Source organism: Balaenoptera borealis, assembly GCF_965194805.1.
Source record: "Balaenoptera borealis genome assembly, chromosome: 17".
Lineage (NCBI taxonomy): Eukaryota > Metazoa > Chordata > Mammalia > Artiodactyla > Balaenopteridae > Balaenoptera > Balaenoptera borealis.
The window spans coordinates 62,982,496-63,054,584 of NC_138876.1; positions in this window are offsets into that span (position 1 = coordinate 62,982,496).

Consider the following 72,089-nt stretch of genomic DNA (forward strand, 5'->3'; position numbering starts at 1 on the left):
TTTCTAATGGTGTTGTCTGGATTAAATTAAATAACACATGTAGAGTACTTACATGCTCCTTGTCATGTAGTCGGTGTTCCATAACCATGTTAACTACCATTACTAATAAAGTTTCCTCATTCAAAAATCTTTTTCAATTTTAAAAACTCAATAAAATTTTCATTGTCCACTGAAAATTTAGCTTGAAAGACTTTGAAGAGTGTACTAAGGATATTTACCACCAATATTTTTTCTTCTGCCTATCATTTGCCAAACTGTCACTAAGATTTCTTGAAAATACACTTCAATGGTTTCTGTATTGAAGGCAATTTATTTGACTGGCAGTGTGATAGAGGAACTATTAGTAAAATACATTTTACCAATTTTACAACTCTCTCTGGTAGCATGATATCAAGATTTGATACTGTGATCTTAAATAACAAAGCTGACCTTTGGAAAATTGTAAATTAGAAATTGTATAATTTACTTTCTTTTTGCTAAATCCCTCTTCCAGCCTTAGGCAGAGCTGCAGCCCTGTGCTATTGGCTATGGTAGCCACTGTCACATGTGGCTTATATAGGTTAAAATTAAAATTAATTAAAATTAAAGAAAATTTAAAATTCAGTTACTCAGTTGAACTAGCCACATTTCAAGGGCTGAAAAGCCATGGGACCAGTGACTACTATATTGGAGAGTGTGCAAATAAAACATTTCTATCATTGAAGAACATTCTATTGGCCAGTGTTGTCCAAGACGCAAATAACTTGTATCCTTCCTTCGTCTGGAACCATCAAAACTGCTTCCTGTTCAATGTCATCATTCTAATGCCTTCTTTCTCTGAGATTTCCCTGTCCTTTGTCTTATACTATAAACTAATGGAAAGTCAGGTGCTGAAATGTTAACAGGGAGAGAACTCAGGTTAAGGATTGGCTAACCTTTCATCTTCTACAGCAGTATTTTTCAGAGTGAGGTCCTAGGATAACTGGTATCATAATCAATTGGGATGACTATTTAAATTTCAGATTCTTGGGCCCCTTGTTAAATCTTCTGAATCTGTATTTTAATCCAGGTTCCTCATTCACTGTTATGAAATGTTGAAGTCTGAGAACCTTTGCTGAGAAGAACAAAGGTTCTTGGTATTGGAATCCAATTACCAAGAACCTCATAGTTGAATGTTATCTGCATAAGAATAGGGAGCAATGCCAAGTTTAGGTATCGAAGGAGATATTTTTGGAAAAAGATTATTTTTGTTGCTCCTCAAATCATACAATAGAAAGCCATCTGTACATAGGCTCATTGTGGACTTATTGACTAACATGATTCAATGTAATAAAGCCCACTTGCCCACCAGGAGAATTTTTTAAAAATTGCTCTTGACATGAGGCATTTTCTTTATTAATGTTTTGGAATCATGTTTACTTTTTTGCTTTCATTTTATTTTATTATTTTATTGGGTATAATTGACAAAATCAAAAGATATTTAAAATGTACAATGTGATGATTTGATATATGTATATATTGTGAAAGGGGAAATCATGTTCACCTTTGTAATTTGATTTTATATTTTTTATAATTTGATTTTAAGTCATTTAAAAATTTCCCCTAAGAAGGAAGGAGGCGTTTCTAAAAGAATTTTTTGAAGTAAAAATTAATGAAAATGGAAAAAACAGAGAAAAACAAATAAAAATAGACATTAAATAAAATTGAAAAGTGTTTTATTGGCTAGACAAAAAAGCAAAAAGTCAAAACCAGAAGCAAAACTAAACAATGGAAAATCCTCCAGCAAGTCTCATCAAGGTAAAAAGAGAGTATTATTAAATAATACTAAAAATAAGGAGGGAAAATATATATGTGGATACAGACAATACTTAGATGACTAAAAATAAGACAATCTGGTAGAAAAATAAGCAAAGTTTTGTTTTAAAAGTTATGTTAAAAAGTCTTAAGCAAAGCTTTTATTTTACCAATTATGAAGACTTACAATAAAGCTATAATAATTAAAGCAATGCAATTTGCCACAAATAGACTAGAAGAATAGAATAGAGAACTTAGAAACAAGCCTTCAAAGATGAGGGAGCTTCCTCTAGGACAAAGGTGGCATTGCTAAGTATCAGGGAAAATATGGTATGGAAACAGGTAACTGTCTATCTGGACAAATATAACATGGGATCCCCTAACTTGAACCATAACATAATTCCAGATGAATTAAAATCCTTAATATGAAAAATCAAGTCAGTAAAACAGTGAAAGAAACTAGAAGCAGTTAGAAGAACTACTTTATTTTCCCTTCACCAAATCTATCAACTTGTCTATCTTTGTATCCTGTATTCTGGCTGAATGGATAAGGTCTTCTTTCTTCAAAGTCCAAGTCTTTATTTAGTTATGCACTGGATCTCCCCTCCTCCTGCTAGTCAAGTCTGAATCTCCTCTCTCTCGCCTATCCCACCAATTTCTCACCAATGTGATGAGACACAATAGGCTGAAGAGCAGTCAGCTAAGAAAAAGAAACCCATCCCAGATCTCCTGCTTCCCTTCAGGTTTCTTTCTTTCTTTAAAACAAAATTCATCAAGTTGTCTCCACTTACTCAAACCCCATTCTCTCCCCAAACTCTCCACTCAGATTCTTATTTCCACTTTTTTTTGGAAGCCACTCTTGACAAGATCACCAAAACGTTCATCTGGCCAAGTTCAATGGCATCCTTCAGTCCTTTTTCTCTGTTCTCTCAGCAGCATTTGACATCAGTTGATCACTTTTTACATTGTGTAACACTTTCTTCACCTGGCTCCAGAAGTGGATTTACCTTGGAAGAATAAAGCCTAGACTGCAAAGAATTATGCATTTGTAACTTAAAAAAGAGTTAAACACACACAAATCAATAGCTTTCTTATAATCTAGGAGTAACCACTAAGAAAAAGTAATTAAAATGATGAAAAAGGTAAAATATATGGAAAACACTAAACCTATATGTATTAAAATTGTCATTATTGAAAGATAAAAGAGAATACGTTAATAAATGAACAGTCATACCCCGTCTTGAAGGGTAAAACGTAATAATGTAGAGATGCTAATTCTCCTGAATATTAGTCTATAAATTCTAACTAGTGAGTTGACTCTCAGTTTGTCTTGAAAAAGACTCAAGGAAATTTGGTAATATAATAATAATGAAAAGAGACTTGCTTTGTCAGACATCAAAATATGTTCTAAGTAACATTAATTAAATTATATAGTCAGGTACAGGCAAAAGAAGTCCAGAAACACATGCATTTCTAGATGATAATTCAGTATCTAATAAAAGTGGTGCTTTGAATCAGTGGAAAGGAAAAACTTTGCAAAAATAGTGATAGTTAGCTATGTATTTGGGAACAAATGGAATTAGGATATTATATTACATCACATTTTTTTAAAAAGTCTGTAAGAAATAAAATTATAAAAATACATAAAAAATAGGGGATGAGAACTGTCTGAGTATAATATGAATGTCAGGAAAGCAGAAGAGAAAAAATATTGACAAATTGTCAAAATTGAAAAGTGCCTACTCTGTAAAAGATCCTATAAACAAAATCTAAAAAAAATTAAAGAAAATTTTATCTCAGATGTACGAATATTCATATATTCATTTTTGATGTTTATTTAAATATTTAATACATATTTAATTATAATATTTATAGGTGTATGAATATAAAATAATGAGATAGATAACATCTATTATAAATATATATTATGTAAGTCAGAAAAGTATATTCTACATATATTTGATAAACTGTTACTCTCTCTTATACAGAAATAACTCCTATCTATAGAATAACAAAATAGATAAAAATGAGAAAAAAAATAGAAGCTATTCACTACAGAGAGATATTAAAGGCTGAAAAAACATGGAAAAACCTTTAAACTCATAATGACAGATATATGTTAATAAAACAATATTAAGGTAACTTTTTTGTACATTAAATTGACAAAACATTAAAATTCTGATAATATAGAATGTTAATAAAAGCAGGGAGAAATGTGTAATAATACAGAACATTAGGAGATTCTCAAAACTAACACAATTTAAAATATTCAATCCATTGGTATAGTAATTTCACTTCTAGAAATCCTACAGGTAGAAATACCAATGCAACCACACTTGCAAAAGCAGAAATTAGAGATAATCTAAATGTTTACCAATAAGGGAATGGCTAAATAAATAATTGTATGTCCATGATGAAATACTATTTAACTATGAAACAGAATAGACTTCATGGAAAGATCTCCAGAATGATTGAAAGACCAATGCATAGACAAATAAGGCACAGTATGATCCCTTTTCTGTTATTAAAAGTGGAGTAATAAAATGAACCACATCCCCAACTTTTCCTCATTATTTGGAGACTATTCCAACAGACATCTCAGATATATTCGAAGCATCTTGTCTTTGTATCTATTTAAATCGTATTCCAAACCCTATCCTATTTGTTTTATGAACAATTCAGCCACAGCTGCATTGAGTGGGTCCTGCTCCACCTTCACTGGTTACTGCCCCACATGTGGGAGGAAGATCTAATCTTCGGTCCATCATTGTCAACACTGATCACTTATATTCCAAGCCAGGAATAAACATTTGAAACCTGGTGTCTTTCTGCTTCCCTTGCACAGGTAAGGTAGAGAAATTCATGTAGAATTACAAGAAGTATGGAGCTCTTGTTTAAAGCCATGTTTTCTTAGGGAAACTCATGCAGTTACCCTGGGAAGGCTTGACACTGAGCTTGGAAGGTAGGAATCCCCCTCTTCACTCTCACAAATTCCCCAGATTTCCATCCTTTAGTTTGGGGTAAAATTGTACTCTCTCATTTAATGGACCTCAAAAATTCTCTCTTTTTCTCTAGTTTTTTCAAAGGTACCTAGAAAACTTCTTATATGAGTTAAAATTAGTATATAAGACTAAAGGAAACTGTCTTGGGGCCACTTTTATCCTTGTCACACACACACACACACACAAAATCCTGAAGAAAAAGAACATAAAATATGCATAACTGGCTGAATTGAGAGGTAGGGTATGGGAAGGGGCTGTAGGATGAAAGAGGGGAAAATAGGAAAGATAAACAAATTTGTAATGAATATATCCTCATATTCTGATTGATTATGTGCACAGGAAAAGATCTGGAACAATACCAAATAATTTTAAAAAGAGTTACTTTTGAGTCGTGAGATTAGGGGTGCAGAAAATACCTCTACTTTTAACTTTATATATAACTGTGATATCTGAAATATTTACGAGAATTTGCTACTTTTGTGAATTAGAAAAAAGATTAACTCAAGAAGCAAAATAGATCAAACAAGATGTCTATAAAAATTCAGTTTATGATTCTTAGAGTTATAACCAAGTTAAGGAAACTTCCTAAACTCTAAAATACTGTGCTCACTTAGGTGACGGAGATACAGAGACAAAAGTTTGGATGTTTATTTAAAACAAATTCTTTATTATTATTTGAACTATTTGAAAACTAAAACTCCAGTTATGGAAAAATAGCAATATAACACATATATTTCCGAAGGGTACAATTTTTGGAGATTTTGAAGACCTGGGGCAGGGGAAAAAGCTCAGGCAAAGATCTAGTTCTTTGACAAAAAAATTAATATGCTTTGGGACACTGAGAATTGTACTGAGCCATCTACGTGTTGCTTATTAGTCTGGAGATCGTTAGAGACACAACCAAGCAGGATTCTTACAAGCTAGTCTTGATTTAATTTGGAACAGTTTCTTCTTGTGCAGTAGAATAATGGACTTATAATTTGAGAGCTAGACAGAAGGACATATGCTTGCCTGTGAATCCCGAAGTTCTTTGTTCTAGGAATTAGAAGAGGCAAAGAGCTAAGTAACCAGAGACATTCCCATAAAAGGAGTTGCTCCAGCAGAGGGTAGGGATTTTACAGGTCCTAAACCAAGGACCTGGAACCTCCATGACACTCAGGAACCTGAATCTTAGATATTTTGTTTAGGAAAAGACATATTGTCTCTTAACCTCAAGCAAGTTCATGCCATCCAGTTGGACCATAAGAAGACAAAGCTAAGAAATAAAACCTTGTTTTTAAAGCCCCAACTGACGGTAGTTGAGCAATTGAGTCACCAGTGCAACAAAGGAGAAAAGAGACATACATGACTGACCATGAGTTAACTCAAGTGAATTATTGTCATCAAAATTAAATCAGAAAATTTCATCATTTCAAAAGGAACAAAATAGTAGGATAGTGTAGTCGTATTAACAAAACGCTATCAGATTCCTACTTTTCCAAATACTCGTTTTGCTGCCTAAACTAAGAGCAAAACAAAATTGTTGGCTCTGGGCTCTGCCTCCCTCAGGTCACAATCTGCCTATGAAATGTCGCTTCTCAAAACAACAACAAAATTCAAATGTCACTGCATATTTGGATATTTGCTTGTTGAAAGTTATTTCATAATTAAAAATGTCCCGTTTCCTGGTTCTTAGTATGAGCACTAACATTAATTGAGCATGTCACTGTGCTAAGTCCTTTCTCACTCAACATTCCAAAAGAAAAGTGTGATTTTTATCCCTGTAATACAGATGAGAAAATGGAGGAAAGCTAGGAAATTGTCAGAGTGAAGGGTAAAACTCTGTCTTCTTAACCAGTATTCTATACTAATTCCTCTGAGGTAGTATATGAGTTCGGCTGATATGTACATAAATGAAGATCCTTTGTAAACCTATATATTAAAAAAAAAACTTCTAGGGTTTTCTTGCAATGGTTGGCATAGGGTTTTGCTCATTCTCAATATAGAAGAATTCCTTGTCAATGTACACATACTCATACACACACACACATACACACACACACACACACACACACACACACACTGGAGTACTATCCATGTTTTCCCCCAAAGCTATAGAAAGGTTACCTGATCTAAAAAAAGATATTCAGCTTCACATCTTATGAGATCCTATATAGTTTTAATATCTGTCCTTCCCTGCAGCTATCTCCCAACAATAAACTATACATAGGAATCATAATGTAAGGGGAAAATAAAGATATATAGTGACACCAATGTGTGAAAGCAAAACATCTGGAAATTCAGTGAAAATATTCATAAACTCAGTGAAAAATTCAGTCAAACTTTTTGATATTATGTAGACAAAAGTAAATGAATAGTTAGCTCAGTTGAATAGATGTTTTGGCATTATTTGAAAATAAAATGTCTTAAAGTGTTTTCACTATTGTTTCCAGATTATTCTTTTGTGAATCTGGCCATTTAATAATTTTAGTCTTAGGTCTGTTTACACATAGGTGGGGTATAAATAAATGTTGAAATTTTTGCTCAGTGAATTGTATTCTTCTCAGAGGAACAAGGAATTCCCTCTATATTACCAAGGTTTTCATTCCAAGAGGTATATTTTAGAAGATTGGTCTGGGAATGATGTATGTTTGTAAGATGTTCCTGTATGGTGGTCAATAACTCAAATCACCTGATCATATTGAACAAGTAGATTCCTCTCAAAATACTTTCTTCTTCGCCTATAAGTGAAATAGAACCAGCCCAAGAAAATTTTAGCATGTGGCCTCGAGGTAAAGAAGTTGGTCAAAGACAGAAGGATATCCCAGAGTTGGATCCTGAGGATTGGAAACTGTTGGCCTTGAAAAGAAGTGACGGGGGGAATTTGTCTGGAGGATCCTTTGGGCAGGGTGGCAAGGTCCCACTGAAAGAGAAGAGAAAGACATGTGCCTCCATTCTTTTTTTGTTTTTTGATTTTTTTTTATTTTGATAAAATACATATAATATATAATTTACCATTTTAACCATTTTTAGATGTACAATTCAGTGGCACTAATTATATTCACATTATCGTGCAACCATTACCACTATCAGTCTCCAGAAATTTTTCATCATCTCAAACTCAAACTCCATACCTGTTAATTCCCATTCCTCTCTCCCCTCAGCCCCTGGTCAACACTATTCTACTTTCTGTCTCTATGAATTTGACAACTATAGGTATGTCATGCCATAGACTGAATGTTTTTGTCACCCCCCCTCCCCCGGATTCATATGTTGAAATTCTCATCCCCAATGTGATGGTATTAAGAGGTGGGCCTTTGGTAGGTGATTAGGTCATAAGGGCTCTGCCTGCATGGACTGGATTAGTGCCCTCATAAAAGGGACTCCAGAGAGCTCCTTTGTCCCTTCTGCCATGTGCAGACACAGCAAGAAGACGACTATGAAACTCAGACACTGAATTTTCTAGAACCTTGATACTGGACTTCCTAGCATCCAGAACTGTGAGAAATTAATGTTTGTTGTTTATAAGCCACCAAGTTGATGGTATTTTGTCATAGAAGTCAGAATTGACTAAGACATCATAAAAATGGAGACATACAATATATGTCCTTTTGTGTTTGGCTTATTTCACTTAGTGTAACATTTTCAAGTTTCTTCCCTGGTGTAGCATGTATCAGAATATCATTCCTTTTTTAAGGCTGAATAATATTCCATTGTATGGATATACCACATTTTGTTTATCCATTCATTTGTCAATGGACATTTAGGTTGTTTGCCTCTTTTGGTTATTGTGAATAATGCTACTATAAACACAGGTGTACAAATATCTATCTGAATCCCTGCTTCCAACTCTTTTCAGTATATACCCAGGGTGGTGTTTTTAAATTTTAGAAATTTTAATTGAGATAAACGAATAGAATGGTGCACAAATCATGTGTACAGCTTAATGAACTGTCCTTAAGCAGACATACTCATGTGATCAGAAGGCACATAAAGAAATGGAACCTTACCAGCACCACAAACCCCACCCCTTTCCAGTCCCTGCCCTTCCTCAAGGGCGCCCAACCTCCTGACTATTAGATCAGTCTTGTCTAATTCTGAACTTTATACAAACGGAACCATACAACTTGTACTCATTTTTTTCACTCAGCATTATGTGTGTGCGCTACAATGTTTCTGAGATTAACATTAGGTTTGTGAGATCTCAAAAAAATCCATACTGATACATAATATCCCATTATGTGAATATTGCACAGTTTATATGCTCATCCATGATCAATGAGAATAGTGCTTCCATTCTTAACTCTTTTATTCTCACAAAACACATAGGTGGTTGAGAGTCCTTATAGAGGAAATCAGGGTGTTGGGCTTCAGGTCCTGCCACTTTACTTCTTGTACTATAAGAGAAGAAATTAATGAGGCAACTATATACTTTGTCTTTGAAAAAAGCCATCAATTACCATTGAATTTTCAATCCATATTTGGGGTTCTTTTGATCTGCCAGTACTGCCATTCAGCTGGGGGTTCCTGATGAGTAGAAAAATTCTCTTCCCTTATTTTATCCTTCTCTTAGGGATACTTACCTGGACAATCTAGAAATTGTTCTTTTCCCCTCAGTATTAAAGAGTGATCCAATATTAGTCATTCTATATTTTAATGTCAATGTGGTTTAGAGGTCCTGCCACTGGAGTCGAAGTCCAGAAAACGGAGGTGGGGGGGCAGTGAAGTATTGGGTAGAAGAGTGGGTACCCAGCCTGAGTGGGTATCTCTTGCTTCTTCCATCATAGCCACAGGATTTGTAATTCTTGGCACATTCAGTGGGCTCCTTTTGGCTCAACCCTCCCTCCAAACCTCTTCTCCACTCTATCAACACCAGACCACCACATTCCAGGGTGATTCACCACCTTTTCCTACACGATCATACATGGAGGTATTATAGCCTGTTACTCTAGTTTCTGCTGTCCCTTCTCCCAACCCCCATGACTATGTTGAAGAGCTAGACATTTTCAAACTCATCGTCCAGAATGTCTTCTGCCTTAAATTACTTGTCCCTTAGGGGTGCTCCTCTTGGATGGGTAGCACATGACACAGACCTACTGTTTGCTTTACCAACAGCTATTTTATATTATGGATGATCAAGAAACTCTAGTAATAAGGGATGGAATAAAGGGAGAATGACTAAAAAGCCTCATGCTTTTGGGAAAATTAGATCCAGAGTTTCTGCTCTTAAGGACTTTACCAGTGGACCCTGTTCACGTTGGTTCATCTTGTGTTGATGGCAGTGAGATTCAGCACAAAGAACATGAGTGCCATGAACTGAATTGTATCCCCCCTCAAATTCATTTGTCAAAGCCCTACACTCAGTGTGACTGTATTTGGAGATAGGGCTTTTAGGAGGTAATTAAGTTTAAATAAGATCATAAGAGTGGGAATCTAGTATTGATTGGTGGCTTTATAAAAAGAGGAAGAAAGAGATCTCTCTCTTGTCACCATGAGAGGGCATAGCAAGAAGGTGAACATATGTAAGCCAAGAAGGGAGCCCTCACTGGGAGCCAAATCTACCAGCATCTAATCTTGGACTTCCAAGCCTCCAGAACTGTGATAAATAATTTTTTGTTGCTGAAGCCACTCAGTCTATGGCATTTTGTTATGGCAGTCACAGATGTTTCATACAATGCATCTTAAAACTGGAGCTCTATGCCCTTGAATGAATCACTTACACTCTTTGAGACTTGGTTTTCTAATCTGTAAATTGGCATTAACAATCCTTATTCCACCGAAGTGGCTCGGAGTATCAAGGAGATAACATACCTAAAGTATGATGAATACAGAGTGAATTCTTAAAAGGTTACTTCCTTTCCCCTTCTATCTGTTTTTCTTATCACCTGATCACAACTGTAAAATGTGAAGGGAACCATAATGCCACCCCGACTTTCAATCAGACATAACAATAGCTAAAAAGTACTGAGTACTTATTATGGATGAGACACTGTACCTAACACTTTATTTGCATTATCTTGTTGAGTCCTCAGAGAACAATTTAAAATAAATATTGTTATTCCTCTTAACAGATAAGGAAACTGAGGCTCAGAGGAGACAAGCAAATTGTCGAGTACATAGTTATTATATAGTGGAGCTGGGATTCATATCCACATCCGTCTTACTCCCTGGGCTGTGTTCTTTTTTTTTTTTTTTTAACATTTTTATTGGAGTGTAATTGCTTTACAATGGTGTGTTAGTTTCTGCTGTATAACAAAGTGAATCAGTTATACATATACATATATCCCCATATCTCCTCCCTCTTGCGTCTCCCTCCATCCCACCCTCCCTATCCCACCCTTGTAGCTGGTCACAAAGCACCGAGCTGATCTCCCTGTGCTATGTGGCTGCTTCCCACTAGCTATCTATTTTATATTTGGTAGTGTATATATGTCCATATATACACCACCACTCTCTCACTTTGTCCCAGCTTACCCTTCCCCCTCCCTGTGTCTTCAAGTCCACTCTCTAGTAGGTCTGCGTCTTTATTCCTGTCTTGCCCCTAGGTTCTTCATGACCTTTTTTTTTTTTTTTTTTTTAGATTCCATATATATGTGTTAGCATAAGGTATTGGTTTTTCTCTTTCTGACTTACTTCACTCTGTATGACAGACTCTAGGTCCATCCACCTCACTACAAATAACTCAGTTTCGTTTCTTTTTATGGCTGAGTAATATTCCATTGTATATATGTGCAACGTCTTCTTTATCCATTCATCTGTCGATGGACACTTAGGTTGCTTCCATGTCCTGGCGATTGTAAATAGAGGTGCAATGAACATTGTGATACATGACTCTTTTTGAATTATGGTTTTCTCAGGGTATATGCCCAGTAGTGGGATTGCTGGGTCATATGGCAGTTCTATTTTTAGTTTTTTAAGGAACCTCCATACTGTTCTCCATAGTGGCTGTATCAATTTACATTCCCATCAACAGTGTATGAGGGTTCCCTTTTCTCCACACCCTCTCCAGCATTTACTGTTTGTAGATTTTTTGATGATGCCCATTCTGACCGGTGTGAGATGATATCTCATTGTAGTTTTGATTTGCATTTTTCTAATGGTTAATGATGTTGAGCATTCTTTCATGTGTTTGTTGGCAATCTGTATATCTCCTTTGGAGAAATGTCTATTTAGGTCTTCTGCCCATTTTTGGTTGGGGTTGTTTGTTTTTTTGGTATTGAGCTGCATGAGCTGCTTGTAAATTTTGGAGATTAATCCTGTCAGTTGCTTCATTTGAAAATATTTTCTCCCATTCTGAGGGTTGTCTTTTCATCTTGTTTATGGTTTCCTTCGCTGTGCAAAAGCTTTTAAGTTTCATTAGGTCCCATTTGTTTATTTTTGTTTTTATTTCCATTTCTCTAGGAGGTGAGTCAAAAAGGATCTTGCTGTGATTTATGTCATAGAGTGTTCTGCCTATGTTTTCCTCTAAGAGTTTTATAGTGTCTGGACTTACATTTAGGTCTTTAATCCATTTTGAGTTTATTTTTGTGTATGGTGTTAGGGAATGTTCTAATTTCATTCTTTTACATGTAGCTGTCCAGTTTTCCCAGCACCATTTATTGAAGAGGCTGTCTTTTCTCCATTATATATTCTTGCATCCTTTATCAAAGATAAGGTGACCATATGTACAAATGTTTATCTCTGGGCTTTCTATCCTGTTCCATTGATCTATATTTCTCTTTTTGTGCTAACACCATACTGTGTTGATTACTGTAGCTATGTAGTATAGTCTGAAGTCAGGGAGCCTGATTCCTCCAGCTCGGTTTTTCTTTCTCAAGATTGCTTTGGCTATTCGGGGTCTTTTGTGTTTCCATACAAATTGTGAAATTTTTTGTTCTAGTTCTGTGAAAAAATGCCGATGGTAGTTTGATAGGGATTGCATTGAATCTCTAGATTGCTTTGGGTAGTAGAGTCATTTTCACAATGTTGATTCTTCCAATCCAAGAACATGGTATATCTCTCCATCTATTTGAATCATCTTTAATTTCTTTCATCAGTGTCTTATAATTTTCTGCATACAGGTCTTTTGTCTCCTTAGTTAGGTTTATTCCTAGGTATTTTATTCTTTTTGTTGCAATGGTAAATGGGAGTGCTTTCTTAATTTCACTTTCAGGTTTTTCATCATTAGTGTATAGGAATGCAAGAGATTTCTGTTCATTCATTTTGTACACTGCTACTTTACCAAATTTGTTGATTAGCTCTAGCAGTTTTCTGGTAGCATCTTTAGGATTCTCTATGTATAGTATCATGTCATCTGCAAACAGTGACAGCTTTACTTCTTTTCTGATTTGGCTTCCTTTTATTTCTTTTTTCTTTCTCATTGCTGCGGCTAAAACTTCCAAAACTATGTTGAATAATAGTGGTGAGAGTGGGCAACCTTGTGTTGTTCCTGATCTTAGTGGAAATGGTTTCAGTTTTTCACCATTGAGCACGATGTTGGCTGTGGGTTTGTCATATATGGCCTTTATTATGTTGAGGTAAGTTCCCTCTATGCCTACTTTCTGGAGGGTATTTATCATAAATGGGTGTTGAATTTTGTCAAAAGCTTTCTCTGTATCTATTTAGATGATCACATGGTTTTTCTCCTTCAATTTGTTAGTATGGTTTATCACATTGATTGATTTGTGTATATTGAAGAATCCTTGCATTCCTGAGATAAACCTCACTTGATCATGGTGTATGATCCTCTTAATGTGCTGTTGGATTCTGTTTGCTAGTGTTTTGTTGAGGATGTTTGCATCTATGTTCATCAGTGATATTGGTCTGTAGTATTCTTTCTTTGTGACATCTTTGTCTGGTTTTGGTATCAGGGTGATGTTAGCCTCATAGAATGAGTTTGGGAGTGTTCCTTCCTTTGCTATATTTTGGAAGGTTTGAGAAGGATAGGTGTTAGCTCTTCTCTAAATATTTGATAGAATTCGCCTGTGAAGCCATCTGGTCCTGGGCTTTTGTTTGTTGGAAGATTTTTAATCACAGTTTCAATTTCAGTGCTTGTGATTGGTCTGTTCATATTTTCTATTTCTTCCTGGTTCAGTCTAGGAAGTTTGTGCATTTCTAAGAATTTGTCCATTTCTTCCAGGTTGTCCATTTTATTGGCACATAGTTGCTTGTAGTAATCTCTCATGATCCTTTGTATTTCTGCAGTGTCAGTTGTTACTTCCCCTTTTTCATTTCTAATTCTATTGATTTGAGTCTTCTCCCTTTTTTTCTTGATGAGTCTGGCTAATGGTTTATCAATTTTGTTTAACTTCTCAAAGAACCAGCTTTTAGTTTTATTGATCTTTGCTATTGTTTCCTTCATTTCTTTTTCATTTATTTCTGATCTGATCTTTATGATTTCTTTCCTTCTGCTAACTTTGGGTTTTTGTTTTTTTTTTTTTTCTTTTTTCTCTAATTGTTTTAGGTGTAAGGTTAAGTTGTTTATTTGAGATGTTTCTTGTTTCTTAAGGTAGGATTGTATTGCTATAAACTTCCCTCTTAGAACTACTTTTGCTGCATCCCATAGGTTTTGGGTTGTCATGTTTTCATTGTCATTTGTTTCTAGGTAATTTTTGATTTCCTCTTTAATTTCTCCAGTGATCTCTTGGTTATTAGGTAGTGTATTGATTAGCCTCCATGTGTTTGCATTTTTTACAGATTTTTTCCTGTAATTGATATCTAGTCTCATGGCGTTGTGGTCAGAAAAGATACTTGATACAGTTTCAATTTTCTTAAATTTACCAAGGCTTGATTTGTGACCCAAGATATGATCTATCCAGGAGAATGTTCCATGAGCAGTTGAGAAGAAAGTGTTTTCTGTTGTTTTTGGATGGAATGTCCTATAAATATCAATTCAGTACATCTTGTTTAATGTGTCATTTAAAGCTTGTGTTTCTTTTTTTATTTTCATTTTGGATGATCTGTCCATTGGTGAAAGTGGGGTGTTAAAGTCCCCTACTATGAATGTGTTACTGTTGATTTCCCCTTTTATGGTTGTTAGTATTTGCCTTGTGTATTGAGGTGCTCCTATGTTGGGTGCATAAATATTTACAATTGTTACATATTCTTCTGGGATTGATCCCTTGATCATTATGTAGTATCCTTCTTTGTCTCTTGTAATAGTCTTTGTTTTAAAGTATATTTTGTCTGATATGAGAATTGCTACTCCAGCTTTCTTTTGATTTCCATTTGCATGGAATATCTTTTTCTATCCCCTCTTTTCAGTCTGTATGTGTCCCTAGGTCTGAAGTGGGTCTCTTGTAGACAGCATATACAGGGGTCTTGTTTTTGTATCCATTCAGCCAGTCTATGTCTTTTGGTTGGAGCATTTAATCCATTTACATTTAAGGTAATTATCAATATGTATGTTCCTATTACCATTTTCTTAATTGTTTTGGGTTTGTTATTGTAGGCCTTTTCCTTCTCCTGTGTTTGCTGCCTAGAGAAGTTCCTTTAGCATTTGTTGTAAAGCTGGTCTGGTGGTGCTGAATTCTCTTAGCTTTTGCTTGTCTGTAAAGGTTTTAATTTCTCCATCAAATCTGAATGAGATCCTTGCTGGGTAGAGTAATCTTGGATGTAGGTTGTTCCCTTTCATCACTTTAAGTATGTCCTGCCACTCCCTTCTGGCTTGCAGAGTTTCTTCTGAAAGATCAGCTGTTAACCTTATGGGGATTCCCTTGTATGTTATTTGTTGTTTTTCCCTTGCTGCTTTTAATTTTTTTTCTTTGTAGTTAATTTTTAATAGTTTGATTAATATGTGTCTTGGCGTGTTTCTCCTTGGATTTATCCTGTATGGGACTCTCTGTGCTTCCTGGACTTGATTAACTATTTCCTTTCCTATATTAGGGAAGTTTTAAACTATAATCTCTTCAAATATTTTCTCAGTCCCTTTCTTTTTCTCTTCTTGTTTGGGACCCCTATAATTTGAATGTTGGTGCCTTTAATATTGTCCCAGAGGTCTCTGAGACTGTCCTCAATTCTTTTCATTCTTTATTCTTTACTCTGCTCTGCAGTAGTTATTTCCACCATTTTATCTTCCAGGTCACTTATCCGTTCTTGTGCCTCAGTTATTCTGCTATTGATCCCTTCTAGAGAATTTTTAATTTCATTTATTGTGTTGTTCATTATTGTTTGTTTGCTCTTTAGGTCTTCTAGGTCCTTGTTAAATGTTTCTTGTATTTTCTCCATTCTATTTCCAAGATTTTGGATCATCTTTACTATCATTACTCTGAATTCTTTTTCAGGTAGACTGCCTACTTCCTGTTCATTTGTTAGGTCTGGTGGGCTTTTACCTTGCTCCTTCATCTGTTGTGTGTTTCTCTGTCTTCTCATTTTGCTTAACTTACTCTGTTTGGGATCTCCTTTTCTCAGGCTGCAGGTTCGTAGTTCCCGTTGTTTTTGGTGTCTGCTTCCAGTGGCTAAGGTTGGTTCAGTGGGTTGTGTAGCCTTCTTGGTGCCTGTGTTCTGGTGGATGAGGCTGGATCTTGTCTTTCTGGGGGGCAGGTCCACATCTTGTGGTGTGTTCTGGGGTGTCTGTGACCTTATTATGATTTTCGGCAGCCTTTCTGCTAATGGGTGGGGTTGTGTTCCTGTCTTGCCAGTTGTTTGGCATGAGGTGTCCAGCACTGTATCTTGCTGGTCATTGAGTGGAGCTGGGTCTTGGCATTGAGATGAAGATCTCTGGGAGATTTGTGCCATTTGATATTACGTATGCCCAGGAGGTCTCTGGTGAACCAATGTCCTGAACTTGGCTCTCCCACCTCAGAGGCACAGCCCTGACGCCTGGCTGGAGCACCAAGAGCCTGTCATCTACACGTCTCAGAATAAAAGGGAGAAAAAAAGAAAGAAAATAAGAAAAAGATAAAATAAAATAAAATAAAAAAGTTATTAAAATAAAAACAAAAAATAATTATTAAAAAAATTTTAAAGTAATTAAAAAAAAGAAAGAAAGAAGAAAACAACCAAACCAAAAATAAATCATCAATGATAACAAGCACTGAAAACTATACTAAAAAAAAAAAAAAACCGAAAACGGACAGACAGAACCCTAGGACAAATGTTAAAAGCAAAGCTATACCGACCAAAATCACACAGAAACATACGCATACACACTCACAAAAAGAGAAAAAGGGAAAAATATATATATATCATTGCTCCCAAAGTCCATCTCCTCAGTTTGGGGTGATTCGTTGTCTCCTCAGGTATTCCACAGATGCAGGCACATCAAGTTGTTTGTGGAGCTTTAATCCGCTGCTCCTGAGGCTGCTGGGAGAGAATTCCCTTTCTCTTCTTTGTTCGCACAGCTCCCGGGGTTCAGCTTTGGATTTGGCTCTGCCTCTGCGTGTAGGTCGCCTGCGGGCTTCTGTTCTTCGCTCATACAGGATGGGGTTAAAGGAGCAGCTGCTTCGGGGGCTCTGGCTCACTCAGGCGTGGGGAAGAAGGGGTATGGAGGAGGCGGGGTGAGCCCACGGCGGCAGAGGCCGGCGTGACGTTGCACCAGCCTGAGGCGCGCCGTGCGTTCTCCCGGGGAAGTTGTCCCTGGATCACGGGACCCTGGCAGTGGCGGGCTGCACCGGCTCCCGGGAGGGGCAGTGTGGAGAGTGACCTGTGCTCGCACACAGGCTTCTTGGTGGTGGCAGCAGCAGCCTTAGCATCTCATGCCGGTCTCTGGGGTCCGCGCTGATAGCCGCGGCTCGTACCCGTCTCTGGAGTTCGTTTAGGTGGCGCTCTGAATGCCCTCTCCTCGTGCGCTGCGAAACAAAGAGGCAAGAAAAAGTCTCCTGTCTCTTCAGCAGCTCCAGACTTTTTCCCGGACTCCCTCCCGGCTAGCTGTGGCGCACTAACCCCTTCAGGCTGTGTTCACGCAGTCGACCTGGGCTGTGTTCTTAATCATTTTCTTATTCTCAAGTATATGATTATTGCTCATTCAACCCGAAGGGCACAGGAGATTCAATCACTGCTCTCATGCACCTCACTATCTAGCAGGAAAGGCAGAAGTGAAAATCAATAATTAGTAAGTAGTGTGATAAATGTTAAATTTGCACAGGATGTTATTGAGCACAGAGAACAGATGCCAACTGTCTGAGGAGGCCAGAAAATAGCTCCAGAATCAGTCTGCTGGACTGACAAGGTTGAGAAGGACATTTCAGGCTGAGGGAATAAAGGCATAAGGGCAAGGCTCATTGGAGACCTACATGGAGTTCTGGGTGCCTGGAGTCAAGGACACACACTAGGCAAATGCAGTCAAAGAAGCAGGAGAGGTTTGTCGAGGCCAGATTATGAAGAACATTTATATGACATACAAAGGCATTTAAACTCTCTGCTGTAGAATATAAGCCATTCTTATATGTGTTCCCGCTTGAGACAGTGTTTCTTCATAGAAAAGTCTGTGTCCCGTTTATCTCTGAGTATCCAAAGCCTAGCAGGGACAGTTACTCAACAAATATTTGTTGAATGAAAAAGTGAATGAATGAGTAAAAGGATAGCATTAAGCACATCACAATATATACTTTGACTGCAGGGGTACGGGGTTAGAGGGCACCAGGAATGAGGTAATAGGTGACAGTGGAATTATGTAGCAAAGGTATAGTGAGTGGGATATTGGGAAGGCATTCAGGAGAGGGACTGTCATTAACCAATACAGAAAACTCAGAGGGTTGGCTGAGGGCAGGGTGAGGTGAGGTGGAGGAGGGGAGAGGCAGATTTCAGGAGCATGAAGTTGGATTTTGGGTATGTTGAGCTGGAAATGGTTGGAACCTTCCAAGTTAAGATTTCTAGTTGTCACTAGGGTTTGGAAGCTAGAACTAAGCGTGATGCTATTAAAACTGTGGCAACACCTGTTCACATTGAGAGAGAAATATATACAGGGAGACCAGAGTGAGTTGTGGGGTAGAACTTTAAGGATGAGCAAGTACTTTCCAGAGACAAATAAATGTTATAGAATCTTGTTTTGTCATCAGGGGTTAGAGAAAGAGGAGCCTAGAATGTGGCCTCAGGAGGAGTAAGGAATAATATGAATCCTGTGGCTTGAAATCAAAAGAAAATTCAAGAAGGTATGTATTCAACAGGATTAAATTCTACAGAGAAAAGTAAATTTAGCACAACTTGCTATGTGTTGTTCGGTGATATATTTATTGGGAAAATTATATGATGTCTATAGAATTAATTCTAAAACAATTTTGAGGGTCTGCTTGGTTTGGTGCTATATTTTTTCCACGAGTTGGATGCATTTTATATTCAACAGTAGAAACTGAGCTTTTTTAAAAAGTAAATCATACCCGCAAATGACATTTTCATGAAAAAAAAAATGATGGATGTTAATATAGTGTAATACCAAGAGGATATAGTGAATGCAATTGCTAGTTTGCTCAAGACATCATTAAGTAAGCTGTTGGTAGGTGAAAAAAAAGGGACCCAAATGGGAATTTCAGAGCAACTGGTGTGCTGACTTTTCTGGTGGGAAGTACTCTTTAGGATGACTATGTGAATATAATATCTCTTGAGTATGTGGGAATAGTCTTAAAGGCTTTGAATGATCTTGTTACAAATAGAAGCATAACTGAAGATTCAGCATAGCGATTCATTTACAAAAATAAGGATTTTTTTTCATGGTTGGAAAAGGAGTTAAGAATTTTTAGTTTTTAATTTTTTAGAAATTTAAATTATAATTCAATTTTTAAAATATTTGTTGAGTCTATGGAATACGTGTGCCTAGCCTATGTAAAATATCTGTTCTATGCAAAGGAAAAAGATATCTAGATATCATTTAAAAATTTTTAATGGAAGTGTAATATATAAGGGAAAAGTGCATATATTGTGCAACTCAATGATTTTTTCACAAACTGAACACAGCTGTGAAATCTACTCCCAGACCAAGAAACAGAAGATCAATAGCACCCAAGATGTTTTCTCTGAGTCCCCCTCAAGTCACCAAGAGTAAACACCATCTGCCTTCTACAACATAAAATCTAAATTTTTAAGCACTAGGTTCCCTCAGATTCTCTACCATGTAAACAGATAACAGTTCCTAGAAAGGGAGGCATTTATTGATTCATTTATTTTCTTCCTTATTTTGACTCTAGACTCATCCATGGCAGGGATTATGGATTATCTGTTCATCTTTACCTGAGGGGCCTCATGTAGGGTTTGGAATATGGTAGGCATTCAATAATTAGATTGACTAATAAACGTGGAAAGCAATGGAAGCAAGGAAAACCTGAGGACACTGGAGCCAGAAATTATTCCTGGCGATAAAGGGGTTTTGGTCTTGGTGATACTGAAGTACCAACATATACCTGGGACAATTTTCATTCTCAGCATGACTCAGAGCAGGGCAGAAAGAGGAGAGTAATTTTCTGGGGCTGGTTTAGGTCTCCTGCAATAGGATATGAGAGAGGAGAGTTGATAACTTCACCATTTCTGATTCTGTTATGACACCAGAATGATTCTGTAATACAATCTGACAAAATTCTTCTGTAGTAGAGAATGTGGGCAAGTTTTTTCCCTTTCATTCACCAGAGAGGTTAAAATAATCACTTTCTGGAGACCACAGGAGGGTACATTTGAAGGAAATTAATTTCATTAGTAATATTTTATCATTGCTGTTCTTTCTACGTATATTTTAGAGTTTCCTCTCAATCTATTTACTGATAAATATTAGAGACGTGTAAAACGACTACAAGAAAGAGAATAGTCAGTCATCTATATATTTTGGGCTCTTTGACTAGAGATTCTAATCCAGGTCTGTCTCACTCTGGAACCTGGGCTTCTATCTGCTATAAGATACTCAGTATCTTATCAGTTCTGATACTTTGGGCTTTTACCCACTATTAGATCCTCAATACTGTTTACCAAAGATCTTTTTTTCCTTTTCAACATAATGACTAAGCAGATATCTTTTAACTAGAAAATAATGCAGCCCTGGTGGTTTTGTCTCTAAAGTGTTGATAGTCATTCACAGATTTCTGTATCACACTGGGATGGTTGGTTGGGAATTTGGAGCTAGAACATGGAACTAGAAGAGAAAAGTCCCAAGTATTACAGTCAACTTAAAATGGAGTGTAGAAGAGCATCCTTGACAACTCAATACATAGATACAGCGCTTGAAACTCTGACCAATTTAGTGACATTTCTGGGTAAAGATGCTGTCTCTAGAAGTTCCAGTTAAACATAAAAGGTTATCTGTTAGTTTCTATGACTATTTTAGCATGAATGAAACTAACAAATTGTGAGAAACTGCACACAGGGTATCGTATCTGTGAAAGGCTACCCATCAGCTAGGGATACTCAGCGAGGCGGATGAGTCCCTAAGGGTTGAAAGGAGAGGGTCGTGGTCTTCCCTGGAGATAATGAAAGCCCAAAGTGCCTTCCTGTAATTCTCCCAGAATAGAGTTGGGAACTAAGATCAGGTTCTCTTCCATATAAAACCTTTCCAGGCTTCCCTTAGGTTAAGTCATCTTCTCTGGCTTGTCACACAGAGACCTTGGTGGCCTAGTCTCCAGCTTTGTTTCACACTTTGCTCCCACTGTGGATTTTCTGACCTCTTTGAACTTCTCCCAATGTACCTTCAAGCATTTCTTAAAAGTCCTTGAGAACTATTTTGAAAACAGCAAACCAAGGCATACATCTGTGTTTGCTAAATTTTCTAAACTATTAAAGTTCCATGAAACATGGTCTTGGCTGCTGTAATCTACAGCTCTCTAACATGTAATTTTAAATACAGCAAGACACCAAATATGTGACAAGGAGGCAGGTAGTAAGAAAAACAAAATAATATTATTTTGTCTTTTAAAAATAAATCACACATCTGAAGAAATAAATCTATTCCTTTAAAATCTAGTGGAGTATTTTAGGCCATATAAAGAGAGAAATGGAATGTGTTTGATTAAAAATGATTGAGGAATGTTATTCTTTACTTTGGAACAGCCGTCACTTTAATTATTTATAATTTTTATTCTCAGCTCAAGAGTAAAGAAACAAATTTTGTATAACTGGATAGCTACTATAAAGCTAACCAGATACCTTTGTCTTTCTTCTTGCTTTTATATTAAGCCCTATAGACTAAGAGCCTGGCTATAAATAAAACTATTGATGTTAAAAGGTCATGGTTGTGACCTTTCACATGTTTCTTCTCCACTGTATCTCTATACACTGTATACTTTACCCAGAGAAGAGATTCTTTATTTAAGAGAGCTTAAACTGTTCAAATTTGTAATGTACTGGGGATTTTGGAATGTCTAGGGGACTTAGTGGATAAAGAACTGACCTTTCATCTCTGAACCCAGACACAGTCTAACCTCAGATAAGTGAAAAAGTTTTGTGTCAGTTGCCTGTATGATAAACTGGTACTATCCACTATCTTCTAACCCAATTAAGCACTTACTGGCAGATCTGGCCTCAAGAGGCACATGGAGTATAGAAATGGAATTACTTCTACTCCTGGAGTGGGTGTCTGAACATTCAAGATAGGATTTTAAGGTTATGAGTGGAAAGCATTGGCCAAAGTAGCATCTACAGATAGAAATCCATAGACCTGTGTGAAAGTCACTCCTCACTCCCAGAGTCACATGCAAATTTGAGCTACTGGCATACTTTTCAATATTCATACTTTTACCTTTTATTTGGTATGTCTTCAAATGCAATTTGTAAAATATTTTATTCTATTTCTTTATAGGAAAAAATAACTTGAATGTACTAGGGAGTAGCAGTTGTATGAAGTAGATAGGAGCATGCAATGCAATTTGTTACAAATAGAGCCAACTTAATGTTCACAGAATCACAGAAAAGTGTGGACTAGAGTTTCTAAAATACTAACTAATACACACATTTCTGCATTTTATTCTGTAGTATGTGATATGAAGTTGTGACAAGTTTTCATTTTATTATTGAAATTTTACTTACTTAATATTAAAATGAATTCCCTTATCAACTAAACATTGGAAGTAATTAAAAGACCATGTAAGCTTCTTGAGGACATGATCGCTGTTTTTCTGCTTCTTTGAATTTTCAAATATACAACCCAACAATGCACAGTAGATGCGCACGATCTACTTTATGATGAATGAATGAGTAATGATCAAAGAAGCTGTTATTGCATGGTGGGAGGTCATTTTAAGTTGAAAAAAACTGTTAAACTTTTCAGTTTTGCAGAAATAATGAGGGTGGGGAGGTTGAACAATTCCTATAAAAATATTCAAATACTTAAAAATTTCAGCAATGAAAGGTATCAGGTTAAACTTGAAAAAGCTTTCCTGTAATGGAAGGTAATAGAGTGATTAAACATGTTTCTTTTTCTCCCTTAGAGAGAAGACAATGGCCATTGTCACTTAATTTAAGTAGAGCTTTCATTTACATACTACTAAGAACTTTGTAATATGCAATTCTACATCAACTATTTTAAAATTAACAAAAGAAAAAGAAATAATATTTTTTTCCCTATGATATATGACATATGACAAGAAAGAATAAAGTGGTAAAAACTACTAATTTAATCTGTTTGGTTGGATTGCAGGTTATTTTCACTTACTTTTTAATATTTTTCTATATTTTTACAGCTGCTAAACAATTAATATTTATTATGATTTTTTAACCAGGAAAAGTAACCTCTGAAACAAATACTGCTCCCTAAATTTGACCTCATTACACCTTTTTCTTTAACCATCACTCATGTTTGAAAAACTAAATATAGTATTCACGCTGTAAATCTAAAACTCAGTAAGTCGTTTGGATATTAAAAGGGAGAATACTTGAAAATTTTTACGTCGTGAGTAATTTGAGTTGAAACTTGAGTGAAGATGAACTCAATTAAGGTGAAGAATTCAAATTCAAGAGCAGAGACAAGAGTGGCTGGAAAGGAACAAAATTTTGAAAATACTTAAAGTGTCTGTGATTCTGTTTCTGTTTTGTAAATAAGTTCATTTGTATCATTTTTTTAGATTCCACATGTAAGTGATATCATACGATATTTGTCTTTCTCTGTCAAAAACAAACTTATGGTTACCAAAGGAGAAAGGTGGAGGGGGGAGGGATAAATTAGGAGTTTGGGATTAACATATACACACTACTATATGTAAAATAGATAATCAACAAGGACCTACTGTACAGCACAGGGAATTCTACTCAATATTCTTTAATAACCTATATGAGAAAAGAATCTGAAAAAGAATGGATATATGTATATGTATAACTAAATCACTTTTCTATACACTTGAAACTAACACAACATTGTAAATCAACTATACCCCAATATAAAATAAAAACTACATTAAAAAATTAATTACTTAAAGGAAATTGGGTTGACTGGTTCAAATAAAAAGCAAGCCAGCCTCCTCTGATCTATGTATATAGATGATCTGTATACTTTATATTATTGGATTTGGCCAAAATTGATCAAATAAAACAAATCATTACCAAAAAAAAAAAAAAAACATTACCCAACTGTACTTCAGGGAAGACATGAAATGTGAGTGGCAAAAATATTAGCTAAATAGTAATAACAATATGAAGAAAAGAAGTAAACACCAGAGGGTAAAAGATTGAAAAGATCAAGATAGGAAATATCCAAACCATTATCAAGTTGGAAGTGAGAAAATGATGCTACACTTTGTCTTCAAAGAGTAGATTAGAAATGTGGGCTGAGTATCTGAGAAGGATTGGAGTAGAGTATTGATGTGAGGAAAAATCAAAAGTTAAAATTCAGGTTTTGTGACTAAGGATTTTTAGCTTGATGTTTTAAGACATTTTAAGATGATCTATTTTCTCCATATGGCTTTTCAAAGGGAGATTGGATGTAACCAGTAAGAACCATTTAGAAATGGCTTATTCTGGAAATAATATCTTCTTTCACTCACTATTTTTCCTACCTAACAGAGAAACTAAATATGAAACTCAGAATTCTGACATCAGCACACAAAGATTTCAGCTTTTCCACATCTTTGGTTTAAAGTTTTTTGCTTGTTTTTAGAAAATATAGAAATAAAGCTTTCAGTTACTTTATTTGGGGTAAATCACTGCAGCCTCACAGCAGAGCTATACAACCATAAGTATCTGCAAACATCACATTTATGTGAATTCCATATTTCCATGACTCTTCTCTATGCATCCCTTTTGCAGCATGTATAACCATTTTAGTTGAAATAGCTGCTTACTTACTTATTAATTTAATATAGGTGTATCTCACTAGACATGAGGGCAAGGTTATTTCTTCACCACTGCATCTGAAGTGCCTAACTGCATGGCACATAGTAGGTGCTTAATAACTGTTGAATGAACAGTTGGATCAATGAATAAATAAAGCACTCTTTGAGCTTTCATTTTGACTTAACTCACATGTAAGAAAACAGATGCCGGGAACTAAGTGGCTTTCAATTGCTCAGAAATGATTTTTTTTTTTTGCTATTTGAAGGATAAATAATACTTTTAATTTCATTGAGTTGGAAATAAGCATTTTTCTAGAAACTAAGCAATAAGTGCATATACAGCCCCAAACGTCACAAAAATATTTAATGAATTAAATACCAACTTAACTAAGAAAATGCAACTCACTGATGATCATTATGCATTTTTTTCTTTAAAATTTCTTCATATTTCTCATACATAAATGGTTGTTCAGAGAGGTCATAAATTGTCATTTAAAACCATGTCTATTTGTTCCATGTCTGCAGGTACTCAGTGCCTAGTAAAAGCCAAGAGAAGACCACTTGCTTTAAAGATGATAACGCCTTTGGAATGTTAATAGTGTAAAACTTTCCACAGGAAAATTATTTCTTTACTGAACAGGGAAAGAGATTGGCTTAGTCCATTTTGCACCTTTGTGCTAGGGAATCTCTAGGTTTAAATTACAGCAGCTTCAGTCTTTGCTTTTCAATCCCTTAATCCTTAAGGAGCATAGGTTTCAGTTCAAGACAACTTCACACAGAACATAAGAAAAGACTCTGTGAGCCTACCTCAAGTATGATGATCTTTTTTTCAGCTGTGATCTTTCACTTGCATCCCATAGTAAAAAATTACTTTGAGGCAAACCAGTGTCAAATAATTAATGCATTTTCAACAGAGGGCTTTTTTCCACTCTGCTGTAATGCGATGCGTGGAAAGCCATAAATGCTTTCATGTGAACCACTGGTACCCGTGGTTTTCATCACTGTTTCACTGGGATCCCTCCCATTAGAGAACCTTTGGGAGGTACCTGAGCTGAAATGGAAAAAAATCTGGCCTGGGAGGGTTTACATCTGGTAGCCTACCCCATTACTTAAATAGGCTACATCTGAAAAAAAAAAAAAAGTTATACAGGTTGAATTGGGGCAATTACGTTCTGATCTAAGACATATATTTGTCAATTATTTCCAGGTGTTTTTTAAAAAAACATGATTTCTTGATCTATAATTAATATTTTGCTAATGGAACTCTAGCAAAATGCCACAAAACCACTCACCATTTCTCCATGCCATAAATGATAAAAACTAGTAGTAACCATATTAAGATTCGTAGGTTTTTAAGCATTATCCTAGTTTGTGTCACAGCTATTATTTAAAATTATAATATCCAGGTGCTGTATGTGGTATTTGATCAAAGGGAATGGAAATGTAATGAGTTATAAGTTTTCTCCCTGAGGACTCAAACTGTACATAATGGGAGAGGGTGTGATTTATTTTCTGAGCCATTCTGGAAACAGTTATGAAAACATTTAGTTAAATGTTGGTAACCGGGGTTATTCAATCTGCTGATATTTACCACTTATGGGGGGTGGGTTATAGGAGTGCATTTTTTTGAGAAGAAAACCAAACCAAAATGTCTTGAAAAAACTCTACATATCAGAAAGCATTACTATCACCTGCTGATTTTTAAATGAATATTTCCAGACTTTCTATGACATGTTCATAGAATTAAAAAAAAAAAAAATCAAGACTTCAAAATTGACCTTTAGAGATAACAAAAAATGACACTCGCTTTTTTTTGATGGTGATAAATGCATCCACTAAATTACAATGAACAGTAGAGCTGTAATTTTATAGGAACATTTCTAATTTTTCTCACATTAACCTTGTGTTAAGAAATGCTGACAACGTTGAATTACAGGGCTAAACCCACTTCCCATTCTTCGCCGTCAGTGAAAATGATCAGTCCTTCCCCTTTAAGCAAATGCAATAAGGAAAGCATCAGAAGAGGGCTGAAGGCTTTTTCTTTTTTTTTTTATTTTTGATCTTCCTCAAATATTGTTTGACCTTAATCACTGTCTTCCAACAAGCTTAATGTGACATCACCTTGAAACAAAAACACACAGCTCTCAAGTCTGGCTCTGGAATGAAAAAGCCCTGATTATTAGTCCTCTGTGTGATCTTTTCAGATTGCACTGATGAGATGAAGTTTAATCTCGTTTCTCTCCTCTCCAGTACCACAAACCACAGGCAGTTTAAGGCAGCCTGAAAATCTCTTACATCTGGAAGAGCAATAATTCATGGGATTTCTCCTGACAGCCATGACAGGCAGCAGGGCAGCCAGAAACAACCGTCTCTTATGTTGTGCTATTTGCAAAAAATCAGAAGAGGAGGAGTCGGCACAGGACCACATCCTTTAGCATATGTTCGTGCAGAAAACCCTTTTATTTCCTGCCAGATGCTTCATGAATAGGTCCTAAATATTACATAGACAGTAGCTATCACTTCCAAACAGAATTCCTGGGTGTCTGCTAAGCTGCAAAGCATATGAAGGCCCATTGTCTGGCAAAGGGTCATGGTTAAATTTGCACAGATTTTGTAAAATAGATATTTCAGATTGTACATGTGATTTATGGGCATTTGCACACCCTGCTGTGCAGGAATATGATACCATCTTCTGAGTAGGATTATTTCGTGAAATGTATATGGGATTTAGCTATAGCAACTTTTACTGGGCAGCTTAGAATGGCCAGCAAAGTACTAGAATTTACTGCGGCACAGCTTGCGCTGTCAGGCTCAGGGTTGGTGTTTATGATTTCTGCAGAAGCAGAAATAAACAACTTCTCCTTAATGGCCTTCTTTATGTGGAGGCAGCAGTGGTCCTATCTGGTCTCACAACAGTAGCTGGTGCAGCCGTCTGTCCCATTTCACGTGGAACCAATGTCTGAAAATTTGCATTTCTGCTTTTCTGAGTTTTCTGCGACAGTAGCCAGAAACGGGGCGGGGTGGGGGGGAGGACTGCAAATGTTTGAATGGGTAAGCATTCCACTCTACTGTTTTCAGTGCTATAAATACATCGTGGATAGAATGACTCAATTTTAAGACCGATGGAGAGAAGAGAGGGAAACGGCCGGATTTATTTTCGGGTTCTACATTGTCAATATAGCCTGTAAAAATACTCATCAAAGAAAGTTTAAATGACTTCTTTGAGAGGCCTGTTTTCCCAAAGTAAACGATATAGTTAAATCGCCATTCAAGATGCATTTCAAGGTATATTTAAGCCATGTTCAGAATTATATGAGGCATATGAATATGTTAAATATATTTTTTCCTATTTAGGCAAAAATGAAAAAAGTAATTATCTAAAACTTTCCTGATGTAACAACCGTTTTTCAAGTTCTAAAGAATGTTGACATATGTTGTATATAGGAGCAGGCAGAAAATACATTTTTAAAAAACGAGACAACCGTTTCATGCCAAAGAAAAACAATTCCTTTGCCAAACTACACATTGTTAACTTAAAATGTGTTCCATGTGGAAATAGGAAGACTGATTTTAAGGAAAGGCTAGTGATCTGAAGTCAGCTGGCTCCATGCCTGTCAACTACACATTTTGGCTTCTAGTTTTACAGCTAGAATTGGAAATATTTATTTCCTCTATTTAAGACTAGTTCTTTTCCTTTGCCTAGTAAACCAATGAATTTGCCTGTAAACATGCATACAGAAAAAAAGACTTCCAGGCAAGACGCAAGGGAAGAATAATTTAAAATCTCTTGTAGGCAGCATATTATAGCTCGGAAAGATTGTATTTTTTTCTGTTCGCATTTTGTCTGGCCCTTTTGCCAGCATTTTTGTATACTCATCACATTTTCTCAAAGAAATTAAATTAATAAAGCCTTCGGCTCTTGAGTTTGAAAGCTTATGACCACAAGACAGACACATATTTGGAAGACTTATATCTCTACTGATGACAATATTTACCTATCACCGCTGTTTAGAATTACCAACATCAACAAGCCTTCAGATAGCCTGTTACTGGTTTCTTTGATTTCTGGTCATTATATTGTGGTCTTAATGCAGGTTACAGATGAATTCTGAAAGGCAGCATGAATACAGAGTGATAAGCAATCATTGGAAAGACCTTACAAAGCGAAAGAGTCTTGAGATTATTTTTTTTAACTCTAACATTCACTTGATAGTCATATCAAACTTATATTGGATCACTTAATTTATCACACATTTTTCAGCATTTGATCTTTGCAATAAGGAATATAGGAAAAATGATTCATCAAAAAGCATTTTTATGTTGTTTTATGTAATGAGAAATAATGGGAATTAGAGCTACAAAAATACATGGAGTTGTAGCATTGATTTCAGTATCACTCTCTAAAAGACAAATCCAGAGGCTTTCGGTAGCCAGATTTTAGTAAGTCTGAGTGGGCAAGAGCTATTTATTGCAATTCTGAGAGCATAAAGGTCCTTCTTTTCACACATACCCCTTTGCTGGAATACCCAAGTTTTATTTATGATTTTGGATTTTATTTCACAGCATTCCAGTTTAGTTTAGCATGATGTATTTAATAACCATGTCGACTGTCTTAATTACCCTATAAAGCAGGGTTCCATTGCCATTTGACCCTCCACAGCATTCCAGAGAAACTGCAGGACCATGATAATTACCAACCGCCTGTGAGAAAATTAAACAAAAAGGCCCAACTTTTAAACCACCATTTTAAACGACCTATTACATCTCAGGAATAAATCATTGGTGAAATAGCCTGCTTAACAGGAAAATAGCTATTCCATAGCAAAGAATTTCCCCTTGCATGATCATGAAGAGAATCTTAAGTATTCCTCAGCTCAAAAGGTTAGATTTTATGTCTGTCCAATGCCTTTTAATGACACATTTTAATGTAATTTTACTGTAATCAAAGCCTTTTCCAATAGAGGTTACAGACTGTGGATATTTTGTCAGTCTTAAACATTTTGCTACCCATAGAATATTAAATGCACTTAGATCTGGCCAGAGGAAAGAAAAATCTGTTTATAATTGGAGAGAATTCAAATTAAAAGAAGATCTATGAATAGTTTTATTTCCTTTGATTGGAGAGCCATTTGCTATACGTTCTTTGAAAAGTACTAATCAATCACTCTGTGTGATAAGATTGATTTATTAATTGCTGCCGTAGTCCAAAAAATAGTGACCCGCTTTGAAGATCTAAATGTCTGGATTAATTTGAGAGTGGGGCCAATCTGTCATAACTAATCATGATATATCGTTATGTTTATTTCTATGTAATAGTTCTATCAGTCTGAAGCACAACAAACATAAAGCTTAAATTCTCTCTCCCCCTATTCTCCCCATGGATAAATATTTGTTTTGTGAAAATTGATATTTTACATACGCTTCCTATTATGGTTCCCAGTGTTAAGTTAGAGATAGACTAGATAATTCTTTTCTGATCTCACTATAACCCAGTGATTAAAATCATCACTATTTAAAAAAAAAATTTGAGTACAACTCAAGTGAGGACATAGGAAACTTGCAAGCTTTTGCTCTTTTTTGCAATAATTTTGACTTTCTTCTTAGCACAAAGCAAGATAAGCACATGTGTTTTGAGGTCACATAAGGTCCATTCCCAGGTTTCTGACACTGGTCGCCTTATTTTTTTTTTTTTTTTTTTTTCTATTGGCAAATTGCCTGGGGCCCAAGGAACCTGGCTAATGGGTACTAGAAATAATTGGGTGAACAAGTGTGCTTTTCTGGCAATGATCTACAAGGGAAAAGACAAGTACTAGATTTGTTATCAGGCATCCCAGCATCCCTTGCTCTTTCTGCTGTTTGCCAGCTGTGTGATCTTCAATAAATTACTCAGCTTCTCTGAGTTTCCGTTTTTTCACTTGTAAAACGGAAATAATGGTAGCTCTTTCACAAGGTTTGGGGGAGGATTAAATAAGGTAATATATATAAGATGACTTCCGTAAGGTCTGACTCATAATAGTCACTCAGTTTGTGTTGGATTTGATTTTTTGGCTCTGTCCCCAACTGAGTTCACAGTAATCTGACTAATGCTTCGGTAAATGTTTTCTTACTGAAACCCACTCAGAAGCTCCAAGGTTTAGCACTGAAAATAGATTGCCAATTAGCAAGGAGTGGCTGATCAATGAGCCTTAATCTATTTCCTGAACCATTTATGCCACATAAATTACGATGGCTGCCAGTGCCAGTTTCCGGTGCTACGTTCTTCACTGCCCTTCAAAAGTTTTGTCCCAATCATAGATGATTTCCTTGGTTGTTTTTAGCACAGCTGAAGAAAGCTGAAGTCTTAAAACACTATGAAAGAAAGAACATAAATAAGTAAAAATTTTAAAAGTCATAGGTTCTTAAAGTAGAGATTTTGACTCATCAGAGTTAGCTCTCACCAAGGTCTGTCCGGTTCTAGATCTAAACGCAAGGGCTTTTCGAAGTACGATTTTCACCCAATATATGCCCAGGAGTGGGATTGCTGGATCATATGGCAAAGTCTATTTTTAGTTTTGTAAGGAATCTCCAGAGTGTTCTCCATAGTGGCTGCACCAATTTACATTCCCACCAACAGCATAGGAGGGTTCCCTTTCTCCACACCCTCTTCAGCATTTATTATTCGTAGACTTTTTGATGATGGCCATTCTGACCAATGTGAGGTGATACCTCATTACAGTTTTGATTTGCATTTCTCTGATAATTAGTGATGTTGAGCATCTTTTCACGTGCCTTTTGGCCATCTGCATGTCTTCCTTGGAGAAATGTCTATTTAGATCTCCTGCCCATTTTTTTGATTGGGTTGTTTAGGTTTTTTTTCGATATTGAGCTGTATGAGCTATTTGTACATTGTGGAAATTAGTCTCTTGTCCATCGCATCATTTGCACATATTTTCTCCTATTCCATAAGTTGTCTCTTCATTTTGTTTATAGTTTCCTTTGCTTTGCAAAAGAGATTATCGTACTAAGTCAAACAAAGACAAATATCATATGATATCACTTAATTGTGGAATCTAAAGAATGATGCAGATGAACTTATTCACAAAACAGAAATAGACTCACAGACATAGAGAACAAGTTTACGGTTACCAAAGGGAAAAGGGGGGTGGGGAGGGATAAATTAGGAGTTTGGGATTAAAATATACACACTACTATGTATAAGATAGATAACCAAAAAGGACCTACTGTATAGCACAGGGAACTATACTCAATATCTTGCGATAACCTGTAATGGATAAGAATCTAAAAAATAATATATATATATGTGTATGTATAACTGAATCACTTTGCTGTATACCTGAAAATAATGCAACATTGTAAATCAACTATATTTCAATAAAAATTAAAAAAAAAAAAACCCAAGGACTTTGTCCATGTGCTTCTGGTCTGTGTTTCCACACCCTTGGTTGCCCATTGAAATAGGGAGAATGCCTCATCTTCCACCAGAAAAAAATACTGTTCTTTTTGACACGTTAAGCTCTGGTATTCAGGCTTAGTGCTAAAGATGAGCCTTGCCACCCACTTAGGACGTTTCAACTCAAATCAAAGTGTAGGTCTGAGAAACAACCTTGTCTCATTAGAGTGACATCACAAATTATCTCACTCTTCAGGTGAGACATACAGGGAATAACTAGGTCAGTGAAGGCACCCACCCAATATAATTCCAAAGTTGCAGTTACTGTAGTATTAGTGAAACTGCATTTCTTATGAAAACAAATATCAGTATTGGCCCTGGTATAAAATTATCCAGGTGGAGATGGATAGCCCTGATCCAGTAGCTCCTGAAATCCACTTTTAATTAAGGGTTCTCTCTATTACCTCACTGACCCTCTAGTGTGGCAGCTCCTGGAGTCCATGGACCCTGCAGTGATCCTGAACAGGATTTAGAGGGACTGACAACTTGGGTGGGAAAATTATAACTTTATTTTCACTAACCCCAAACTAAAATTTTTAATTTTGTTCAAATTTGAATGCAGACAATAAACCGCAGTAATATTACCATAATAAATCACTGATATTTTCATATCATATTATGCATGTAACATATCATTTATACTCATTAATACTTCAAAATTATATGAGGTAGTAGTTAGGTCTGTTACCATATCTTTTTTTTTTTTTTTTAACATCTTTATTGGGGTGTAATTGCTTTACAATGTTGTGTTAGTTGCTGCTGTATAACAAAGTGAATCAGCTACACATATACATATATCCCCATATACCCTCCCTCTTGCGTCTCCCTCCCACCCTCCCTATCCCAGCCCTCTAAGTGGTCACAAAGCACTGAGCTGATCTCCCTGTGCTACATGGCTGCTTCCCACCAGCTATCTATTTTACATTTGGTAGTATATATATGTCCATGCTACTCTCTCACTTCGTCCAGCTTACCCTTCCCCCTCCCCTTGTCCTCAACTCCATTCTCTATGTCTGTGTCTTTATTCCTGTCCGACCCCTAGGTTCGTCAGAACCATGTTTTTTTTTTTTTTAGATTCCATATATATGTGTTAGCATACGCTATTTGTTTTTCTCTTTCTGACTTACTTCACTCTGTTACCATACCTTATTATTTAATGCATTCATAATGAAGCACAAATGTCACTTATAATAAATTATTTTTAAACCATTTCAATAACTACATTTAAGTATCATAGCTTTCCTTTGCAGTCCTTTATGTTACATTTTCTAGGTGTAAATGCATTTTTCTTACTTGGAGTTTTTAGACTTCCCTAGACTGCCAGTGAGGTCTATGGCACAAGAAGTTTGAGAACTTATGCTATTGACTTCATCTTTACCCAGCAAACTGCTATGCTTCTGGTATTAGACTCTACTTTCCTTCTAGATCAAGAGAGAAATAAATGATTCAAGCTGGTCAAAAAAATGTTTTTTCCTCCAGATTTTTCAGGCTAGAAATGACAATAAAGTTCCCTTTTCTTTTTTTTTTTAATTTTATTTATCTTTTATTTTTAAAAATATTTTACTGAAGTATAGTTGATTTACAAAGTTGTCTTAGTTTCTGGTGTACAGCAAAGTGATTCAGTTATATACATATATAACTATACAATATAATATGGTATAATATATTATATATATTAATATATAATATAATACTGTTTGTATCTGCGAATCCCAAACTCCTAATTTATCCCTCTCTCACCTCTCTTTCCCCTTTGGTAACCATAAGTTTGTTTTCTATGTCTATGAGTCTATTTCTGTTTTGTAAATAAATTCATTTGTGTCATATTTTAGATTCTAAATATAAGTGATATCATATGATATTTGTCTTTCTCTGTTTGACTTACTTCACTTAGCATGATAATTTCTGGGTCCATCCATGTTGCTGCAAATGGCATTATTTCATTCTGTTTTCATGGCTGAGTTATATATATATTTATATATATATATATATATATATATATATATATATCTCACATCTTTTTCATCCATTCATCTGTCGATGGACACTTAGGTTGCTTCCTTGTCTTGACTATTGTAAATAGTGCTGCTATGAGCATTGGGGTGCATGTATCTTTTCAGATTATGGTTTTCTTTGGATATATGCCCAGGAGTGGGATTGCAGGATCATATGGCAATTCTATTTTTTGTTTTTTAAGGAACCTCCAGAATGTTCTCCATAGTGGCTGCACCAATTTACATTCCCACCCACAGTATAGGAGGGTTCCCTTTTTTCCACACCCTCTTCAGCATTTGTTTTTATAGACTTTTTGATGATGGCCTGCCGACTGGTGTGAGGTGATACCTTGTTGTAGTTTTGATTTGTAAAATGCCCTTTTCTTTTTGATTAAACGGTGGAGATATGGATCTAAGGAGCCATGTTTACCACTGTTGCTGAAAGTGGGGTCCGGCTGCTCACCGCTCTAAAGACAATAAAGAGGCAAGGTTGGTGGAAAGGAAAGTTTGCTTTATTTCTGAGGCCGGCAATGGGGGCGGGGGGATCAAGGGGGGAGGGCGGACTTGTGTCCAAAGGCTGACTGTCCCCAATGACAATCAGTGGGCAAGAGCTTTTTTTTTTAGCGAGTGTGTTTTTTTTAAAAATTTATTTATTTTAATTAATTTATTTTTGGCTGTGTTGGGTCTTTGTTGTTTCATGGGCTTTCTCTAGTTGTGGCAAGCAGGGGTTTTCGTTGTAGTGGCTTCTCTTATTGCAGAGCAGGGGCTCTAGGCACACGGGCTTCAGTAGTTGCGGCACATGGGCTTCAGTAGTTGCGGCACATGGGCTCAGTAGTTGTGGTGCACAGGCTTAGTTGCTCCGTGGCATGTGGGATCTTCCCAGACCAGGGCTCAAACCCGTGTCCCCTACATTGGCAGGCGGATTCTTAACCACTGCGCCACCAGGGAAGCCCCGGGCAAGAGCTTTTAAAGGTGGAGGGAGGGGACTTCATGCAGAAACAGAACCGACAGCTCTAACCATCATCTTGAACTGGGTCATGCGGTCTGATCGGCATCATTTTTATTGCTTCAAGTATGGTTAATCTTTAGTTCCAAGGTTGGTTTGTTCCCATTTCTTTGAGGCCAGTTCTTGGAAGTGTGGCAGTTTATGTCATGGTTACCGTCTGGTCATCATGTAGTTAACTTCTTCTACCTGCTGGAGGTTTCAGTAGCTACAAGACAGCTCAAAGCGTATGACTCAGAATATTATCTATCACCCTTGAGGAGGAACTAAAGGTCCTTGACTTTACTTGATGACTAAACTATTATTATTTAGTCTTGTTTGACTGTTTTCCTTTGCTTCTACATTTTCCCACTTCTCTGATCTAACTTATTCTTTGGGTAAAGTTTTTCTACAGTTGAAAAGCAGGTGAAGGACATGGGAGGAAAGAAAGACCATAGGGTCTTGCTCCGTTTCACCACTAGGTGAAGAAAGTTCAGTGGTAGAAGAAAATAAAACCAACAAGCAAGATAAGGGGAAGAGGTGGAGAGTAGAAAGTCTTGATAATTGTTCTTATCCCCAGATCCAGTCCCTGAGGCAGCCCCAGTCTTCCATAGTTGAGTTATACAAGCCAATGGGTTTCATTTTTGAGTTAGTTTAGGATAGATTTCTGGATCTTCTAACAGCCATGACAACAACAAAAACATCCTAACTAATACAAAGAAATATCTTGGTCTCCTTCATCTCTGACTCAGGCAATATCACAGATCTCTTTCCTTAGAAACGTCATTATTACGGACATCTATTATTTCTGTCGATTCAGAATCCTTCCCTTCTTCTTTCATAAGAAGTGTACCAGTTTTCCTTGGGATACTGCCTCTCCCTATTCTCAGTCTACTCCATAGGGATGAGGCTGACCCACCTTAAGCTGAAAGGGTGAGGATGTGATGCAGGACCCAGCCACTCAGCACATTTTCTGGTCCCGGCCAGGTTCAACAGAAGATATAATCTGGACTATTGGGAGTCAAGTGCTTTTATGAAACTTGACAAAAGACCTAGCTCTTTCCATTGGGACTGCTGACAACAAGAAGTGGTGCTGGAGGTACCGTGCCCTCTCTGTGGAATGCCGAGCAGAGACTTTGAAATGGACCACAACTTAGTGACTTCATTTGAGCTCCTACATCCACTCATGTCAATGATGGATTCTTATGCACTCAGCAGTCTTCCTTTAGATTTTGCAATTCTGTAAAGCAATAAATAGCCTTCACATTTTTTTCATCTTAAGTCAGTTTGAGTTTGGCTTCTGTCTTGAAGCCAAAAAGAGTCCTGAATAATATGCCCTTAGTACCCAAGCCAGACCAAAGTCCTCTAAAATCTTTTTTCCTAAATATTGTCATCCAGGGTCTGGTTGTGTGCCTGGGGTTTAACCTTCTCTAGGAATGCATGAGGTGTCTGTAGTCACTAGATCAATAAACTGCCCCCTCTGAAAAAGGAAGCTTTGAGAATACTTTTTACTGTTTTGTTTGAATTATGACCCTGCGTGTTTCAAGGTATACTCTTCAGCAGTGATCCTTGATTTCTTGGTGGTCAGACCTGGGACTTTACAGTGATGGTGTCACTGTCTCCATACCATCTTAGAGAAATGTAAGATGCAGTCGGGGCCATTGGGAGTCAAGCCCAGTGCTTTTATGAAACTTGAGAATGGATATAGCTCTTTCTGCTGAGAATGCAGACATCTAGGAGAAGTGACAGAGGAGGAACTGGGGAAAGGTAAGGAGATGTGCCTCAAATAGTCATGTTCGTTAGAAGCCAGAAACTGTTCCTACTTTTCCTGTCTTGTTATGGAACAGAATTCTTTGAAGGACCCAGCTCAGTATCCCCATCCTCTCCCCTCAGCATTTTCACAGTTATACCTCTTCCCTGTTCTCTGCATTTTGAATGAATGAATGAGTAAATGAATAAATCAGACCTTTTTGAATTTAACCTCAACTTAGGATTGACCTGCATCACCTGTTTACCTTTGTTCATTTTGCTTTTTACTCATTTCTCTACCCAAGCTCAGCAACTTTCGGCTCCCAGTGTAGTGTGTCACCAGATTTGTAGCACAAGAGTAAACCTCAACCCTCAGATAGAGGATAGAGATGTCAAGTGGGAAAGGATGACAATGGAAGTAAGCAGAGAGAAGGCAGTAAGAATAAAAATGCTCCAGGTCCCACAGTTCTCAATAGCTTAGTTGGTCCAATTCATTCATTCGTAGAGCACAACATTTTTCTGAATTATTAACACCTTCACCCCAACGGCTGACATTTTCCTATGTATTTTGATTGCCTAGTTTTTGGTCTGTCTTTGAATAAAGGATACCATCTTATAGACCATTCTACAAAACATCTCAGTTCCTTCAGGGTCAAGACCAAGAGCCATATTTCCACAGACCCCCATCTGCTCTTTACGTTCACAGGTCTTATATCTCATCTGAGAAGCTCTTCTGCCCCAGCTCATTGTCAACACAAAATACCTCAACTGTATGTACCTTTTATACCTTCACAGATTCTGTGTACAACCAAGGTATTCCAGGTCTCTTCAGTCTGTGAATAAAAAAATGATCCATATGATTATTAATGCCAACATTTCAATTCCAGTTAAATATAAATATGTATCATGCACTTCTCAAGGGCTGGGCGTTATGCCATGTGCTGGGGCTATAACTAGTTAAATGAGACAACATTGTTACTATCTGCACATCATTAGCCACCTAAAGAGGAAGGCTGGCTTCAGACAAATCATTAAAAACGTGCAGAATATTAAAAATGTGATGTTGGGATCTAAGCTAATCTCGGAGGTCAGGAAAGGCCCATCAGATGATGTAACATTGAAGGATGAGTACTTAGTTAAACAAAGAAGCAAGAGAAAGCTTCCCAGACTCAGCAGAGAGAACATCCAAAAGGGACAAGACAAAGGGATTCAAAGTATCAGTGCGGCTAGAGCCTAGCAAAGATAAGAGGGAACACAGCCCTCAGGGAGACCAGGGAGGTGGGAAGGAGCCAATTCCGGAGAGCCTAGTAAGCCATGTTAAGAATGTTTTTAATTAAAGCAGACTCGAGGAAAACTAGACAGATTTGGAACAGATGCTGGGAAATGGGAAAGAGCTGTTGAGAGAGGAGCAGAGGGGTTGCCAGTGTTTGCAAAGGCCCGGCTGAGGTTGGGACATCATGACAATGTAATGAAGGCAGTCAGCACAGCTATTTAATTTTCTCCAATAACCCTCAGCAGCCTGGAAATAGGCATGATGAAAATAGGCAACTAGGGCACCTCGGAACTAGGGACTGACTTGGTATGTGCAAAGGTATGAAAGGAAAGGAAAGGAAGGGTGCTGGCCTGAGCAGTGGCATTAAGATTGGCCACGAGAGCCAGGTCTTGTGCAAGGAAGGAATATTTGGAAAAGACGTACAGCAGGATGAACACCAGCACAACGTTGGGAGTCCTGATTGCCTTGTTCACTTCCAGGCTCCACCAGGTTCTGTGAACTTGGGGAAGTTCCTTCAAATGTTTGAGCTGACATGGGGAGGTTGCTAGCCCTTACCTCTTAATTTTGGGGAGAACAAACTGAGAAAATTTAATATAAAGAGTTTAGCCCAGGATCTGGCACACAGTAGACACTCGACAAACGTTATTTTCCAGGGAAGAGGGAAAAGTAGGTGTGTGCCGAACCTAAGATATGGAGAAGAATTGGTACAAGACAGGAAGTGCTGGGGGAGTTGAAGCTCCAAGTTTTCAGGACTGAAGAGGTAACAGAGGTAAAAGGATCTTAACAGAAAGTTAGAGACTGACTCGCTGAAGAGAGGGAATGAAAGCCATTTGAGTAGTGAAAATCCAAACACCATGAGAGCAGCATTTTATAGACTATCAACTTGTGACCCATAATGATGACTGAAGGAAAAGGAAAACTGTGAGCCAGGGACCAATATCCTCAGTGAAGTGCCTGGTAGAAGGATGTTGTAGCAGCAGGTATGGACATTCCCAGGAAAAAGTTGTTCAATTTCAGGTCTTCACTCCCTTAATTATTGCTGTTTCCTTCTTGGGTCTTCAAGTTCTACTGTTCGGAGTCTTTCCCTGAACTGACTGTTATATTTCTGCTCTTGTGATAAAACTCTGGTCCATGTCTTACCTGGCTGGGATCCATATCGGCCCTCTGATCAGAACGAAGGTTCTGATACACACGTTCTCTACAAGCTCTCTTCTTTCTTTCTCCATTGCCTGACCACGCTTTAAACTGGGACACCATCAGGATTCTCTGATCGAAGCTTGGATTCTCAAAATGCCCTACTCTTCACTAAATTGCACTCTTAATCATAGCCTGCAGTCATTTTGCCACAAACACTTATTGCATCTACCCCAGTCGGGGGTTGTTCCAGGGGCTGGGTCAGAGTCATTGTCATTGACTTTGTAGCTTAGAACACTTGGTGTCCTCCCTTTTGATGACACTGCCCACTGTGGCTCTAAATTGTATAATTTTGCCCACTTCTCATAAGCACTGACTTCTTTAGTATATCATTGTCCTCAACCAGTTTCCACGGAATGAATAAGCTTAATGCACTGTCCGCATTTCCCTGCTTTTCTCCCTACACTCTTACCTGGAAAATTTCATTTAAATCTCATTTATTTAACTATCACTCTGCTACAGATAACTCTCAAAGTGACAGTCCATTTCTGACCTGGCCCCCCAAGCTCCAGACTGCATTCCTGATAACTCACCAAAACGAAAATTAAACTAATAATAGGGACTAATATTTGTTCAGTGCTGGTAGAGTTTACAAATTACTCTTGCATAACTTCCCTTAAGGACACGATGAGATTTATTTGCACACAGGATGATTTACACGTCCCTCCTGCAATGTGCTAATCTAATTTATCTCTTAATTGTAAACTCAAATAATCTTCTCAAATTGTTACCTTATTTACTTCTCTGCAGCGGTCCACACACTTGAATGCACTTCTGGTAACATCTTTTCACTTTAGTATATAAAACATCACTTTTTCATGTTTCCTTTCTATCTCTCTCACTATTCTATTAAGTTTATTTTACTCCCTTTTTTTCTTTTATTTTTCCCGTAAAAATTAGATTCCTCCAGAATTCTATCTTCAACCACTTTCTGATTGGAGGCAGTCTCTCAGGGTGGCCCCGTCTTGCTCAGAAAGCTATCCTGAACCCCAGGCCCCTATATTCCACTGCCTAGTGGCATCTCCACCTGAATACACCAGAGGCATCTTAAACAAAATATGTCCAAATTTCAACATCACAGCTTCATTCTTCCTTCAGTTCCAAAGTGGATTTGATTGCAAGCTCTGATATAAAAGTAGTAGTAGTGTTCTCTGTCCTACCTCATATCACAAGGTCACCTTCCCACAGTCATTCAAGTCAAAAATCCCAAAGTCATTTTGGACTCATTTTTAAAACCTCACATCAAATATTTCAGAGTTCCTGGATATTTCAAAATCTTATTTCTACAGCATCATTGCTAGTTGATCTCTCATACTTCTCTCTACTCATCCTGTCCTATTCATCTCAGGCAAAATTATTTTACTGTCACAACCTTCAAAATCTCAGTTTTTCTTCAGTTCAAGTTACATGTTCATCACAGGACACCTTTGGCTCTTAACTCTGGAACTGATTGCTGATATCGAGGCCCAGGAGAAAGAACGAGGGCAGAATTATGTTACAGGCTTTTAAAAGTTTTGCACAGAAGTGGCTAATGTTCTCTTTGTTACATTTCATTGGCCAAAGAAAATCACAAGGCCCAGCTTTACATTAATTAGTCAAGAACTATAATTTTCCCTCAGGGACAGACCTGGAAGGAGTACATTTGGTCGAGATGCAACCGGTAGGAAAAGGCAGTGACTATTTTGAACAAATACTACAATATTCTTTACACTCTAAAAAGATTCTAATGATCCTGTTCTTTATTTACTTGTAATTCTTTCGACTATTTAAGGTGATCTCATCCACACCCATGTCTTCAACAATCACTTTCACATTGATGGCAGTCAAATCTGTATCTCTAGGCCAGATACCTCATCCAATCTTTGGACTTCTATTCCAAATACTGTTAGCAAGGTCTATGTAGATTTGCCATAAGCAATTCAATTTCAGTAAATCTCCAACTGAATATACATTCTTTCTCCCAATCTGTTTTACATTTGCTCTTACATTTCTTATTTTGATCAACATTATGTTAAAGCACATGCCACGTGATATTGTAATTGTGTTGTATATTAAACTATTTTCCGCCAACCCACACCCACTCCCACAAGATAGCGAGCTCCTGGAGGTTAGGACCGCGTTTTTATTTTTCTACTCCAGTAGAATAATACTTTATGCCTGGTTCCTAACAGACGGCTGGTAGGTGCTGCTCTATTGAATAAATGAACGAGCAAGCACCCTGCTAAGTTGTGTTTCTAGTTGCCCCCCTCAGTTCCTTCTCTGCAGTGTCATTCTATTTCTTGTCTGAAATTCAGAACACATTTAATGTTTCCTACGAAATGGTGAAGAGCCGACTCCTTTGCATGGTAAAGGGTTCTCACAGGCTAGGCTTCCCCTTTTGGTGTCATTTCCCACCACATTTCTCATCTACCCGTGTCCCCATCCACCTACTTGTATTTCCTAAGTATGCTGTTTCTCTGCATCTTCCTACTTCCTTTACGTAAAATGACTTAAACTCACCCCTCCTCACCATCTCTATGTTTTCCTCCTGCCCAAATCCTAAGTACCTTCAGAGTCAAATGTCAAGTTACTTAAGAAAAAAATTCTTCCTGACTGGTTTTCCTTATGGCCCTGACAAAATTAATTTTAGTTTCCTCTCACATTTCCCATTTTATTATAGGGTTACACCTATTTTTAAGACTTGTTACATAGTATCACAATTATTCAGTTGCAAGTGTCTCTCAATACAGAAGAAATATATATGTGTATGTATATATACACATATATATGTTTTTCTCAAATGTCTCAGCGTCTTCAGATTTCATCAATACGAAATGAACGAAGTGTAAGAATTAAGTTGTCAATTTGACACTCAGGATTTCTGGGAGATACACCCACCAATCAATACATGGCATCAGAGGAATTTTATTCTGTGTTCCAATTAAGCTCGTCAGGAGCAGCCGGCATGCACAGTGCAGCTCCCTGTTGACGTTAAGCACGCGTTGGGTGGGGATGGGGTCTGCAGGCTGTTCGTTCTGTGCGGGGCGCCCATTCATGCTCAGGCTTCAGGAAGGCCAGTGCTGGGGGTTCCTCCTCACTGGTGGTCGGAAACTTCCCAAAGCCCTTGACCGTGGCGACTCCACTCACCTATTTCCAGCAGGATCCATGCCTTAGGGTCCACGAGAACCCTCTTGCTGCTCTTGGCCAGCTGCGACCCAGAGATGTCTCTGACCACCCACATCTCCATCTTCTCCAACCTGAAGTTCTCCTTGGCTGACAGCTGAGGACCGTTGTACAGGCTGTGCGTGGGCTTGACCTTGCTGTGTCCTTTCCCCAAACCAGCATCTTGAGTTTTGGGAACCAGGTCTTATTCATCTTTATCATCAACCCCATTAAGTGCTTGGCTCATAGGTTAGTGAGAAGAAAACAGATGACTGATTGCCTAATGAATGAAAAGGCTGGTATGATGATGGCATGGCCTCCCGTCTCTGAACCCATATGAAAGAGGAGCTGGAGAAAGAGGGAGGGGGGGTCTGGTAGGTAGTGTTCAGGAAGCTTACACCAAGCACTAATCAGGGAATCAGAAAGAGTTGGGGAGCTGAGAACAATGCTGAAAGTTTAAAACAGATAAAGCATAAGTGATCCCCACAATGGAAGTCTGCTAAGAAGCAATTGATCAGTTAAAATTAAGTGTTGTGAATTTAGGATTAGGAAAGTCCCAATCCCCATGGTTCTGGACATTTTCAGTAATGCACTTCTGCCTGAACACAGATTAAAGAAATAAGATAATGGCAGTGATCACGATTTGGGGATTGGTAAATTATACATATCTGGGGGCTAGTAAATTAAAGCTGGAGCCCAAAAGAGCCTTCAAGATGAGACATGTGGGAACAGAACTAGGTGTGTCTTTCTGAAAGCCAATTGTGAGACTTTGTCTAAAAATCTCCCCTTCCAAGTGGATTATATGTTAATACGAAGTAAATCATACCTTCTGAGCATCACTACTGATGTTCATTTGTAAAAGTCTCACTCATGCCAATAGGCACCAGGTCATTTTGTTCCATATCTCCAGATAAATGTGTCTGAGTATAGAATTATACAGTTTTGATCCCCTAAGGCAAACAAACCTCCTTTGAAGTTTTCTTCTTTTTTAAAAAATAATTAATTAATTTATTTATTTATTATTTTTGGCTGTGTTGGGTCTTCGTTTCTGTGCGAGGGCTTTCTCTAGTTGCGGCAAGCGGGGGCCACTCTTCATCGCGGTGCGCGGGCCTCTCACTATCGCGGCCTCTCTTGTTGCGGAGCACAGGCTCCAGACGCGCAGGCTCAGTAGTTGTGGCTCACGGGCCCAGCTGCTCCGCGGCACGTGGGATCTTCCCAGACCAGTGCTCGAACCCGTGTCCCCTGCATTGGCAGGCAGATTCTCAACCACTGCGCCACCAGGGAAGCCCTGAAGTTTTCTTAAAGTAATTTCTGCTATTGCTATAATTGCCCTTTTAATTCACATTCAGTAACTTATTTGCATATACAAAATTGCCGATGTCTGACAACAATTCCAAATACTTACAAAGTATAATAATGAAGATCAATTTTAGATTTAGAAACAATCTAAATTTCGTGAATAGATTCAGGTAGTAATTATAACGTGAAATGGCATCAATTAAAATACTTAGCATTTGTTAATAATCAATATATATTATAATATGAAGGTGCTGTAATTTCCAGAGCAGCACTGACATTCAGATAGAAGGCTAGTCCGTTAAAGCAATTATAAAAGACACCATGGGACTTTAAACAATTCTGTTACTGAAGAAACTTTTTATACTGAGTACAATGTTTGAAATTATACCTAGTTTGCAGTAATAAGAAACAAAACAATGGTGGATCCCAGTTTCTCTGACATGACATAGAATGTTAAAACAAACAAACAAACAAAACAAAGCAAGACAAACCTAGAATTTAATAGCGTAAATGATGAATTGTTATTTTTGTTACCAATAATTCTCTTTTTCAAAATTCTTATGTAATGTGGTATATATAATTTGGAGATGTAGTTTGGGGGAGAATTTCCTGGGGGAGTGATGAGGAAGGGAGAGAGGGTGGTTAGTCAGTTGGGTTAAGTTAGTACTGGGAAGGCAATCAGAAGTGGAGATGGTTTTATAAAATAGATAACTAATAAGGACCTACTGTATGGCATGGGGAACTCTATTCAATACTCTGTAATGGCCTATATGGGAAAAGAATCTATAAAAGAGGAGATATATGTATATATAACTGATTCTCTTTGCTGTACACCTGAAACTAACACAACATTGTAAATCAACTATACTCCAATAAAAATTTTTAAAAAAAGTATTAGCAGAGGGAAAACTTGATCAAGAAATAGAAATAAATAGGATAAGGAAGAAAAAACTAATAAGTGGAGATGGTTTGTGTCATAGCTCCTTACCTACCACGGGACACTGCTTAGCCCACCGCAGGACTCCTTTCTCTAAATCCCCATTCCTTCATCCCACCCCAACACAAAGAAAGGACACAAAATTGGAGCATCAGTTATTTTCATAATGGGGAGTTAGCATTATATGACAGAAGTAATATTTGTGGATTTGAATTGCTATGGCAGAGATTTTGATATAACTAGATCAAAGAAGTATTAAAATTATGCTCCCTCATTATCCAATAGCAGATGAGGTTTACTTCAAATAAAAAAAGATGCTAGCAGATTCATTTAATTTTCTTTTTCCTTTTCCTACATCTTTATTCTCAAAAAAATCATAAATTAAAAGGTCTCTTCATATGCAGCTAAATTTAATAAGCCAGGAAAAACCTAAGGCTCTTGAAATTAAAACAAACAGAAAAACTTATGAAATCATAAAGGTTTTCCTTAAAATAGTCTTGTATTAAAAGCATAACTTATAATTTGGAAAATTACAAACAACTTATGAATTAATTTTATTTGCTGTGGGTATTTGATGTGGTCAGCTGTTAGGCAGAGACATGCTTTACATACAAATGAATACACAGAAGATCTAACTGCACATTCTTTTCCATTTTGATTTCAGCTAGTTCTTTTACTGCTACTTATAGTAGTTTTTTTGTTTTTTGTTTTTTCTTTACCTGATGTGAGCCTTCTATTTTCAGATTAAGGAAATATTCATAAAAGTTTATGAATTGGTCCTCTGTCATGAACGTATATAGGGAGACTAGGAAACATGCATTTCATAAACCTAAACTCATCAATTGAAAATTTAGAATTCTTCAAGAAATTTTGGGAAACCTGGTGAAAATTAGCATACTGACTGTGGTATTATTTAGGGTAAGTAGGCCAAAGTGCTGGAACAAATGGATGCAAAAGGGATAATGGCTCAGATACAGTGAAGTACCTCACTGTCTCTTGCAAGGCAGTCGTCACTGGGGCTCTTCTCTGCATGACGAATCAAGGCTGGGCTCTTACTCTGTACCTCTGTCGTCACTTGGATTCTTATCATCATCTGCTTCCTGCTGGAGACAGGAGAAAGAGAGTTTGGGAGACAAACCTACTTTTTATGCACTGTGTCCAGAGGTAGGATGCAGCCTTCCATTCACTTTCCAAAGGCACGAAATAAGCCACCCATGCCTCGTTACAAGGGACCTGAGGACTGTAGCCCTTGGTGAGGCAGCTGCTTTCCAGCTACAAGTATTCATGTACTATGGATGGAAGAACAGATGTGGGGGAACAGCTAGCATTCTGCCATAAATATCTACTTCTGCATTCAGCCTCTGCTCTTAAAATGTAATGATCTTAATTTGGCAGATTGTTTAATCTCAGTGCTTAAATTTCTATACGTGGGTCATATTTTCATCACTTGCAAATCTTCCATAGTTATAGTGGTTATGTTCGATCAATAAATAACAAATAGATTTGACATAGTTAGGGATCACAGTTGATTTCAATAAGCAATTATTTAACTTCTCCTTGGGGATAAAATAGTGATTCAGATGAACTTGTATATATTTAACACTTTTCTGGACACTGATATACAGTAGTGAACAAGAGACATAAAGCTTATATTCTGGTGGGGAGACCAACAATGAAACACATATGAAAATACGGAAATATAAAGAAGCAAATGCCCAGATAGTGATAAGTGCCATGAAAAAGAGAGTGAATGGGAAAGGCAGGTGACGTTAGAGAGCTGGTCAGAGAGACCTCCTGAAAAGGTGGCAGTTACAAGATGATGTGAATGATGAGAAGGTGTCAGCTACGCAAATGTTCAGGTGGAAATTTTCAAGGTAATGAGGATGGCAAATGTAAGGAAGGCAAATAGCGTCAAGTTGGGAGCATTTATCACAGGTGTCAATGGACAGTGGGTTGAAGAACAGTGATCCAGGGGTATGAGAGGGAGTCAGAAGGACTGTTGGTAAGTCCTTCTGAATAAATTCTATTTACTCTGTTTGGAGTAAGAAACCACTGAAAGGTTTTAAGCGACTTTAAATTGTTGCCACATACAGACTTATAGGGAGATGTGAGACTAGATGTAACTACAAAAATTCATGGAGGTATTAGGATATACACCTAACCCATACTTGAGATCAAGACTTGCTGGAGGAGGCAATATATGAGTTTGAGTTTTGAAGGATTAACTATGGTTGGATAATTCAGGTGGGTAAACTGGCTGAAGAAGCAGAGCAGAAAGCAGCAAAGAGAGTGTAAAAAATTATCAGTCATTCTGGGGCAGAAGATGAGGTCCAGGCGTATAACCAGAAGTACAGTCATGAGTACTCTTTTGTATTACACAAAGATATTTGAACTTTATCTTCAAAACAGTAGAACATTAGAAGGACCCAAGTACGGGTATAGCATGATTAAATTTGCCTTTTAATTTATTTTATTATTATTTTTTATTTTATTTTATTTTATTTTTTTAGGGTTGGTATAAATCATTCTTTTTTTTTAATATCTTTGTTGGATTATAATTGCTTTACAATGGTGTGTTAGTTTCTGCTGTATAACAAAGTGAATCAGCTATGCATATACTTATATCCCCATATCTCCTCCCTCTTGCGTCTCCCTCCCACCCTCCCTATCCCACCCCTGTAGGTGGTCACAAAGCATAGAGCTGATCTCCCGGCACTAAACTGAGGCATAGATGATTTACGATATTGTGTTAGTTTCTGTTGTTCAGCAAAGTGATTCAGTTATACACGTGTATGTCTATATTCTTTTTCAGATTCTTTTCCATTATAGTTTATTACAAGATATTAAATATAGTTCCCTGTGCTATACAGTAGATCTTTGTTGGTTATCTCTTTTATATATAGTAGTTTGTATCTGCTAATCCCAAACTCCTACAAATTTGCGTTTTAGAGTGAGCCCTCCTGATAGCCTGGGGAGGATGGACTGAGTGTGTTTGGCATGGAGAGTAGTTGCCTGAAAAGAGACAAGTGCTTAAAGCCATAAGCTCAGGCCACGGCTGTAGAGGTGGAAATATTAAACATCAGTGGAGAGAAACAGGAGATGTAGACGTCTAGACTATTTCCCAGTTTTCTGGTGGTTGTTGGCATTTTCCAAGATAGAGAATACAGGAAGAGAAGGAAACATGAGTTGGATGAAAGAGAAAGAGGAGAGAAAGAGGCTATAAAAGGGTAAAGGGCTTACAGTATGAAAGAGAAGTCTTATTTGTAATAAAAAATAAATTTCTAAGAGTGAATAATAGTATGGTAGTTGGAAAGTCACGCACACTAGAAGCTATTGAATTGTTTCTATCAACTTGGAATCTAAATATCTAAATAGTATAATGTCAGGTACTTATAGTTATTGTATTTATTAAAAAAGCGATTATATCTCATTAACAACATTTACAGAGCTGCATATGAGGGTATTTTAATCAATAAACTAGTTGGCAAAGATTATACCTATTTGTTAAATATTATAATATTAACTTATTTTATTTATAATCACATAGAAGATAGCTAGCATTTATTGAATGCATGACCTGTCAGACACTGTGCTAAGTAATTTATATATATTATCTCATTTTATCTTAATCTTGTTGTAAGAACAAATATTATCCCCATCTATCATATAATGAAGCTGAAGTTCAGAGAGGTTGTGTAATTTGCCCTTGATCACCAGCTAGTAAATGGCAGGGGCAGGAATCCTATCCTTATTGTGAACTATAGCACAGCACAACCTCTATCACATTGTTGTCAATGTAACATGGTGATTCACTGAGCTGTATTCTTGGGGCCTCTTATCATATGACAGGATGATTTAAGGTAAGCTATTAGCTTTGGAATTTAAAAAGTAAACTTGCTTTTTCATTTTCAGCAAAATCAGCATTGTTTTAATTAAAGACCCTAACAAAAGCAAAAGTCTTCAGGACTGGCTTCTCTGGTGGAAAGGGCAAGGGTTTCGAAGTCAGCAGGTCTGGATTCAAATCCTGTTCAGCTCTTATTGACGGGTTTATCTCAAACAAGTTTCTTTTCCTCTTAGAATTCACATCTACAAAATGAGGGCTCTACCCCACCCACATCAGTACTGGTCACAGAGTAGGCCTTCAATAACCATTGTCAATACTTTTATAGATTAAGCACATTAACCATTGAGTTGGAAGCAGAAACATTAAACTGGCACTGTCTTCATCAAAAATGAAACTAGCATGCTGCTTGCAGAATTTTTCCTTTCCTCTCTGTTTAAATCAAGATAAAGCATTGTCTCTTTTCTGGTCTTGGTAACTTTGCCAGTCTTTTCCTTGGTCCTCCTCTCATGCTGTGATAAACAACTAAATTAATCCAGAGATGATGAGCCCAGGCCTTGAGAATCTTGGGGTGCCAGGGACTGGAATACGCCATCTGAGTGCGTTTGTCCCCATCTCCTTCTCACTTTCCACTTGGCTTTTTGCCCTTCTTTCCCATGTGTTGGCTGTTCTCATTTCCAGATCAGAGTTGACCTTTTTTGTAAGGTTAAAAAAAGCGTTAAAAGCCTCTGCCTTTTTACTGTCATACATTATTAGCTTTCTCATCCCATCAAATAAAAGAGCTGTGTTCTCCTTTATCCAGCTCTTGTGACTGATGTATTTAAAGAAGGACTTTTTCCCCTCCATTTTCCTATAGTTTACAAAAAAAAAATCGAACATCATGAATTAATTTAACACAGTAAAATAGCCCTTTATCTCCACACAGAACTCCCCCCGCCACCCCCGCCCCCGGCCCACTATAATTAAAAATTAACACAGAGTTGACTTTGAGTCAATTACCCTAAAAATGCCAACATAAACACTAGAGCAGGATCTCTTTCATTGTCAAGTATGTACAATTTAAATATTTCAGTGTATGTTGATGTATTGAGGAACCTACAGATGGCACAAAAGATATTACCATTGGATAACACATTTTTAAAAACTTATTGTTTTGAGAAAACTGTAGATTCACATGCAGTTTTGAGAGATAATGCAGAGAGATCCCATATACCCTTTATCTAATTTTCCACAAATATTTTTAAATAAAGTCATTTCTATTTATGTGTGCCACTGCGTAGTACTTTGATAGGTCCAATATACTTGCTTTTGTTTGAAACCTGAAAAGAATTTCTTCAATGTCAATTCAGTTTTTGCCTTCTCAGCAGTCAGCCTCTCACAAATTTTCGTTTCTTTGTTCTCAGAGAGAATTCTTGGAAAAAACAATATTAAAAACTCTCAATATCAAAACACCATAATTATTTACTATAAATGCAATTTTAAAGTATCTAAAGCAGTTAAAATATTCAAATAAAGTACTTTACCCCCTCTAAAGTATCCATGTTACTTATTATGCAAAACATACAGAAAGTTCTCAAATACCATTGTATCACAATTGATACTCATACTGTAGCTTATTGTATGCATGTGCTTGCATGCAAGTTTGAGTGTGTGTGTGTGTTTGGTTACTTTAATTTGTAGATCATAAATAGTGTGTGTGTTTAATGTGGTTGTCTCCGTTATTTTTATTGTGACATTTATTTTATTGAATTTTCTACAGGATTAGAAATCTCTCCATAGATGCAAATCTTTTGAGACAGACAAACTGAATGAAAGCTTTTTCAAGATAGAAGGGTTAAAAATCTCTTCAGAATTCTATAGCATTTTCCATGATCTAATCATAAAACTAAATTATCATGGTGACAGCCTTCCATATCTGGTTCCTCTGAGTCTCTTTAAATTAATTCAACACCATTACAATTCTGGGAAGCTAGAGGCTGTGACTGAGAGTCCAATTAAAAACATAACATAATTTAACTATTGATAAAAAGATAATCTTAGAAAGTTCATTTTCATGGGAATTGTTAAAAACTTGATATATTCCACATGGGAATAACAATTTTATTTTACCTCAGGTAAGGAAAATAAATGGAAATAAATTCAATTGTAAGTACAACTAAAAAAATTGCTTCCCAAAATATAATTTTGGTTACTTAGACTAGTGTTCTTGAAGATTGATAGGAAAAATTCATGCTTTTCCTTCTGAGTTAAAAGTGGGAAAACAACAAAACAAACAGTAAGCCCTGATAGAACTTTAGCCCTCTGGGTTTAGCAAACCAAAACCACTGAATAGAAACTTCTCAGTTCAGATTGGAAAAAGCTATTAGATCAGTGAACAATGTTAGAGATGAATTTATGGAACACTTGAGTTCTTAGTCGTGTTAATAGTTGAATAGTATGTGCAATAATTTGGTCCAAGTATTAAGAAATGACTCAATCTAACTAAATTAGGCAGACAATAACTTACTTTCAGTTACAACCTTAGTCGAAGCACTAGTTTATAATCTTTATCAACTATTCTTTAAATTCTTAACTACTGGGGTTACAAATTTCTGTGTTTTGACAGTAGATGTTGTCAGGAAAGGGCAGCTCTTTCCCATTTTCTCCATTTGACCTGGAGATGGCTGGCTGACCTCTGGGCTCTGGCATAAAGACAGAGAAATGGAGAAAGGAGAAAACAGTCGTGGGAAGACCCACTAGGCTGAAGGGGAAAACTGTGCCAATGTTTTTTCTATTTAAAAAGTATAACTTTTTGTTACTTTTGAATATCTCATGAAAAAGCTGTTTGTCCAAAAAATAACATGTAAACAAAAACAATGACTTGCTCAACATTCACAGTTTGTATTAATTTAGAACAATGTTTCTCATTATGATCTGTAAAAAGAGGGTTTGACAAGCAAGTGAATTGTGCCAGCACCTGCAATAAGCTGTATCTAGCAACACATATTTCCAAATATCCATTTTAAGCCTCCCCTCATTTTTACCTCTGCTCTACTCCACTTCAGCACTACCATCCTGATTCACCTCCCATCTTCATTTTCAAATTGTTAGCTCCAGGACAGCCTGAGTATTGAAGAAGCTGATCCAGATACTTAAGCCTATTGGAGTGTCCAGGCTGGTGGGCAAAAGGGCGATACCCTAAAGCTAACACAGTTACTGGACTTGGTCTATCAGTCAGTAACAGAGTGCTGTAGAAGGAAGTTCCAGTCGAAACAAAACAAGAAGGCCAGACAGATAAGCAATTAGCAGCAGAGAAAGTCACAAACAAGGAAGGAAGATTCCAAACACTGGTCTAGTGTAGTGGCAGGGTTCCCATAGCTGAAATGAAGGTTCACAAGAATAAAGCCATGTCATTCAGGACCTAGACAGACAGTTGCAGTAAATCCTTCTGTACTAAAGATGGGTGCAGAAGACTATCAGGTTATATGAAACTAGTGCATTTGTGGTGGACTTGAGCACAAGACCCTCTTATCCCAATGATGCACCTTAAGGTGAATACCTTAGGGAATACTCTAGAAGCCCTGAATGTTACTCTAGAAGCCCTGAATGTTGCTCTAGGGCATTTTTTGGTTGTTGACTTAATGGTAAGGTCAGTGGGCAAAGAAGCTGAAACAATAAAAGAACTTTCTACCTCAAATTAGGATTGATCTGAATACTGGTGCGGAACATCTACCATTGAGGGGAAGTATATTTCTTTGTGGAACACAGGATTTGGAAGACGATATTTATTGGGATGGGAGGAGAGTGAGAGGAAAGCTGACATTCAGGGTTTGCTATGAGAATCCAAGGAGGTAATATTTTAGGGGGTTTTGTCTATTATAAATAATTATTTTAATGAGCGTTTATTGATACCTATTGCCCTAATACTTCTACTAACTCTAGTTACTTAGGTCAATGAATTTAATACACAAAGATACATTATTGTCAAAGGTACACAAACTATAGAAGTATCAGTTTAACTTTGATATCCCATCCTTTTCCCCTCTCACATACTAATCAGAAAATGCCAGATCTATTAACACCTTCTTGAAGCTTGTGCAATTGTGTGTTCTTCAGTGTCAATATTTCTTTTAAGGTTTTGCTAATCTTTCTGGAAATTCCCAACACTACTCTTAATTCTCCAGCACTCTTTTTTTTCATTATGTTCTTTGATTTGTACCTTTCACAACACTGGGCTACTGCATGTTTTTGCTTCTATTCCAAAGTTTGTCTTCTCTGATGCCCTGCTCCTGCCGCTGCAGGGATTTTGAATCTTTGCCTGTGTACCCCTCTCACTCCCTGTTCTCTCTCTGGACTCCTTCTTCTGCTCTCACCTGAAATGCAAATCCCATCCTCTCACTTTTAATGGTGTAGCTTTCACCTCCTTTAGTACTACTTCCTGAATCCCAGCTAAAACTACAGCCTGGTATAGAGAATGATTCTGAAATTCCGTTCCAACGTTTGCATGGTAGAGAGAGCAGCTTACCTTTTCTGCAAGCAGGGAAGATAGCAGAGGGAAAGCAATGGTTATTGTAATATTTTGGGTCCCAGAACTCTTTGGGATCTAGTTAAAATTATTATGAACACTCAAGAAAGAAAGTGCATATACATACATATTATTTCTCATGTAACTTTGGAAGGTTTACCCCTGAAGCCATGTATGAATCTACTCGTTTTGCCCAAAGGGATTTCTACCTCAGGTTAAGACTTTTCTTATAGAAAGGAAAAAAAAATTATGGGCTTTGTAGATAATACAAAATATTATAGGCTTTTGTAGACCTGAGTGCAAGTCCTGATTTTGACTGTAAATAAACATTTCACTGAGTTGAAGTTTCATCTTCTGTAAGATAAGATGAATGATATTTATTTTCTGAGTTTTTGAGGATTAGAGATAATTTGGTAATATCGTGGCATAAAGAAGTACTTCAATAAACATTATATCATTATCAAAAACAATGCATCCCGTCACTTTCTGATGGAACATCAAGTTCCACAACAAGATAACAGTATTGCATGTGTAGTGAACTAAATTAATATTATATACAAGAAATTGCCTTGCTGACACCTTTTTCTCTTTATATTTGAACTATGGGCTTTTGCTAATTTTTATTCATCATTACATCAATGCACATATGTGTTGGTTATGTAAATAATATTCAGTGTTGACTCAAGCCTTCTAATAAAGTTTTAAGTTCTTTCTTGCAAAACAGAAGGAGGATTTCTTAACTGAGTCTAAAGCAGAGAATTTCTGCATGTAAACTTTGTTCTTTTAGGCTTTTAACTCTTAACTGCCGTTTATACATTAATTGAGAGTCATACAGATTTGGGTTCTAAACTTACAAATTAAGTGTCTTATGCCAATTTTAAAGTTCAGATATCATTCCTATTCCAATTTACTAAATTGGCATCCAAAAGTGCTCAAGGATAAGATAACTGCTTACACACATTGAAAAGTTTTATTACATATAGGGAGTGAACAGGCTGAAACTCGTCTGGATTAGTGATGTTCAGATCTCAATAATCATGGTAACAGACCCTGATGTGTAAAGATTGTAAGCACACACTTCCTGACCTATGGTGGGAATACAGGAAAAAGAACAGTGAAGTTCATTTTCATCCACTTTGATACACACCCATATACTTCTGAGCCAGAAGGGAAAACAAAATTTTATTTTTAGCTGTTTATGCAGTTGGCCTATTCACTTTACCATTCCCTCACAAGCACCTCTTATAGACCAGTGTCTGTGTTTGACCCTAGAGATATAAAGGTCTATAACACATGGGTATCATCTTCAAGGATGACATGGAGAGTGAGTCCTTGACCTTTGTTTAATGGAAGACTGCAAATCATAGTATTTAAGCGTACCGGCTCTACTATCTGACAGACCCATGTTGGCATCCTACCTTGGAAACTTACTGTCATGCCCGCTTAGCCAAATTACCAACACCCTCAAGAGGCTCAATGATCTTACCTGTAAAGTGTGGGGATACTATCTAAATTGCAAGATTGTTGCAGGGATTAAGTAGAGATACTAATGTATATGGTGTACTTAGACAAATGGCTGGCACATACTAGTTACTCAATAAACAATGGTTATAATTATTGCATCCTTACCACCTTAACTCCAGTAACTGACACAGCTTCACAGTGATGCTATGGTAGTCTGTGGGGTTTTATTTTATTGCTAAGTGAGTAGCCCAGGTATGAGCTCTCAGGCATCTGTTAATTGATAAATGCTATTAAAAACCAGCAAACTTATCATGTCAACCAAATGATCAGCTGCTTACAAAGAATCTCATCAGGTATGCTTTACTAGATATTTTCTGTCAGTAAGCTAAGTTGAGGCATTTCAATTAAAAGGATCCATTTTGCATTTTTCAATCCTATATCAAGAATAGGGGGCTTCCCTGGCGGCGCAGTGGTTGAGAATCTGCCTGCCAATGCAGGGGACACGGGTTCGAGCCCTGGTCTGGGAGGATCCCACGTGCCGTGGAGCAGCTGGGCCCGTGAGCCACAATTACTGAGCCTGCGCGTCTGGAACCTGTGCTCCGCAACAAGAGAGGCCGCAATAGTGAGAGGCCCGCGCACCGCGATGAAGAGTGGTCCCCGCTCGCCGCAACTAGAGAAAGCCCTCGCACAGAAACGAAGACCCAACACAGCCATAAATAAATAAATAAATAAATAAATAAATAAAATTTAAAGGAAAAAAAAAGCTCCCTCTTTCACATGATTTAAAAAAAAAAAAAGAATAGGTACTACACAGAGAAAATTCAAAATTAATTTTAAATAAATTCTGCACAGTGTTTTGTTATCATAAGCTCTAGAACAAATCTACAGCCTACATTTTATTGTAAAATGTATCCAACTGTTTCTGTTTCACGAAACTACTGATTTATACTTATATATATATATATACACATACATGCATACACACAAACATAGGTATACATTTATCAATCAAGTGCCAAAAAATCTCAAAAAGATATCTTATTAGATATTAAATATAAAGTTTTATTTGTCAATACATCATTTTCTTGGCTAGGCATTAGCACAGCTATGGGGAAAATTGCATAATGTCTGCAAGTTTTTTCTCACTATAGACTTTCTAATGATGGTAAATGAACACAAATTAATCCAAAAACTCAATTTGAAAATACTTTTTACTTCAGTTACCTGTCAGGAGTAATAGATACAAAATGAGAACTCCTGATTTCACCAAATTGTTATTAAAAATAAATTGTCCTATTTTCTGCTGTATTACCTTAATCAAATAATGTTACAAAATATTGTTGCATGATTCAAGGTGCATTATATAAAAATATGTAAAATGTAAGTGACCAATTCCCTGTTTAAACCTTAATATTTGTGTACTTTTTGTGATACCTTGTCCAATAAACCCTTAAGTCCTGGAGTGCGTTGGTAGACACAATTCCATTTTTTTTATACATGTAATGTGATCTTTTAAAAACATTATTATTATAAAACCACAGTGCTTTTCCTTCTTCTGCTGTCGACTCTAAAGTTATTGGTAATTTCTTGACTATTTCCACGACACCTGACAAATATGTCTGAGTATTTCCATAATGCCTATCAGAGTGATATCTAGGTGCTCTGAAAGAAGTATTAAACTAAAACTGTGGTGAATGAAGGATAGAGTACAGCTCATTTGTTTCCACAACTCTGTTGGAGCTATTCAAGTCGTTATGGGTTAGAGAAAACTGTATAGGGTCAGTGCTTTTAGTTTATAATTGCCGTTTGTCTAGAAAAGCGAGAAGGTTGCTACTTCACTGTTGTGGTTCTAAGGTTTAGAAAGAGTTTTAACATTTGTGAATTTTTTAATCGGTAGTTCAAAATTTGATGTTTTAATTTTTAAAATTTCTAACATTAATTCATTCCCAGGTCTACCTTATGATACACAGGGTTTGCTAACAGAAGGATGGTGATAAAGGCAGGATTCAAATTTAAAATAAAGTCATGCTAATGAAGAAAGTTTAATAAACTGGATTGTCCAGTCTAGGCATATAAATATTAAAAATTAAAAAAACCAGTAATAGTTGCTAAGCCTTTAAATATTTATTTATTTGGAATTGTTCTGGGGCTGTAAGCTTAAGCTACCTTTGAATTTGTTTAAGCCCACTCTGCAGCATGCTTACCATAGGATGACAGAGGGAAAAAAATCAAGTAAAATTGGACTTACAGTTTACATCAGCATGAGGAAGTTGAGTTTGATATAAAACAGAACTTCTAATAGTGAAGTTTATTAAGAATTAAAAAGTATTGGCAAAGGATAAGAGAAAGTCCAGGGCTGAGAAGGTAGGAACTTAGCATTTAAGGTTGGGGAGAGAAAGAGCTAGTGAAGGAGACCAAGAATTGCTTATGAGAGTGGTGAATACCAGGAGTTTTGGGGGGTCATGGAAGCCAAGAGAAGAAAATTTTTTTTTTTTGTATTTTTATTTTATTTTATTTTTTATTTTTGGCTGCATTGGGTCTTTGTTGCTGTGTGCAGGCTTCCTCTAGTTGTGGTGTGCGGGCTTCCCACTGCGGTGGCTTCTCTTGTTGCAGAGCACGGGGTCTAGGCGCCCAGGCTTCAGCAGTTGTGGCTTGTGGGCTCTGGAGTGCAGGCTCAGTAGTTGTGGCGCACAGGTTTAGTTGCTCCGCAGCATGTGGGATCTTCCCGGACCAGGGCTCGAACCCATGTCCCCTGCATTGGCAGGCAGATTCTTAACCACTGAGCCACCAGGGAAGCCTGAAAGTATTTTTTAAATGAGGGAAAAATCAGTTTAGTCAGATTGAATAAGATGAGAACCAAAGAGCTATTGGATCTGACAATTTGAAAGTGATGGAAAATCTTGATAAATGTCGTTTCAGTGAAGCCAGGGGCAAATAAATTTGATATAGGAAGTGAAAATAGTTAAGATATTGATAAGGCAAGATAATAGACAAGGCGAATAAGTTAGATAGATATAGTAGGTAAGAAGAGATAGAAAAGAAAATGGGAGGAAAAGAAATGGAGACATTATACTTAGTCCAATACTTCCAGAAGTTTCTGCAAAGAGAGCAATAATATAGTTGAGTGTTCGCTGGAAAGAGATGTGGTGTTAAACGAGTGTTGATTCTTAAGGGAAAATCCTAAAGCAGGATAGCATGCGGATGTGAATCCAGTAGAAATGGAGGAAGTTATAATAACTGCACGATCAAAATGATGAATAAGGCTAAAGGGATAATCAGCAAGATACAAGGAGTATAGATGAACATTGGTTTGTAGCTTTGATTTAGGAGACTGAAGGACTTTAAGCTGCTACTACTTTCTCAAAGAAATATGAGATGATGTCAATAGTTAAGTCTGAGGGATGGAAGAATTTATGTGAGGTTTGAGAAAAAAAAAAAAAAGGTATGAAAGAGTCACGGTGGGGAGTTTAAAAACTAGCCACATAGAGAAACCCAATATGATTATGTGGAAAAACTAAGCATCCAGTTGAGGTTTTGATAATGAATCTACAGCAAACTAGTCAGCTTGGGTGGTTTACTCCAAAGAACTTCAGCTACTCTGCTGCCAGCACTCAAGAAAAGGGTACGGTTCATCTAGTGTTGGGATCTGCCAGGGGAACATTACAAAGAGAGGGGAAAAGGAATTGAAGATATTTTGAGGGAATGATTAAATGACAGAGCATGCATTCTCTACTGGACAATGAGACTAAAGATAAGCATGGACTTCTAGATGGTGAAATAGAGGTAGGGTAAACAAGTTGGGGTTCAAAAAAATAAAACACTAGGGTCTTCAGAACAAGTTAATGTATGATTGCGTGTAGCGACACAGTGAAATGTTTAATACTGAGGTTTCAACAGAGAGACAATTTCCAGTGATGATAATGCGTAGATGTGCCCATGGCAGTGAACGACTGAGATGGAGGGAGAAGATTATCACTGGAGTTGAGGAGGTCAAGAACTCAGCGGCCAGAATGTAGGGATGGATGGTAACATGGAGGTTCGGGTGTTGGGTCAACGCTGTATTGTGCTCGCTCTTCCTAAATACTTATGTGATCTTAGGATGCATTAATGAAGGTATAGTGAGTAGAACAAGGGAGATAGCTATGCTCTGAGGAACACTGGCGAGCTTTTACTTTAGTATTATCTATTTTAAAGTGCACCATACTTTAAAATAGATAATGCCAAACAGGGAAAGAATCCAGGGCAAAAGAAAAGAATAGTGAGGAAGGTGTACCATAAGAGGAACAGTTGAAGAGACTGGGGGCATTTAGACTGGATGAGAGAAAACCTTAGGGGAAACATGAGAGTTGTTTTCAAATATTTAAAGTGCTGTCATGTGGGAAAAAACCTAGATTCGTTCCGTGTTGTTTCTGAGGGAGAACTGAAACAACATCCAAGAGTGGATGTTACAGGAAGGCATATTTCAGCACAACGTAAAGAAAGAACTTTCTTACAGTCAAAGTTGTCCAAAGGCAAAATGCGTTTTCTTAGAAAACAGTGAAGTCTCGTCATTGGAGGTGTTCAGTTTGGTTGGCATATTGGCAAGGATCTTCAAGAATCAGAGGTTGATTTTCTTTCATTTGTCCATAGTCTATAAGGGCATCAACATCTAGAATATACTAGCGTTCAAAAATTACAATTTTAGGGCTTCCCTGGTGGCGCAGTGGTTGAGAATCTGCCTGCCAATGCAGGGGACACGGGTTCGAGCCCTGGTCTGGGAAGATCCCACATGCCGCGGAGCAACTGGGCCCGTGAACCACAACTACTGAGCCTGCGCGTCTGGAGCCTGTGCTCCGCAACAAGAGAGGCCGCGATAATGAGAGGCCCGCGCACCGCAATGAAGAGTGGCCCCCACTTGCCGCAACTAGAGAAAGTCCTCGCACAGAAACGAAGACCCAACACAGCCATAAATAAATAATAAATAAATAAACACAAAGTTAAAAAAAAAAAAATGACAATTTTAAATGTGGTGATGAATTCTTCCTGGTCTATGTATTTAGTTGTATGATACCATTTTACTTATTTTTATTTCACTCTTTGAAATATCAGTGACAAAATGATTGCGGTAGAGCCTAAAAATGATCAGACCTAGAATTCAAAGTGCCACATTTGAACTCCAGCTATTCTGTTTATTAATTCCTTAATTTCACTTAACTTCACTTTTACACATATGTAACATGAAAATAACTGCTTGGTTAAGGAGGCTATGGAAATATTTTTCGAGGGAAGCAAGCCAAAAAAAAGTTATTAAGGCCAAGACAAAGTTATTAAGGTTTATACAGATTAGTGAATTCTCAAAAAGGGGTTGGTGCATACCAGATTTTCAGGATGGGATAATGAAGTTCTAGAAGATTGTAAAAGCACTCCATGTTTTTCTGATATTCCAACTGGTAAAGATAAGATGAAAAAAAAAAAAAAAAAGGACTGTAGCCAAATAACACTATCATCCAACTTATAAATAATTGGTTCTTTTAATATTCCCAGTATCTGTTATAATAATTTTTGAACTCAAGTTATCTAGCCTGAGAATGTTTTAGTTTTATGACAATTTATGAGCTGCGAAGTACCAAAGCGAGAGCAATAGCACGGTTACACTTTCAGATTCAGAGCCACAAGGGACTTTTAAATACATAGAAAATGGTAGAACACCAGCAGCCAGCCTTTACCACCCTGGAGTCTTTATAAAATAATATGCAACTTTCTATGCCAATCTTTTATACTTTTTTACTTTGTCTCTGTTAGAGTCTTTTTTACTGGTCTTGAGAAAATAGAGAAAAAAAAATTAGATTCACTGTACCAGTAATCCAAAATAACTAAGAAAGAGGATATTTTGCATAATTTTGTTTCAGAGGTTTAATATTTATTATTTGGCTGGACAGAGCTTTGGGGTGAAGAGCCCTTGACTTGGAATTAGAAAGCTTGAATCTGAGTACTTTTCTGCTAAGCATTTTTGGATGTGTCCTTTAGTGTTCTTGAGTAGCAGTTCTCTTCTAACCTGTGGTAATAATTCCAGTCTCACCTCCCTCATGGTTTTGCTGTGAGGATCAAAGTAGAAGATGTTACACTTAGTGGAAGGAGCTACAGGTAGATGTGTACACATATGTAATTCTTTTTATTCCTCATAGATATTCTTCAAGGAAGTTATTAATTTTCATGTTTCCACCCAGAAATGAAAACCAAGGCTCAGAAATCTAAATAACCTACCAAAGGTCACAAGCAATAACATAGCCAACGTTGAACGCTACTTTACTAACTTCAAGTGCCAAGACTTTTCCACAGCTCCAAAATGAAGCAATGTGTGCCAGAGGTTGCAAATAGCAAAGCATTTATTTATTCCAGGAAAAGGAAATTGTTGCCCTAGAAAGGAGACTTATTCATAGTATACTACTTGGCTCTGAAGCGAATAAAATTGGTATAATTATATTAATGAAAACCCTTGCTATTTATTTAACTAAAAATAGGTATATTGGGAGGACAGGATTTTAGAGGATAATGATTAAAATGAATAAACCAAGATGCAATAGTAGTAGCATATTATTTAAAAATTCATAGCTAATTCCTAAAAGAAGCAGCTAAAACAAAGAAAATGGAAGTAAACAGTTATAGTAGGAGTGGAGAGCACAGGAATGGGGTACTACTGCTTTCTATTATAAGCCTTTTATTGCTACATGATTTTTAAACTCTGCTCATGTGTTACATTGATAAACATGCAAGGTGAAAAATACAGAAAACTTTGAAATGTTTAATGAGGCCACTTTGCAAGTATGCTGCATTTTATGTTGGGAGCCTTGTGGAATTGACCTGGCTCTTTATGTTTTCATATTATGACAATTTGGAATATTTGGTGTCCATTAAGATTTTTTTTTAAAGTGAAGGGTTATTTTGTGCCTGTGAAGAGTATGATTATGTTTGCTGAGGTTAAAAAGCTGAATTCTTAGCCTGTGGCCAGTATTTGTTTTAACTATCGTGTGTCGTTAAAAAAGCGTGTTGTTTTTGCTGCTGCAGAATTTGGGTTAAGGTGAAAAGTCAGAACAGGATGAATGTGGAAATCTATAGTAAGGCTGCAAGAAATCTTGGTTATGATATATCCAGAAATACTCCCATAATCACACTTCCTTCAGTTAGGGTGCCCAAGTTCACTGGATATTCCTGGAGTTTAGGTACAACTAATGATGAAATGATGAGTGAATTCCTTGAGGGCTGAAGTTATATGACCAGGAAAAGACAAGCCCTTTCCTGAATCACAATATGAATGTGACAGGTGAAGTATCGGGTCTTATGCCCGACCATACTTAAAAAACATAGGGGAAATAGATATCTTTAGCTAAAGGCATCTCTCTATTTTTAGTTGACAGATTGATAAAATGAAAATATGTGACAATGAAGTTTATATTTCCTAACTTTTACAGAGGTTTTCCTCCATGTACATGTGTACCTATATATAAGCATGCCCAGGCATATGTATGATACACTTATATTTAAAATATGAATATGTAAAAAATTATGACTGATTTTTTAACCTAACATACCAAAAGTTATATATCTAACTACATGTTGCCCTTTGGAGAATAGTTCTCTTGGAAAGCTTTATACTTATCTTAATATTCTCCCTAAATCTAGAAGTCTATCGTTGTTTTAAATTTTCTCCTTTGATAATACCTTTTACCAAGCACCATTAAAGATAGATTTTGGAGAATCAATGATTTCTAGAAACAGCCAAAAGAATGTGGAGTGAAATCCTAGGAAGGTGAGTGAGTAACCTGAGTCACAGGGTTATGAGTTTGATGATCAAAGGTAAGATTACATTTCTTGTTGTTCAAGCTAAAAATCCCCAAAGGAAATCCAGAAGCTTTTACAAATGTCATCATTGGGGTATGCCTCGAGTCTTGAAAGCTGATCTTCTTCAGTTGAAAATTGTAGTTTTGCTAAACACAACATTAAAAAGTCATTTTCTAGTCACACCCTATGCATGAATTCAGAAATATTGGCAAGAAAATGAATGTTATCAATATGAAAGTGAATTAGAGAGAAAAATAGATGGAGTTAATCAGCCAGGAGGCAGGCAGAAAGGGAAAATTTGGCCGATAGCATGCAATGAGCCCCTCTGGACCATTTCACCAGAGGACTTTCTAAGAAATCAAGACAGCACAGAGTCAAGAGAGGGAGAAAGAGCCTGCTTGATGATGTTCTCTGCCTTCTTTGATCCATCTATTCCTGAACAAAGATATCCCTGAACTTTACGATTCAATGAGCCCATTAATGCCCTTTATTGTTATGATGACGATGCTGGTGCTGATGATGATTGGTGGTGGTAGAGGAGGAGGAGAAAGAGAGAGAAAGCAAAGGAGGATTAGGGATAAACAGGAATGAATGAAAAAGCAGACTCTACACAGGGGAAATTATCGCTACCTTTGAGAAGGATGAGAGAGTTGGGAAAGCCAACAAGTCTGAGGAATTGGAGAAATGATGAATCCAATATTTACAAAAGCTTCATTTTGAGAGGAGCTTCATTTTCAAGGAGCTCATGTTGGTTACTTATGCTTTTGCTTCTGGTGTCACTTCAATTCAAGACGTTACAAGCTGAATAGTCTCTGCCTTAAAGGAGCTTGCTGTCTAACATCAAATATATATTTTATAATTCCACATGCCTTTTAAAATTAGTACTCTTATTACCTTCATTTTCTTGATGGGAAATCTGGGATTAGTGAATTTAAACTTGTTCAAACAGTAAGTTCCAGAGGTAGGATTTGACCCTGTTTTTCTTGATTTCAGAGTTTGTCCTGAACACCTGTTATAAGTATAGTTTCCAGATTTCTTGTTTTTTTTTCAATGTAAACTTAATTATATATTTCTGATATTTATTGTAATGGAAAAATATATGAGAAGAGAAACCTAAGGCAGTTTTTAAGACTATAGATTTCAACTTAATAAACTTGATAAAACTAATAATGAGTTATACACTTGTCCATATTGTCTTGAAATGAAATAAACTTAATGTTTCATATTTATTTATAAAACCCGAACTCATAGTACTTATAATTGTTATCAGCAAAATATTTCTGTAAATAAGAAGACATTCAGTCAATACTAGCTATAACATGAATAACTAGAAATTATATCAGAAAAGTCTGTGTACTTTCAAGACACTCTATATACTATGTATTGTTCCTGACCTGTGTACCAAAAAAATCTTAATGTTATTGCTTTTGCTTATCACTTTTACTCATAGCATCTCTTTGAACTAAGCTAATAGTACTATCTGCATGGTGCTTTCTACTTATTAAACACTTGAATTATTAAAGTCTTTCTTTATCTTTCTTAGTAGTACTGGTGGCAATGTCAGCACTAATCTTTCTTTATCCCAGGTTATATTTACTACTCTTTTTGTTTTCCTAAAACAAAAACCATTTTGCACAGAATGAGTTAGGGGGAAGGCATAAAATGTCAAGAGGTAGGTTAAGGGTTCTAAAGCCCCTCTTACGGGCAGATCTTAATTTCATGTATAACCTGGAGGGATGATCTCAGAATTATGGAACCGTATAGCTGGAAGAAAACTGACAGATCATCCCTTCAATATTAGGCTAACATAAGAAGCCCTTCCTCAGCAATCCGGAAATAAGTCAACAAAAACAATTGGAATTGGAGACTCTTTTCTTTTAAATGACAGCCGTCACTTTTGAAGATTAATATTTATTTGAACATATTCCTTATGTGATTGGCAATCAGTTTCATTGATGCTTAACTTTTTAAAATAGTAAACTAAACTGAAAAAAAAGTAAATGCAATAGCTATTTCCTTTTTATTTTTTTTCTTCTAGGGAAGATATTTTTAAAGAGATATTAATTATAGCTTGAGAAAACTCTTCACAATTGTTAAAAGCAACTATTGGTAATTTATCCCCTGCTCATCACCTTCATCATAATTATCTCAAAATCATAAAATTTATATTTCTAAGACCAACGGCATGCTATTTCAGAACTATACCCAAAAGATGGATTTTAAAAAATACTAGGGGTGTACCCAATCTGATCTTTCATGGTAATGCTGTCAGAATTTCAAAGCTTTCTTACATGTTTAATGAACCCCCTAACATGGTGTTTAAAAGTTTTTCACATTTTTTTTTAAATTTATTTATTTATGGCTGTGTTGGGTCCTCGTTTCTGTGCGAGGGCTTTCTCTAGTTGTGGCAAGTGGGGGCCACTCTTCATCGCGGTGCGCGGGCCTCTCACCATCGCGGCCTCTCTTGTTGCGGAGCACAGGCTCCAGATGCGCAGGCTCAGTAATTGTGGCTCACGGGCCTAGTTGCTCCGCGGCATGTGGGATCTTCCCAGACCAGGGCTCGAACCCGTGTCCTCTGCATTGGCAGGCAGATTCTCAACCACTGCGCCACCAGGGAAGCCCAGTTTTTCACAGTTTTAAAAAGGCTTCACAGATATTATGAAATTGACATGATCTATTAAGAATTAATATAGCAATTTTACATACTCTTGAAATTTCAAGCATAGACTAATTATTAAGCAAGTAAAAATCCCCTGAAGATGATGCAAAACTATTCCTAAATCTGAAAAGGGAGATTCTTTTTTTTTTTTTAATCAATTTTTATTGGAGTATAGTTGCTTTACAATGCTGTGTTAGTTTCTTGCTATACAGCAAAGTGAATCAGTCATACGTATACATATATCCACTCTTTTTTAGATTTCCTTCCCATTTAGGTCACCACAGAGCATTGAGTTCCCTGTGCTATACAGTAGGTTCTGATTAGTTATCTATTTTACACATAGTCGTGTATATATGTCAGTCCCAATCTCCCAGTTCATCCCACCCCCTCCTTCCCCTTTGGTAACCATAAGTTGGAGATTCTTAAGTCTTATTTCAATATGCTAGTTTTCGTTTCCATAAGCCTGAAGAACAGCATTGCCATTGTCCTGTAATCTGCGAATGTTTCTGTTGGCCTGGACAATGGGATGCAGAATGGATTAGCTGCTCTGTGGACTTGCCAGGGTTGGTTTCAAGGTCAATGTGGATCACTTGAACCAACAGGGAAAACAATAAAAAATTATAGATATCATTTTTGTTGTTCTACACTTTGTGTGTGTGTTTAAGCAGTATAGTGGCTTCAAGCTGCAAAGGGAAAAGTTAGGAATGATAAAGCTAATTGGATCAAAGTGACAACCCATCTGGATGATATCGCCTCCTATGAGCGTTTCTTGCCCTGAATCATCTGGCTTGTCTGTCTGATGACTAATCACTCCCTCTTTCTACACGGTTTGCTCCTAGACCCAGACAGACTCACCATACAGTTGGCTGTAGTTTTGCCTCAGAAATACTGCTTCAGCCATACTAGTATAGTGAGCCCTAAGAGGTTCTGTGGGACACCGAATTTTCAGTTCCAAAACTGGGATCATTCTGGAAAAACTGGGAGGCTTGTCATCCTAGATAGGTACACCATCAGAAGCCAAGCATATTAGCTGCCTTTTATTGTACTTGTGTCAGATCTGCTGTTCTGAATTATATAATTTCAACTGCAGTCAATGCTTTACTTTACTGAAAAATATGTTACCTTACACCAAGAATGAATGAGTACATTCTCTATCTAAAAGGAAACAGAGAAAGGGAGACACTGAGGAAGAATCTGTGTTTCATCTAGTAATCTTTTTCCCTTGGAAAACTGGTGGATGATGAGACAGAGGTCATTATTCTGTTTTCCTGATGCAGTACTGGATTAAACAAATAATGCTCAGGTTAGGTTGTGAACCCACTAAAATCGTAGAGCAGAACCGACACATTTAACCGCATCGTGAAGTGCATGTCCAGTCTCAATTTCCCAGTCCTAGCTCAATATTCTAGTTTCTGCTTTGAATAGTTAGCCTGTGAATAAACAAAAGGATACAGCTGCTATATGTGAGAAAAATAAAATTAAAAAAAAACCTTAAAAAAAAAACCCCAAAACACCTTATAAGGGGTTTTTTGTTTTCTTCTTTTTCTTATTTTCTTCCCTCCTTTAAATAGGTAGTTCATTTTGTTTTAATGGTCCCGTCTTGGATCCAGCAAGCAAACCTTTCTTACTGAAGGGGTCTCTACTTAACTGGTGTCTCTGTCATCAGCCTGACCTTGTAGCTTTCTCTAGTGCCATTATACCCTGGGTGCTGGCTTATTTTCATACAGCAGCCCCTCTGCTTGATCCCACTTCATCTACTTCACGGACACAGACATTTGTTGGGCTTATTAGCTCAGCAGGAGCCTTATCATATTTTGTATCCGAGGCTGTTGGAGATGTCAGGAGATGGAAATGCTGTGTAGCTTTTTATCCTTCTTTCTTTTACTTTCTCCTAGAGCCCAGCACTGCATTTGGATTCAGCATTCTCTTACTACTAGCTGCTGAGATCACTTTAAATATGTCTAGCTTTGCCATCTGTACCAATAACACGGCAAAGGCTTAGCCATGATTAGGCTGTCAAGATATATTAAGTTAAAAAGTATCAAAGTTTCTTGCTGCAACCCCAGACCTTTTAAGAGTCTACCTTCTTTGGAATCCCTTCCCCCCTCCTCTCTAACGTTATAGTCACCATGCTTTGCTTGACCTTGACCAACATCTGCACCCAGGGAACACTAATGAATTTGGGCCAATTCATCTCCAAACTCCGAATTTAATCAAGCTGACATGCCGGGGAAAGCAGACTATAATTAATTTCTAGCATTTTAGGTAATCTGTAAATTTTCATAAATTTTATCTGATGGGCCATGCTTAATATTTCAGTTTTCTTTAAAAAGACACAATGTTAAACGAATACATGTATATTTAGTAGCTAATTTCTATATTAAAGATTATGTGTGTGTGTGTGTGTGTGTGTGTGTGTCTTTAATTTTGGAAGCACAGTGAAATTAAATATAACAGTTTTACTATGTGATAAAACCCCACACAAACTGCAAAGCTGTTGCAAATTTATTTCCTTGTTTTGTTTGCTTGTTTTGTGACCATTGTAATCATTTTAATAAATTTACACATCAATGGCTGTGCATGATGATAAATAAGTTCTAAAAGCCTGTGCTTAACCATTTTTATTTGACCATCACTCTATTAGAGAATGGGTAGTACCTTTCCGGTAAGACGATACTTCTTTTTTTGTTACCTAAACAGGAAAATCTCTAATTTGACAGAAACTCCCACGTTCCCAGATGAATTGAACAGCTTCCATGTACTCATTTATAAATGTCATTAATTATTATCAGCTCAAATCATAATCCAATTTGTCCTTAATAAACTTGTAAATGATGTCTTTGCAAGTTTGTTAGAGAAGGTAAGTCTGCATGTGTCACTAAACTAGAATGATGCAATCTTTGAAAAGGTTGTCATTACTTCACTTCTAATATTTCTATACTGGTGTTGTGTTTGAAATCGAGAACAGTAGCATTATAAAACAAAATCTTTCATTTCCAGAGTACTCTGCATTGCAAAAAAAGGTATAATAACATTATTTTAGTGTTATTTAATATTACATTTCCTATATGCAAATCCAAACTTTGTGTGCTTTATTATGAATGAGAGATGGTAAGTATTTAAGTGTTTAAACATATCTGGTGCTATGATCAACAAAAAGAAAAATGTGGGCAAATTTTCCAAGCACTGCTTGGAAAAAATAAAGGAAATTAAAACTGAATTCAAGGAAAACGTTTATAAATATCCCATTCTTCAGTGAAGAAATTTCCAATGTGTACTTTGAAAACTCTATTGATCACGTATTTTTTAAACATACACATAAAGGCCAATCTCACATGTTTATACCGGCGAGTAGAGTTAAAATTTTAATTCAATATTTGTATACTATTTATTATAATATCGATTGAATGCATTCTGTCCTTAGTGACGTGCTTTTTACATGATGGAAAATTCTTTTAGAACTTACTTGAGAACCGTAACATGTACAACTATTAACCTTCTATGACAAAATTTTGGTCATTTGAAAATACTTGGAAGAAACAGAAGTTTAAATGATACTAATTAAATAATGTATTCCAATAAAAGTGTTTTTTTTTTTTTAAAGATACTTTTTGGAGATAAAACTAATTATGACTAAAAAAAAATCTGGGATATTTCTTTATGTTTTTAGCATCTGTTAAGTTCCTCTCACTTTTATTTTCAAAGGTCAACATTTGGGGCTTCCCTGGTGGCGCAGTGGTTGAGAGTCTGCCTGCCAATGTAGGGAACACGGGTTCAAGCCCTGGTCCGGGAAGATCCCACATGCCGCGGAGCAACTAAGCCCGTGCGCCACAACTACTGAGCCTGCGCGTCTGGAGCCCGTGCTCCGCAACAAGAGAGGCCGCGATAGTGAGAGGCGCGCGCACCGCGATGAGGAGTGGCCCCGCTTGCCACAACTAGGGAGAGCCCTCGCACAGAAACGAAGACCCAACACAGCCAAAAATAAATAAATAAATTAATTAATTTTAAAGAAGTCAACATTTGTTTTCTTTCAATAAAAATATTTTTCTTTAGTTTTGAAAACAGGTCTGCCAAAAATAGAATTTCCCACCAACAATTCATCCTCAAATCGTTAATAAGTTCCTTTAATCAAGATCAAATTTATCTTGTTGCAATGGATATCAAATAACAACTAAAAAACTATCATGTACTTCACTTTATTCCTTTTAACTAGTTAGGTTGGTAATATCGAAATAAAAAAAAAATCCTTCATTTAATGTTCTTCCTCATATAAAGAATTTCGGGTTAATGCATTTACTAATTGTATGTGAGAAATTGAAAAATGAGACAACAAATTCTGGCAAATCTTCCTTCAAATTGAATCATAAATTTGTGTTGTATTAGCAATGGAGGTAATCATTTTTTTATTCCTACTCCTATCACTTTGTCCATAAAATCACATTGTTCTATTAAAGGTACACAAGAATACAAATGGTAGGAATGATATAAAGAAGGCAAAGCTGAGAGGCGGAGGGTTTCTTTGTTCATTTGTTTTCATTTTGTTCCTTAATGTTACATGTTTTGGTTTTAAAGCCCCGGTTTGGGATAAAAATATAAAAATTGTGTGTAAGAGGAAAATTCGGTGTTATATGGTGTCAATATTAAATTAGAGAATCTGATTGAATTAAAAAAAACATTTTAAATTTATAAGGTCTGCAAGTGCTATACTAATGTCATCATCCTCACTTAATTGGTGGATAACCCTAAAATGCCTAAGGAATTAATAAGATGTTCCAGGTCTAATGTAAACAGTAGACTTGTGCATTTCAGAGATTTTCATATGTAGAAAAATGTCTTACTTGGGTTTGTATTTGTTTAATATTCACTGAGGAGTCATGTACAACTGGCTTAGAAACACTGATAGGGAATCTCTGATACTGTTTCTGTTAATATAGACAGAATTTTCTTTTTCGTCTGTGGGTGCCATTTACCTGGGATGGTCCAAATGATCTGAGTGGGGATTATTAAGGCTGAAAGTGATATGAGCAAAAGTCTTTGTTATTTTCATGTTAATGGTAATGCCAACAGATATTCGCGTAGTACATTACAGTTGATAACACTTTTTGTCACATGCTTTTTCTCATTTGACCCTCACTAAAATTTTGTAAAATGTTAAAAAAAAAAAAAGTTCTTTGAGATGCCCTACAAAATCCTGAGCAGGAAATTCAGCATCAGATGGACCTGGGTTCAGGTCTTGCCTCTCCCACGAGTTTATTGAACTACTTTAAGGTTTGGTATCATCCTTCATACTCAGGATAAATGTTCCCAGGATTAAATGTGATAAATAGGATAAAGCATTTACATAGTGCCTGGCGCACACACTAGCTGCTGTCATTGCTTGAAGACGAGGACCCTGCATTTTTAACTTGTCCCCTCAGCTCACTATTTAGTACCTAGTGGTTTGCATAGGAGTCCAGCTGATGTTTGTTGAGCAAATAAATAAAAAGAAAAAGTTAGAACTGAGAGTAGTACAAATCAAATGATTTGTTTAAGGTGATGCGCCTGGGAAACAGTAGAGCTGAGTATCAAGTCCAAATTTCCTGACTCTACAGTCCAAGGTTTTCCCTGACGGCTTCTCGTGCTGAGGAATGTAACCGCTGCCCTGCCTTCCTGTCTCAGGGGATTGGCTCTTTATCTGCCAATCCACTGATGGTTGCACTAACATTTTCACTGCCCCAGCATCTCCGCCATGGATATCTAGTAGCTACGTGTTGTTTCAAATCTTCAGCAAAGAATAAAATCTGGCAGGATATTATAAACATTCAAGCAAGTAGCCCAAAGAAATTGCTCAAACTTATGCCATGGTAATGCACACACCACCAGCTTTATTTCCATCTTCTTGCAGCGATGTGTTATGAGGATTTTTCAAAATCATCATTTTTGTATAACACATCATGCTCTTAAAGAATAAGAGAACAGAATCTCTCTTTGGTTGGAAAACTGCAAGAGCCAGAAACATGCATGTTATTTCCCCTTGTGTGAAAAGCTGAAGATGCACAATGCCCTTGCGCCTAAAACCCCACATACAGAAACCAGAACCTTAAGGAGGATGTGGAAGCCACAATTCTATAAACATAAACACAGCATCAAGATATTAGCTACTTTAAGGGCAGTCCCCCTCAGGATAGGCATACAACAAAAGTCAGCAACAACATTAACGACAAAAAAACCTCAGTGCCATAAACAGCAGCAAAACCAAAAAATAAAACAAAACCACACAAGAAAGAAAATAGAGAGGTAAGGAGGCTTAAAATGCCAGTCATTTCAATCTCTTTAAGATGATTTTCCCTTTAATGGTCATCCGATTTATTTGGGAAAAATAATTTTATTCCTAATTCTTTTCAGTATTTTTTAAAGCTAAACTTCATATGGTCAAGAAGTCAGAAAATGATCACTTGTGTAGGGATGAATAGCTCTTAAGGAATTCTCAATATATGACACAACTTTTTTTTTTTTTTTTTTACTGTAGTCATAAAATTCTAGCAAAGTACCTATAGTGCTGACTAAATCAACAGGGGATTAAAGCATATAGAAGAAATATCTACTTTTTATATATAGGATGAATATAAACTGCTAGGTTTGCAACTTTTATAGGAAGAAAGGGAAAGGCATGTTTTTACAGTTACTACATCTTTTATTCAAAGATGGGAGCCAGCCAGATAGTGAGAGAGGAAGAAAGAAAGAATTGACTCCGTGCTATGTGTTCAGTAAAAAGTGCTTTGGATAAAAATAATAATAAAAGGTCACAGTTCAAATTAAACTGTCAGGCAGTCTATACGTGACCTGCTCATTATATATTTATTGTTTCTTGACTATGGAAAAATGATCATTATCACCA